The 72,089-nt window shown below is 33.7% G+C and overlaps 4 protein-coding genes across 4 annotated transcripts; all 4 read right to left on the bottom strand.

The window, feature by feature from the left end:
- Positions 1-15,838: 15,838 nt before the first annotated feature.
- Positions 15,839-17,259, bottom strand: LOC145030006 (uncharacterized). The gene is made up of 3 exons (XM_078978448.1): positions 17,068-17,259; positions 16,732-16,981; positions 15,839-16,626 (listed from the first exon to the last, which is right to left on the bottom strand). The coding sequence occupies exons 1-3, from the start codon at positions 17,257-17,259 to the stop codon at positions 15,839-15,841; spliced, it is 1,230 nt and encodes a 409-aa protein (XP_078834574.1).
- A 12,504-nt stretch (positions 17,260-29,763) lies between these two features.
- Positions 29,764-30,519, bottom strand: LOC145030005 (uncharacterized). Its single transcript, XM_078978447.1, has one exon. It carries the CDS (start codon positions 30,517-30,519, stop codon positions 29,764-29,766), a length of 756 nt encoding a protein of 251 aa, XP_078834573.1.
- Positions 30,520-36,914: 6,395 nt separating this feature from the next.
- LOC145030004 (uncharacterized) lies at positions 36,915-37,670 on the bottom strand. The gene has a single exon (XM_078978446.1). It carries the CDS (start codon positions 37,668-37,670, stop codon positions 36,915-36,917), a length of 756 nt encoding a protein of 251 aa, XP_078834572.1.
- Positions 37,671-43,949: 6,279 nt separating this feature from the next.
- Positions 43,950-45,544, bottom strand: LOC145029017 (uncharacterized). The gene is made up of 3 exons (XM_078977673.1): positions 45,296-45,544; positions 44,960-45,209; positions 43,950-44,854 (listed from the first exon to the last, which is right to left on the bottom strand). The coding sequence occupies exons 1-3, from the start codon at positions 45,485-45,487 to the stop codon at positions 44,067-44,069; spliced, it is 1,230 nt and encodes a 409-aa protein (XP_078833799.1). The 5' UTR covers positions 45,488-45,544; the 3' UTR covers positions 43,950-44,066.
- Positions 45,545-72,089: the final 26,545 nt, after the last annotated feature.

The following is a 72,089-nucleotide window of genomic DNA, read 5'->3' as shown; positions in this document are numbered from 1 at the left end:
AAATGGTACATTTAATGTGAAAATGAATAAAAAAGTAATAAAAGATTCCGAGGATGGAATCTCTTAAAGGAAAGGAGAAACCGCCTGAAATTTAGAAAAAGTTGACTTTTAGTCAAATATTGACCAAAATGGAAAAATGGTCAATTATGAGAAAACGATGAGAAGATGAAGTGGTCACTTCATGAAAACAGCCAATAAGAGTTTAAGTTACTAAAAATAGGTTAAATTACTAAGTTAAAGAAAAAGAATGCATGAGAAGATGCATTTTTTGTCAAAAGGGCAAAACGGCAATTTCATGCTTGTTGAGCCAACTTTCTGACTTAATATATTAAGATCCATATTAATTCAGTGAAAAGTGACTTAATAGAAGTGTAGATTATGCTTCCACCTTCGCATGGATATAGATCACATCGAAAATGGGTAAGAATCGAAGAAGTTATAAAGGTTAGAATTTGGGACAAATATGTCCTAAAGCCGGAATGGTATCAGCCCAAAGGGCTACGGTCAAGTAGTTACTATCGTGTGTTGGATGGATCATAACAGCACAATGAGCATTATGAATGATTCAAACGTGTTCGTCTGTTAGAGAAAGAAATAGCAATGAAATTTTACGTAGTGTGGCAATACGTTCCCCACTATGCGGTGGCACAAAGTAAGTTGCCTTTGACAACGATCAAATGGTAATCGTGGCTCGATAACTAGACTACTACGACACGGTTCCACAACAAATCAAAACCTCTATTTCAGTTCATTCTCTTCATAAGCAAAGGGAGATTATGGGTGTTTATGGCTTGAATTGAACATTGGAAACTCAAGAGGTAATCATCTTGTCTCTAATTAAGCTAACTAGGGCTCAATGGTGTTTTGATGAATTGAATTGATTGCTTGGTTTTATTAGCCTATAGAGTAAGTATGATGCTATTTATAGTGTCTATAAGCTTTAACCCGGATTTGGAAATGATTTCCATAGAGGAATTCATCCAATGATACTTATGGTTTAAAACCCTGACTAGTGATTAGTGAATTGATGCATTAGTTGTAGATTATAATGAATTAAGTAGTATAGGATTCTTAATTCATTGATAGGATGGGTGTTAGATTCCATTTTATGCGTCTTTTATACTAGTTTTATTAGTATAGTGTATCATATATTATGTTTTTCATATGCATTTTTAAATAATGTTTAACTCATGTATTTCGTCAGAATTCTCGTACTTTTCATGTTTTAATGTCAACTTTCATATATTTCGAGTGGAGCGCTAATTTGTAATTCATTGGGGCATATTTGGAGCATAACTGGAGCTAGGGGAGCAAACATGAACTACGAAACTAAGAACTGACCAAAACCGATGAAACTGAAACCGAAGCAAAACCGACGGTTAGGGTTTTAAATTTTAAAAACTTGAAAATCTGGTTCAATTTCGATTTATTCCCAGAAACCAACCTAACGGTTGAGCACTATGTGTTTCTATATATATATATATATATATATATATATATATATATATATATATATATATATATATATATATATATATATATATATATATATATATATAATGCGTGAATTAGATGCATAAACACCCTCTTGGACCAGTTGTTGAGCGCCTTGCGCATAAAACCTAGTGTCATGGGTTCGATTCTCCCCACTTTCTAGATTTTCCCCCAAGTTTCCTATTTTAATTTGCAACTTCATCTATTCCACATCAAGGTTGGATGAAAGTTACATCTCTTTCACCCTTAATATAATGATTCCAGACATGTATCATGCCTTATATAAGTTTAATTAGGATTAACATTGGGTTCGGGTTTAAACTCGGAACCGACTTACAAAGAAACTGATAATCAAGAAACCGAACCGATAGTTTGGGTTATGTGTTCAGTTTTTGTTTTTTGAAAACCGATTTTATTGGGGTAGGTTCGGTTTTAGGTCCAAACCGACCCATGCTTACCCTTATCTGGAGTATATCTGGTGCTTATCTAGAGCCGAAATGTTAAAAAGAACCAAGCACGAGCCTGCCTCACTAAACACGAGCCGTTCTCCACTTACAGAACTAAACCTAGAAGATTTCAGATTTTTTAGGCCTTTTAAAACTTTGATCCTCAAGCACATGTCGTGCTTGCCTCCTGATCCCAACTAGTTCATTATTTTGGATATTTAAAGTTACATAGCCCAAGCACGAGTGGTGCTTTCCCAAGCACGGGTCGTGCTTACTCCCCGATGGAATTTTTTTTCTAATTTATCAAGATTTCAAGGATTATTACTTTGCGTCTCAATAGCACGACCAGGCCACCCAAGAAGGGGTTGTGCTTCATGCTTGTGCTACTAAAAAAGTCTCATTTTGGCAATGTACTTCATTTAAATACACATAGATTCCACCCACCTCCAAACACTGGTCGTGCTTCCCAAGCATGGGCCTTGTTTCTGAAGTATGGGTCATGCTCCTTTTCAGAACCCTTATTTGTTACCAAATCAGCTATATAAATACCATGGATCCTCTTAGTTTAACCCTAGATGACTAGAAACGGAAATACACCCTTTTTAGAAGATTTTTAGCAATTTTCTCCATTTCCATCAATTTTGAATATCTAAAGATCCTGGATCGTCTCTTTCAATCGGTTTAGTAAGATTTAGTCATTTGATTTCTCTTTTTATCACTTTTCATCATATTTTAGCCATGTCTGGCTAGAACCCTAGATTTTAGTTTTGCAAACACTAGTACTTTTTATGTAATCAATCATTAAACTTGGTTTTTATTGTGTGATACTATCTAATTATTTCAATTTTGCACTTAATGAATGTTCGATTTCTAATTCTTTTTAGCCTGTCACATTATTTTGGATGAAATCATTCTAGGTAATTAGTTGTTGAAATTTGTTATTGTTTTGATAAGTTGGTAACAAGTAACAAGTATCAAATCGGTTATGTATTGGGATTTGACTATGTTATAAACCGAAATCACATCCTGTATCAAGGACATAAGAACGAGAAGATGATGAGTTATTAGATGAGATAGTGTATATACATGCAGAATTTAGCTTCACTTTGCCATCTTTAATATCTTGCAAATACTTTGGGTTGTTTCATTTCCAATGCCCTTTGTCGTTGCGGTAAAAGCAAGTGGCCTCTTTGGGATCAGAGATAGGAGGAGTATCATAATTGGATTTACCTTTGGTTCCATTGCTTCACGACCCAACTTGAGGCTTTCCCTTCCAGTTTTTCTTTGGAGGACCTTTCCTCTTCTTCCCCTTCCCTTGACTAATGGCCAGAACAGGAGCACTAGCAGGAGTAGATGCAATACTCTTTCCCTTCATCCCTACTTCAGGTGATCACAGGAGGTTGTGAAATTGACCCAAGGTGGTCTCATTATTGTTTAAATGATAGGTCAATATGAATTGATCATAACAACTTGGTAACGAGTTCAAGACTATGTCAATAGCCAACTCCTCATCAAAATTCACATTAAGCCTAACAAGGCTATCCACATATCATTGCATTCTTTGCATGTGGCTGCTAACAGACTCTCCCTCTTTTATTTTGCTTTCTATGAGGGACTTTACCACCTTGTACTTTTCTTGACGAGCTCATTTATGGTATTTTTCCATAAGGTCCTTGTTTATCTCGTACGGCCAGTAATCCTCATAGAATCTTTGCAACTCAAGAGTCATGGTGGCTACCACGATGCAAGAAACTTTTATTGCATCATTATATCACTTCTTGTAGGCGGATAATTCCTCAGGAGTGGCCTTCTCTTCATCAATCTCATTTAGTTCTTTCTCAAGGACATACTCATTGTTATCGAAATGAAGGGCCATATTAATGTTGCACATTCATTCATTGTATTTAGTGCCATCCAATGTCACCTTCAAGCAGATGTTTAATAAGAAAAAGTTATGGGAGGAGGAGGAGGAACCAAAAGCATCATTTGAAGTAGACATCTGTAAAAAGAAGGTAGTTTTAGTGAGATAAGAATAATCCTTAATATAACAACCCAAAAATGAAATATTAAGGCTAGGATCCAACTAAAAAATTCACAACTTAGACAAGGGATGTTTTAATCTAATTGTAAATGTTATAAAGGTAGGTAAATGATGATTGACCAATTCTACCAATAGCAACGAAATTTTAAAAGGAAATTAAGTTTTGATAAAATTCCTAGATCTTTTGAGATTTATTGAAACTATTCAACGACATGTTTAATCTCAGATTATGCTTTTTTATTTGTGACTGGGATACCGAGGATCACAAACAAGATGTAAATAATCATGCAAATGTGCTTGGTAACCTCATTGTCATTTATCATCCCAATTGATGTGTCAGTAAACCACACACGCTCCATCAACAATGATAATTTATGAGATACACATTACAACTCGTTATTAGTCCCTATTAGTGTGTTGGTTAACCACACACGCTCCAGTAACGACTTATTAAGTGTAATGTGCAATTTCATGGGTTAACATACAAATTCATATTTTTCTAAAGTAACAAAGATTGGTATTTTTAATAATAATAATAATAATAATAATAATAATAATAATAATAATAATAATAATAATAATAATAATAAAGATTTAGTTACTTTTAATAGCATTATACCTTTAATGAGAATTAATTATCCTATCAAACCCATTCGGCTAATGACTCTCCACCAATCAAGGAAGCGGTGGGTGAGAGTGGACACCCATTCAACTACCATTTTATAGGCAGATTTCTTATCCCCCCCCCCCCCCCTTATAGACTAGTTTCGTGAAGGAGGCGTACTAACGGTTCGACTGATTTAATCGTATACATATAGTAATTATTAAACTTTTAATTTTACATATAGTATAAGTTGTATTTTAAAACTTTTCAAAATACTAGGTTTATAATTAAATTTTGAAAACTAAACAGTTAACTTAAATTTAAAAATAAGCCAAATGATTTAATGTTTATCTATTAATTAACATTTAATTAAATCAAACAAGGATTATCTAATTAAATTAATCAATTAATTTAATCCTAATCCTTACCCTCTAATTTTCAAACATTAGGGTATAGGATTTATCCAAAAAAAATTTCAATTATCCATTTTAAATAATTAAAATAATAATTTCCAAAAATTTAGGAAACCCTAACCAACTAATACCGTTTTCGAAAGTTTTCTTGGGCAGGAAGGCTAGGGTTTCCAAACCCTAACCCTAATTTCGAAACTTATGGGGCATGGTTAGGGTTTCAAACCCGTAACCTTAATTTCAAAATTTAAGCATTTTAGAGTTTAATTTCCATAAGCTCTAACTTAATCAAATTCAACATTTATAGCAAATTCAATTGACAACAAACCAAATATTCTGATACTACTAATGGGTTTTAGACATTACAAAACAAACTTAAAACTTTTAAGTATGCATGCAACCTAAAAGAAGATCTATGTTTTATCTATTGAACCTATAACTATGAACATCAAATCAACAACCCTAGAAACCCTAGGTAAATTTCAAAATTACAAAAGAGAATGATTATGGTTACATACATTTTAGTTGTTATAGCAAATAACTAGATATCCTCTTGTTGATCTTTTGGAAGCAAGCATCACAAGCGTCGTGCATCTAATGGTTCACACCCAACACAATAAAAAAGGAGATTATGAAGAGAGGAGGGAAGAGGGAATAATTTCAGCCTAGCTCTCGAAATGTATGAGTGGCCAAAATTGCTAAGGGTTAGGTTCCTTATATAGTGCAACTTGGAAACCTTAGATAAGCCGAAAACCAATATAATAATATTTTCTTGTATTTGTAATTATCTAGCTTCCTACTTATCATACAACGATAATTCTAGAACCCTGAAAGCCTCCTAAAAATTTTCCAAGCCTCTAGGAAGATTCTAGAGTGCCTCTTGTTAAACTATTAAACAATTACACTTTAACCCGTACACTTCTAATTAATTCCATTAATCCCAAAATGAATTCCAATGATTTTCTGATTAATTATTAATTAAATATTACTATTTCTAATTAATATATTATTCTCATAATATATAAATAAATTATTTATTGCAATTTATTAATCAAATAATAAATTAACCTCTATCTCCAAAAAATCATCATGTCTAATTGTTAGGTTTGAGGGCAACTCAACAAGACTATGCTACTTTTATTTCAAGTTTATATCAATTATAGTTATGGGCTTAGACACCTAATCCAACATAATTTTCTCTTGGTTCAACTGGGTGTCGAAATTCCTTCACGAATATCGAAGAAATAGGATATATTTCATCCAGAAGGTAATATCCAAACTTGTATTTGTTTTCGTTCACTGTGAAATGAGCATCTGATGCCTTTCTTGACAAAAGATCATTAACTGTTGGTGATTCATTAAGAACGTTAGTGTCATTGTTGGAACCCGAAACCCCAAAAAGCATATCAAATCTATAAATCTTGGAAAGCAACAATCTCTAATACCAACAAAGACGCTCCATGAAACCTACTTGCATACTTCCCTCTCCATGCCTTGGCACAAATTACTTCATTTCTAATTTGTCCAATCAATGTTTCCAAGCATATCAATAAAACCATGTCGTTCTTCATGCGCGACATATAGTTCTTGAATATCATGCAACGAAGGTTTTCGCAAATAAACGTCACCGAATGTTTCAACATTACCTTTTGAAAATCTATACAAACTTTCTTTTACAGTTCTTTCAGACATTTTCATATAATCGTCAATGGAACCGGGTGACTCCCTTCAAGCCATCAATCAAATTGTCCAACGCATTTCTGCAAGCTTATGAATCCATATCTACCTCTAGCATCATATCTTAATTGGAAAAACGATACCTAAACATATATTTATTATGTAAAAATATTTATTTATTTTATATAAGATATATTTAATATGTATAAAAATGAAAGAAATGATACATCATTTCCAAGACATTGGCTATCCGTACAAACACATTCATACCAAAAAAAAAAAAAAAAAAAAAAAAAACTTCTTTTGAAATCTTTTGACTAGTAAACACAATTATCCGCAAAGTAATCGCAATATAGACGTTCATGTCCTTACTCGCTATTGTTGTTTAGCATTGCTCGTCTTGTTAGTAGAGGAACAACATTTGCTTCTACTAGCTCGTTGTTATAATACGCATACATTATGTTGATGACCACATCATCATCATTGACAGTCGAGTCGAATGGATCTATAATTTTTTGAAAATGTATTAAAATTGTATAAAATATAGAGAAAAAAAATGGTTTGAATAAATTGGGTATGATATGTATTTATATGTAAGAAATATAAATTAATCTTTTTTAAAATAACTTGACCATTCAGAGGTCAAATTACGTATTTGATTAAATTAGGTATTTGATTACTTGTTTCTTCCGTTGAGCTACGTTACAGTTGCAACACCTCCATGTCATAACAAGTTTTCTTTTTTTTTTTTTTGGGGGGGGGGGGGGTGGGGGGGGCAGGTCCTCAATGTCGTTAAAGTCATTTCAGGTTGGCTCATCAGCAACATTGAAGATTCATACCCTTAAGTCTAAAGCAAAGTGTACAAACTTCAACCGTACAAATTTACCTCCCGTGAATGACAGCAGACGCGGCAACGTGAAGGGATGATGTTCCCTTAGGTACCGAATGAATTTCCATCCCATCGTCATTTCTTCTTGTCGGCATAGCCTTGACATCCGTAGTTAATACCGATCATATTATGATCAAATCTCAACCACTTAAATCGACATGATATTTAATCATGTAAAATTATATAAACAATGCGTCGTAATACGTTAACACAAGACAAAGCTTTTCTTATAAACTTTTTGCCAATTGAATTGACATAACAAGGAACGATACAATATTTTGAAAAAATGGTCTTAAAGAGGAAGCAGTACGAAATGCATCATGAATTGATATGCTTATATAAAAATGAACATGTGTACCCTATTAGATGTAGACCGTAGATACATTAATTTCATAGCAACTTGACAAAATTATGCTCTAAGAATAGTAATAATAATGACATTACTTGATGAGTTATTAACATATGACAAAGATGTAATACTGCAATAATACGGTGAGAATGAATTAATTCTGCATTCAGATATTCATCGAATCCAAATTTAAGAGGCTGCTCACATGATGCAGAAGCTATCCAAGCTTTAAGTCTTTTGAATTGTGATACCATTGAAAAAAGTATACAATCTCACAAGGTCTATGTTTTTTACATCACACATCTTATTTGCATGCCTATGGATTAAAATACTATAATAAAATACTAGTTGTGAGACCTATGTATTATATGAATTAATCTTAAAAAAATATATATACATAAATGTCAAAATATTTGAGAGCTTTGAATAAGAAAAATAATAATTTATTATTATGAAAATATTTTTTATTTTAAACTTAAAAAAAATAATTTAAATAAAGAAAAGAAACTAATGAAATTTAATTTTGAGAATTTTGAAATTAAAATGTAAGTTTATTAGTGAAATTAATATCAATTTATTACAAATTTATTGCAATTATTATATATTATGTGAAATTTAATAAAATAAAAAACATCATAAAATGACATGTGGAAAAACAAATTAATTTAAAACAACCACAACATTTGACAAATTAAATGAGAGTGTGACAAGTTAAAAAAAAAAAAAAAAAAAAAAAAAAAAAAAAAAAAAAAAAACTATTTATTAGAATGGATTAAAAAGTTTCTTAAGTTATTTAATATATTAAATTTAATTAAAGGTTTATATGTGAGTTCAATTATATTTATGATCTCATTTGTTCTAGACACAATAAATTTATCTACCTCCCAGTTTGTATTAGACAAAAGTTATAATCGTTGTCTTCTTTTTTTGGAACCGGCGGAATTAAAACCACTGCCTATCAAGACAAGGCAGGAAAAGAAAAAAAAAAACAAATTACAAAATGTCTAGAGGGTAACAACACCAATTTACCCAATTTCAATTCTCAAAGCTCCCTCTATTTTTAATCCAACTAAACACCGTTGAGATAATTATATCATCTAGCTTAGAAGGGGAAATGAAAGTCTTATTAAAGACTATATCATTTCTAACCCGCCAAATACACCAAAGGTACCCATAAAAAATAGCAAGCAAGATCTTACGTTTTTAGGGCAATTCCCCCAAGATGCCGCATACAAGATAAGCTCACCAACTGAATCGAATTGTTGAAAGGGTATGTTGCACCAGTTGAAGATCCAAACCAAAACGTCTTTGGCGAAGGGACACCCGACGAAAAAATGGCCAGCCTCATCAATCACTGAAACGCAAAATTGATAGCATGTGGAAAGGAGACTAATATCCCTTTGAGAAAGCACGACAGCAGGGGGAATCCGGTCAATGCAAGCACACCAAACGAACACCATGACCTTAAGCGACACCAACCGAATCCATTTCATCGAGTTGCACATCAGAGTAGTCACCTTGGAGTCAATTAAGGATCTAAAATCATGCACATAAAAGGATCCATCACCCGAAAGCGTGGATTTCCAGGATTCACTCCCATCAGAAAACGAGTAAGACTCGACGATTTCCTTTAGAGATTCCAACTCCGAGATTCAAAGTACAGTAATGATATTTGCATTGTCTAAACAAATATAAAAATCATTTAGCATTATCTAAAAATAAAAGGTAATTATTCAGTTAAATAAAAATAAATAGGTTTATGTTTGTCGTTAATACATATGTTTGGTATTTTTTTTCAAGTGGTCTAAATTGTGAAATGTTATAACTACATCTTTTTTTTTTGAACGACGGAAATATATTAAAAACTAGCAAGAAGTTAGAAAGAAACAATCACATCAAAATTGTAGTAGAAATAGGGTTATGAAGCCAAGAACTCTAACTTATCTTGACTTTTGTACATCTATTAGAAATCCAAAAAAATCCCTATAAGCAACATCAAAAAAAGAAATGATTTCCTAGGGATAGTCGTTTCAAAAAAGTGGAATTCCAGAAATTCCAAATGAAACAGAAGCAAGTCATAACCACTAAATCGAAAGCCTTTCATTAACGATGTCTCATAGAAACAAAGTTTGGCCACGTGATAAAAGAATGAACTAAATATGATCTAGAAGTTGTATACCCCACCAAATGGCAATATGCACCCAAATCTCACACAACTCAGAGCACTACTTTAAAAACAAATGCTCAATGGTCTCCACAATACAATAACATATAGGGCAAAGAATCGAATCCAACAAAATTCCCCTATAAGAAAGTCACTACCAAATGGGAATACTAAGAAAACGAATCCTCCATAAAAGAACATTAAGCTTGATAGGAACCTAGTTGTTCCACCGAGTCTCACCACCTCCTGAGTAAAGTAAACTACCATCAATGAATCGTCGGGCATACGCTACAAAGAAGTTATCAGAAACCTCAATAATCCAACCCAGCCTATTAGGAATCGACTCCAACTATAAATCCTTAGTCAAAGAAAGGATACCATCCCAATACTACTGCTTTGCACCTCCTCTAGGATATCGTCTAAGAGTATGGGTCTCCTAACCCGTAGCCATCCAATCTCTGACAGTCGCATCTCTAAAAGTCTCCAAAACTAACACTCTATGAAAAATAATTGCAAGAGGCTCCTCTCCCATCCAAACATCATGCCAAAAAAAGTATAGCTCCCATCACCAACCCTGATAGGACATAAGGAATGAATATCAAGACATATATCCCTTAGTTGGGTGAACATACGCATAACTCCAAACCTCTCCCATCCAAATAATTGCAAAACGGCCCGCTCGAGCTCTCTTAGGGGCAAAGATATACATCCATCATCAGGGCCATACAAAGATCTAATTAAACAAGCCCATACTAGATTAGGAGAATGGGAAAATCTCCACCACTAATGAAACAGCATAGCCTTATTAAAGGAGAACAAACTACTAACACCCAATCCCCAATCCTCTCTACTAGCTAGAACTTTATCTCATTTAACCCAATGCATGTGTTTCTCGTCCACATCCGTATCCCAAAAAAATTTGTCCCTTAGGACCTCTAAGGAGGTAAGAAACAAAATGAGAGCAAGAAAAATTGACATCAAATAGCTCCCTAAAAAACCCAAAATGGACTTCACTAAGTTTATGTGACCTCCAAAATAAAGACTTTTAGCTTTCAATCCTACCAGTCTGGTCTGAAATAGGTCAAGCACATGAGACAAAATAGAAACACAAGTGATAGTTTGACCAACTGGGACACCATGATGAATAAACATAAGATCCGCCACAACACAACCAATCCTATCATCCATACAAGAAACCTAATTGGAAGGGATACCCACACCAATCAATTTGCTTTTATGCAAATTGATTTTGAGACTCGAAGCCATATAAAACACTAAAGAATATGAATAAGACGATTCACATTCTCAGGATCCCAATATGACACAAGCATGACATCATCCACATATATAAGGTGTGAAATCTTAATCCTTGAAATAGAAATACCCTTGAAGACATTGGTCATCCGAGCTCTCATAAAAGCTACATGAAGCCCATACATCGCCAAAATAAAAATAAAAGGGGATAGAGTATCTCCCTGTCTCAGGCTAAGGGGAATTTGAAATGCATCGATAAGCGACCTATTAACCAAGACAGGAGCCCTAGCGGGCCTCAATAACTCCCTAATCCAACCACACACTATAGACTAAACCCCATGATCTGCATTATCTTTAACAGATAATCACATGAGAGAGAATCATATGCCTTTTCAACATCCACTTTGAAAAGCAACAAAGGATTTCCAAACATCTTTCTCTAACCCACCACCTCATTAAGTTGAAAAGGATCGCCCAAGATCTGCCTACCTATTGACAAAGACAGACTATTCCAAGCTAACTACACTATAAATAACCTCCACCAATCTATTAGCTAAAAGGTTACCAATAATTTTATATTAGCAACCAATAAGACTAATAGGTCTAAAATCTTTCGTGCACTTTAGGTCTCCAATTTTTGGGATAAGAGGAAAAAAAAAGAAGCATTACACCTCAGAACAGAAGAATAATGGAAAAAGTGCATGAAAAAAAGCCTCTACATCATCTGCTATAAGATCTTAATATCTCTTAAAGAAACCAAAAGTAAAACCATCTGGAATCGGAGCCTTAGTTGAACCGTAATCCCAAATAACTTTTTTTAATCTCCTCTAGAGTAAAAGGAGACTATAATGACTCTGTCTGAGAAGCTGATAAAGTAACAAAGTGATTGTCATATGTAGAGGGACATTATCCCGTATATCGAGAAAAAAAGACTGGTAATAAGCATGGAACTCCTCCTTCACTCGAATAAGATTATCAATCCAAACTCCATCAATCAAAAGACCACAAATAGAAACTTGGAGCCTTTTGCTGTTGAGATTTCTATGGAAATAACTTGAGTTCTCATCACCCTCAATGCTCCATTGGATCTTAGCATGCTAAGCATGTCACACCCCCAAACCAGAACGATGGAAACGTCTGAGGGTGGATGACTTCATGTACAATATCATAACATAAAGAATAATAGTTACCAAAGCCATATAACCATCATATTGATAATTAAGAAGTTTACATTGTATCCAAAACATTGTTTACTTAGCACCAAATACATATGACAAAAGTAAATAATGTGACGCTGCGATGCCCCATCCTCAAAACCTTTTTGGTTGCCTGTCTACTGATTTCTTGAGAATACAAGTGGTTTTTGAAAAAGTGTCAACAATTAAGTTGGTGAGTTCATAAGAGTTTTGTATGAGAAAAATCTGTAACTTTTCCTTGTAAAATGATAGAGTATGCTTTCAGAAAATTCAATATTTTCGGTAAAAATCAGTTGTAAGTCTCAAACCCTAAGACCAAAAATGTAAGTGGTGTTATACTACAAAATGGTATCACGTAGTTCTATTATCATATAAAACCATTTGAATGTATTTTAGCCCCGTAAACAAAATGTATTGTTAATACCCCATGTGAGTTTTTATAACCGTGCTAAAAGACATAGATGCATGTTACGACGTTCTTCGGGTGTTGAAATGTTAGACATTTGTCACCCTACACCTGTCAGTCTAATAAATACATAGTGTAAAATAATTATACATTTAAATAATTATATGTTTCGTCCAAAATGATAAAATAGTATTCATGACCCATAAACTATACCAGATATAGTTTATTATAAATGTTATGTTAAGTCTATTTATATGTTCATATATATATATATATATATATATATATATATATATATATATATATATATATATATATAAATACGTATATGTTAACATGTCTAGATGTTTTAAAAAATTATATCATATAAATTCACATCTAACACAAGTATAAGAACATTTAGTACGATAAAGCCAATTTCTAGTTTTTGCCACTTTTTAACAACATTTACCGGTAACTAGTAAAATATAACTTTGTAAAACTTATTTTTACCTTTTTTGGGTATTTAACTCAAGTTAACTTCATATGTTTAAAACCCTATATTTTTAGTCAAAACCCACAAAAATGGTGTCATAAACTAGTTAGGACCATTTTTGCTAGAAAAATCCATTTTTACATAAAATTAAAGATTTTTTAGTTTTCTTTTTGTAAAACTAAATCTTTGATATTTTTGACTAGTTTGAAGACATATGTCTCGAATAACATATTTTGGTTTGTTTCACACAAAAATAATGTAAAAGCTTGGTTAAAACCATTTTTACTAGAAAAGTCATATTATTTTCATAATACTAGGTAATAATATTATTTCATATAAATAATACTTTTACACAACTTGAAGACTAAGTATGCATAACAACTAGTGTTATTACATAAGTTTACTTATACTTCCCCCCCCCCCCCCCCCCCCCCCCCCCCCTAAAACATGAAAATCTCGAAAATAAGGGGTATGAACTCATCTTGAGTGGATTTCTTAGTGGATAAAGAGATGAAGATGAAGATCCTCAAGCTTAGAACACTTGAAGATGGTTAAAGACCACTCGAAGATGGTATTATCCTATGGGTTTTAACACATATTAAGGTGTGTAAAAGTAACAAAACTAGTATGAATGTGTGTATAATCACTAGATTAACAAGAAAATGCTTACCAAAAATCCAAGAACCAACTTGAGAAAACTAATCTATGGAGTATGAACTTCTTCTTGAGAGAAAAATAGAGAAATGAAGAAGATAAAGTGAGAGTGAGGGGGTTGGACCGAATTAAAAGGAGGGATGGGAGGGGGTGGGGTGAGGTGATGGTTGCTTGGTTGCATGTGGTGTAATACATGGGTGTATGGTGGATAAAGATGGTGTCGGGAAAAGATGAACACATAATGTCTTTAAGTCAACTCTCTTCCTCTTTTATAAAAATTTAGTAATTTTATAAAAGTGTGGTAAATTATATAAAAATATGATATTTTTTATAAAAAAATGTGGTATTTTTATAAAGAAAATATGGTATAAACAATGTATAAATATTTAATTTGAATTATAAAAATTCAATTTGTTAATAAAATCATTATTATCAAAAATAATAATACGTTATATGAAAATTAGGTTGATTCCTAAATTCTTTCCATTAAAAGTTGGGCGTTTAGCCGGGTATAAAATTTGTCGCATTCGGTGACGATTTCACCAAAAGTTTGTATATGTAACCTTTGATATGCATTTGCCATGGAGTGTAAGGTTTACGAACTCCACTATATTTAGTTATGAATATTATTTAGAGTAAATTGCAAAAGTGGTCCCTGTGGTATGCAAAATTTTGGGGTTTTAGTCCAAACCACGAGTTTTTTGGAACCATAGTCCTTTTGGAGTGGTTTCTATGTGGTTTTGGTCCCTGGACTTAACTCCCGTTAAGTTGGAACTGTTAAGCCCCCCTCACGTGCCTCACACGTGAGGGTAATTTTGTCATTTCATATGTCAGGGACCATTTTTGCATAAACGTTTTTTTGGATTAATTCCTTTTAAATACCCCCATTTCCTGCGATCTTCTTCCCCAACGTCTCTTTTCTTCTACCCTTCTTCTTCTTGAGCTCTGCTACAACAAAAATGGTGCTATGTTTTTGTGGAAAAGTTGTTGTGGTGAAAACGTCTTGGACCCCTTTGAATCCAGGAAGGAGATTTTTTGCATGCCCTATGAATGATTCCGTTTGTGGGTTTATTGGGTGGCTTGATCCCCCAATGTGTGCTAGGTCTAAAGCCATCATACCTGGTCTGCTAAGAAATTTGAATTCAGTGCAGGAACGGTGCAATGAGTTGGTTAGAGGTATGAACATGCTACAGGATCAATGCAATGGACTGATATGCAAGAACAACATTTTGGTGGCAAATGTCAGAGCATTGAAGGATGATAATTTGAAGCTGAAAATGTACATGTTTGGAAGTTGGTTTTTCTTTGTGATTGTATTCTTTTATATTTGGTTTGTGTAGGGGTATACTCTGAAGGGTGTTTTGGTCATTTTGTTGTAATTTTATGTGATCAAGTTTGTAGTGACTTATGATGATAATTATATATGTACAATTTTATGATGCAAGTGTAATGAATGTTTTACCAAAATGGTATGAATGTATAAGAATTAACATATGAATAGAAATGGTATGAATGTGTTACAAAAATATATATATTAGAACCAATTGTACATAACCAAAATGCACATTTCATTAAGATTTGTAATATAACAACCAAAGTTTCTAAACATAACAACCAAAGATTCTAAACATTACCAAAAGGGACACATTACCATACCTAAGATAACAACCAAGTTTTCATAACAACCAACCAAAAATTTTCAACAAAATATTGTAAACATAACAACCAAGTTTTCATAACCAACCAAAATCACAGAAAACTCCATGCATGCATGACACATTACTTCTTGGATTGATTCCCACCTTGCCCTTTACAGGTCCTAGAGTTGTGTCCCTTGTTCTTGCATTTGCTACAAGTAACACTGATATGCTTCCTTGATAGCTTCTGCACTCCATCATTTGTTGGTTTTTGGGAACCTCCTTCTTGTGTAGCATTCACTCCATCACCTTGACTTGCCTTCTGCTTTTTGCTTAACCTTTCACCCTCACTTTGTCTTCTCTTTTTCTTAGGCCTTCCCACCTGAGTGCGATGTGGAGGAGGGATTAGCTTTGTGGGACATTCACTTTTGGGCCACATGGATCTACCCTTAATTGGCTCCACCTTAAAAGAATAAGCCTTTTTCCATGTCTCTAGAAAATACACCTTGTGAACCCATTTGTAAATGTCAAGCTCAGCCTCTGGGTCTTTACTCATCTCATTCAGAGTTGCAATTGCATGTCTGCATGGAATTCCAATTAATTCCCATTTTCTGCAAGTGCATGTTTTGTTCCTAACATCAACCACATGTTGATCCTGCAAAGCTCCTGTGACTTGATACTTGTCTCCCCCATTCCACCTAGCAATGTATTGTGAAGCAACTGTTTTTCTTGCAGCTAGGATGTCTGTTGCTGTAGATGTTAGTGGACCTTTAGCCTTTTTCATTTCCTTCATGACATTGCATATCCTCTTCATTAGATACTCCCTTATGAATTCTAAACATCCAATGACAGGTTTATCCCTTCCTTTATCTATCTTCCCATTAAATACTTCACACATGTTTGATATCAACACATCAGAAACTTCTCTTCCTGTGTGTAAATTACAATTAAAAAACATTTAATACAAGTGACATACAAGTAAAACAGTTCACTAAGTGAAAGACATAAGGACCAAATTGGAATATATAGATTTACCTGAAAAATGACTCCTTGCCCAATGTTTAGGAGGAATTTGCTTCAACCATTCACATGCCTCCTTATCATACTGACTAAACTCCTTCATCAAATGTTCAAACTCAGGAATGGTGGTAGCTGATGCACACCTCCATAAGTGGTCCCTGTACTCTGTTTGCCTCCATCTTTTCCTCATATTGTCATGAATATGTCTGATACAATATCTATGCTCAGCATTGGGAAAATTTTGCTCAACTGCAGTATGTAAACCCTGCAAAAATTAATTTTCAATCATTAGAATTAACTTACAACCACACTTTAAATGACCAAATGTATAAAAACTACTTCCAACTTTACCTTTTGCCTGTCACTTATGAAAGTAAAATTTGAGTTTCTTCCAAGGTCCAAGTCATCCCCAAGGTTATCTAAAAACCATTTCCAGCTTTCTGTGTTTTCAGACTCAACAATCCCATATGCTAATGGGTAAATTCCATTATTGGAATCAAGACCAACTGCTGAAAGGACTTGCCCAGGGAATGGTCCTTTCATGAAGGCACCATCAAAACCTAATAAGTCCCTAAGGCATGCCTTGAACCCTTTTTACAGTGGACCCAAGCACACATAAATTCTTCTAAACTGCCTAGTTGGGGAATCAGGGTTAGGCTCAGAACATACATCTATTTTCACTGTGGTGTCTGGGTTGGTGGCTTGAAGTTCGAGAACATAGTCCCTCAACATTTCATACTGCTTTGTGTAGTCACCAGTTACATGCTTTCTTTCCTTATCCTTTGCCCTGAACACCTTGTCCATACTAACACCCACTTGGTAGGTCTTTTGAAAGTGATCTTGCATAGCTCTCAAAGGTATATCTGGATTCGCCTCAACTTGATCAAAGATTTTCTTGCTGATTAAAGAAGCAGTACAAGCCCTGAGTTTCCTTGTTTGCAAACATGTGTGAGTTTGGTTTAAGGTCCTTATAAACCAGTCGGATTCAGGATTTGACCTAGATGCATGAATGTACCAACCACATGTTACTTTTTGTGTCTTTAGTTCTTTACCCTTTCTTTTTGAAGTGGTAGCTTGACTACCCACTTGGCCTTTATTGGTGACAGGTACAACACCTCTACACTGTGCCCTAAGCCTTACATTGTCATTTTTTTTAAAGAAAAGATTCCTTCTTGATTCTAGTGCATGCAGATCAATTGCCTCCTTTAATTCTTTTTTACTATTAAATTTATCTCCAACTGAAAAAGATTGTTTATGTACTACCCCAAGACTGCACCTTTTTTCTTTTCTCAAATTCTTGATAAGAGCTCTTCTCTCTCTGTCTTGGTCGGATCCTTCATCCAAAGATTCAAATTCCTCATTGTTAATCACTTCCATATCTTCAGGTTCATGCCCATGAACAACATTTATACAAGAACCTTCCACATCACTTTCAACATTGAGAGTGAAGTCTCCCATGTCCACATCCACATCCTGTATATTGTTGTCAACATCCATTATGTCATCCATATGATCTTCATCTTCTATTTGTCTCTCATCTTCTTCATACTCTGGATCACTATTTTCAGATTCATCATACTCTTCAAAATTTGGATCACTTTCTTGAGATTCATCATCCTCTTCATACTCTTGATTACCCTCTTCAGATTCTCCATCCCCTTCATACTCTGCATTATCATCATCACTCCCAATCAAATTTTCCATAAGGTTATCAAATAACTCATTCAGTTGTTCATCAGCATTATTAACAGGGGGGGGGGGGGGTGTTGTAGCCTTCTTCATCAAAAGTTGATGCCTCTTGAACAACATTTGCAGCCTCCCTAACACCATCCATCTCATCAATATGAACACAAGTTGCTGCCTCCTGAACATTAGTTGAACCATCCAGATCATCATTCTTTTCCTTTGAAATGTGAACAACCTCATCAATATAATCTAAATTAAGCCTTTTGCTACAAGAACTTTCACCTATTTTGGAATTCCCAACCCTACCCCTTCTATACTCTGGTGAGAAACTATCATTCTTACTCCCAAAAAGAATCAGAGACATGAACTCACCAATAGGCTCACCATTACCATGGTTCACATTTTTCATTGGAGAATCTGCATGAACTTGACCCTCAACTTCAGCCCCTTGATCATCATTTTCTGGTAATTCCTCAATGACAACTTTACCCTTTGCATTTGGTGACATGAAGTAAGTCAATAAATTTGTCTTTCCATGCTCTGTGTACACCTCAATCAGCTTGTTATGTGCAATGTATTTAGAAAGGTTGATCACATCCTGATCATTCCCTAAAGCTTTAAGACCAAATTGAAAGTCACCATTGGGTATCCTAAAATGGTAGTATATAACTGGGGATTCATCAGCGAATTCAGAATTTCGTGGGTCTGGGTAACCTAAGTCAAGCATTATGGCATCAAGTTCATACACAGAAAACTCATCAATGTCCAGATAATCAACATAACGCACTTCACCTCCAATGTACTTTATATCAGGTAATTTAGTAAATTTCCCACCGTGATGAAGCTTAATACTAAACCATGTGGGTGCACCAGCTAAAAATCAAAATTATACATATTAACAAAGTTAAAATTTTGCATTTTTTTGTTCTAAATCAATAAGAAAATGCAAAGTATAAAAGTTAAAGAAAACAGAGCAGCTTACCATATACAGTTGATACATCAACAACTTCGCGTTTTGGTCTGATATGCCACATTACGAACACCATTTCGTATTAAACGTATGCCCTTATATGTGTAGTGTCGATTATCTTGTTTGGATAAGCAACGAGGGTTTTTTGCAGGTTCAATGGAGCAGAAGCAAGAAGGAGGGAGTTGGGGAGTTGACGAGTGTTGGGGAAAGTAAATGAGGGGTAAATGTCAATTAATCCAAAAAAAACGTTTATGCAAAAATGGTCCCTGACATATGAAATGATGAAATTACCCTCACGTGTGAGGCACGTGAGGGGACTTAACAGTTCCAACTTAACGGGAGTTAAGTCAGGGACCAAAACCACATAGAAACCACTCCAAAAGGACTATGGTTCCAAAAAACTCGTGGTTTGGACTAAAACCCCAAAATTTTGCATACCACAGGGACCATTTTTGCAATTCTGTCTATTATTTATACTAAAATAATATAAAATTGAATTAGTGTTGGGGTGCAAAGTTATTCATTCATGACTTTGTAAATGTTTGACTTTTGTAAAACCCACTTGCATGTGGTGCTTTAGCCTTAGACCCATTTGTTACTTAGAGTGAGAGAGAGACATGTAAACACCTCTATAAATAGTGGGTTCATACCACTTGTAGAGGTGTGCTTGAGAGATGTAAAAGTGAGTGTGTAAGTGTGTGTTAATTATGTAGTCTAGATCTAGATCCTTTTTGTAAACACCATATACATTCAATATATCTCTTAAACACCCAAATCACCATGTTCAATTGTGCAAGATTTAATTCCGCATGTCAAACCATGTTCTTATGTCACTACAATTGGTATCAGAGCGGGTCTTCAAGATCAAGGTGATTTTTGAAGAACGATTCTCGGTTTGGTAATTTTTGTCGCAATTTGAACAATTTTGGTAAGTCTCTCTCTATGATCTCTCGTAATATTTGATTCGTGCGTTGCGTTTTTTTTATTCATGATCGTTTGACTCGTTGGATCAAATTTTCTTTGAAAAACCCAATTGTTATGATCCAATAAATTTTTTTATTGATCTTGTTCAAAACCAAAATTGTGATACTTACTGTTCATTAGATCCGAAGCCCAAATTCAATTTTGTTCATGTCAAATTAAATCTTGATTTTCACTGATCAATCCATTATCTTCATTTTTTTGATCTAATATACTCAAACTTCAAGCCCAAAAGACAAATTCTAATATCATTCCATCGTGTTAGTCAAATCATTCGAATATCACTATTCATCAGTCATTTTTTTTAGCCCAACATCAAGCCCAAAATGTCATTGAATCATATATGAGGTGTATTTACTTCATTGTTCAATCGTTAAATCTCAAACGCTTCAAATAGAGTAAATTGCAAAAGTGGTCCCTGTGGTATGCAAAATTTTGGGGTTTTAGTCCAAACCACGAGTTTTTTGGAACCATAGTCCTTTTGGAGTGGTTTCTATGTGGTTTTGGTCCCTGGACTTAACTCCCGTTAAGTTGGAACTGTTAAGCCCCCCTCACGTGCCTCACACGTGAGGGTAATTTCGTCATTTCATATGTCAGGGACCATTTTTGTATAAACGTTTTTTGGATTAATTCCTTTTAAATACCCCCATTTCCTGCGATCTTCTTCCCCAACGTCTCTTTTCTTCTACCCTTCTTCTTCTTGAGCTCTGCTACAACAAAAATGGTGCTATGTTTTTGTGGAAAAGTTGCTGTGGTGAAAACTGTTGGGTTTTGGTCATAAGACATCCTATGTGCTCATACAAACCCTAATGCTTGGATCTAGGTTTCTCTATTGTACATGCTTTGATTCCAAGACTATAAACCCTAATTCTAGCATACATATAATCATATTAACTTGAGAATAAGTTTATAGTGTTACCTTGATTGTTATGTAGCAATAACAATCCCAATTCCTCCTTGAATTGACTTTGGAAGGCTTAGAGTCACAAGTGTCACTCCTCTAATGGCTCACAAACACCATAAGCAAGTGGAGAAGGTATAAGGAGAGAGGTGAGAGGTTAGAATTCGTATCTAGGACCTCTTGGGAAGGGATACACGAATTCATAGCCCTAGGGGTGTTTATATAGGTGTAGAGATAGGGTTTCAGTCATTATCCTTATCTAGTTGATTATCCATTAAGCAACCAATAAGATAATCCTTGAATCCTTATCATACTCGAATTCTAAGGGATTTACACCTCAAATTCGTTCACCATATATATATATAAGGTAATCCTTACCTTATTTTGTAACTATCACATAATTACAATTCAGCCCCTCTAGTTTAATTAATTACATTTGATCACAAAACTAATTCTTAATTAATTATTGACCAATATTAATTAAACAAATATGATTTCTCCTTTAATATATTATTCTTATAACATATTAATAAATCATATTATCCTCTCTCTCTTTATTCATTTCTCCAATCAAGTTGCTTTGGTGAAGGCAACCCAAAAGGACCATGCACCATCGGGTCAAGTACATACCAAAATAGTTATGGACTTAGACACTAATCCAACAGTCTCCCACTTGGATAAGTCTAACAACTATTCTGCGTATGACTTCAGATCCTGATCTGCAATCGTAGCTTTCCAAAGCCGCTGTCAACTCTGATCATATCAGATACGCGTGTCCTTAGATAAGGGATCATATATTCCTCCATTCTTGATATCGTCCGAGACATGATTTCTAATCATTCTCTTTGTACTACTTCTCGATTTCCGATTTATGACGACAGACTAATTGAACAAATCAAATTAGCCCTAGCCCGGCCGAGCATTTACATATGTCATCACTAAACCATCGAGGGGCCCAAAGATATCGCTTTTATCCTACTTTGGATAAAAGGAACGGATAAACTTTGATACAATGTTCGCTTGCACTCACTAACCAAATCACACACAACAATATGTTTTATAACACCAAGTTACTGGTGCGTTTACATATTATCAATGTGCAACCGATTCGCAAGATACAACTCACACATCTCGGTTTCAAGAATATAAGATGTTATCGTCTCACCAATCACTCGTGATACAATTCATGGAGTGATCCGAGTGAGCTTGGGTTTAATCCAATGCTCAAATCATATTCATAAGCACTCATGAACGTTGCAGCAAACATTTGCTTATGTCTAATACTCTTCTAGACAATCCACACACCAATTCACGACAGTCTTCATTCATATCTACTTCCAACATATGAACGACTGTGGCCCGTTTGAATAATTCGATTATTCTTAATAAACTCAATTATTCTGGAAGTCAAAACATGCAAGGTGAAACACAAGAATAATACTAATCCCATATGGCCTCAAACCTTTGAGTATAAACAAACACGTTTTATTTATCACCATATCGATTACTCATTATTTGTCGTTTCGGGTAATCAACTTCGCATTTGAATTTCAACACTTGTCCCATGCTCCTAGCATGCACACAATGTTTACCTATGGTTCTTACTTTTGCGAAATAGACAAATTGAACACATTTCCAATCATTCTCATTTTACAACACCAAATCCATTTTCTTAAGTGTAAGAATGTCAAATTCTTGTTACTTATAGAATACACTAGATTCTAACACTTTATGCAACGATCCTTTTGTAATGTCACTGCACCAAAGTCTCAAAGACTATTGCCAATGATATTACAAATTCCTCTATCGGAAATTGTTACAAGACAATTCCTTAGATATGATGTCTCTCACTCAAAGTACATTCCTTTGAACATCCTTTCGCATAAAGTTTCTAATCTAGACATAGATTTTACTTCCCAACATGGACACACTTCCATATTTTCTATATGACAACTCATTCTTAATAGAATCTTATCTATTCGTAATGATGTCGATATCGTCCATCCAATATGGAAACACTTCCATAATTTCCAATACTATACTTCCAACTACTCGCAAGCGACCAATCCTCGTCGAACTTTGGATTGTCCTTTGATAGTTGTTTAATTATTTTAGTCAAAACCAATTCTAGTCCCTTTTCCCTCTAAATGCACTATACATTTGGAAAATTTTAGAATGGTCAAACATTAAAGCATTCGCAATCGATCCTATACCCGAAGCGTATGGGACACGACGCATAATGTTTTATTTGCTATGTTCTCAAAATTCGAATTGCGAAGAGGAATGCCGTAATCACAATCGAAATTTTAAGAACACACTATGTACCTTTGACTAAATTTATCAACATTTCGCAATCTAATCCTTTAGATTTGAAATGAAGCATAATATTCTCTCCCTTAATTATAGCAAAACAACCTTTCAACTCGTACAACTTTGCAAAGTATGACTCTTGTTTTCTATAATTAATATTGCCAACTATGCAATACGTGCCTTAATAATCATACAATCATAACATTTATGCTCCCACTATCATGATGATTATTATAAAACATAACACTTATGCTCCCACTAGCTTCGACATGTATTCATAAACATCTTAACTTCCAGAAAAACAATACTTATTGAATTTCTTAAGTTCATGTTTCTAATACTTAGTGCTTTGATAATCTTTTATCAAGCTTCTTGAACTTATACACTTTTGCCTTAGATAGTTCATATGTGTGTCTTAACAATTAAGACTAACTGCCAAACCTCACAATTCAAATTATGGAAAGGGATGCCGTAACCATGATCGAATTTGAGAATGCAATTTTACAATCACTATCTTTTAAAATCTTTCTTAGTGAAAGCATTTTCTCACAATCATTTTCATGAAGGAGGAAATCTTATGACACTTAGATTTAAACGGTGTATGTGTTCCTATCCATGCGAATTTGTTAAAACCAAAGTTTACGACAAATTCAAACTCATATGGATCGAACTTTCTTAATCTTGATTTCTTGCCTTATGGTAGCACAGCTGCCCACCACGTCTTCCAAGTAGTTAAGTATCTTACCTTTTTCCTATCAATGTACCTTTCATTGATCAAGGTCCTTGCCTTTTACGCATTCAAATGAGAACTCATAGGACTCACATGCATAATTAACTCGATTGGATTGGCATAGAAACAAAATAATGTCTTTACGATAGGTTGTAAACCTCAACTCGTGTGCTAGTGATGATCGATAAGGTTTATTTGATTTGTTCTTGAACCTTTTCGAGACCATTAAGACTCCCACTGACTCCTTGACATATAAGATTCTTTTGTCAATAAACATTTCTTGACAAACAAATTTTCAAGAGTTAGTGTAGCTTGTATCAAAACACTTCATAAATTGGTCATAGTTGGTCTTTGTCTTATCCAAGACATCACAACTTTCCACATTTGATGAATGTTATAAACCTTTAATACTTTTTACTCATTGTCACAATCTTAACTTTAAGACTTGTTATTGGAACAAAGTATGATTGTCTTCTTGATTTGACCATTTCATCAATCTTTGATTCCTCTTCTTGGACATACAATTGTACCAAGACTCACTTAGAGGATCAATTGAGATATGGTTCTTAATCATTAAGACCTATCATAAAGCATAAAAGCCACTCTCCCTTCTTCTTAGAATGGAGAAACTCTTATCTTTCTGCCTATTTGATTCTTCTTATTCGTTTTGCTATTGATCTAAACCCTTTAATCAATTCAAAATTACACTTAATCTTGTAAGTATAATCATATTTACTAAACCTTTAGTAAATGATGACGAATATCTTTGTTACTCTTATGGTGAACTTGATCAACACACAACTTTGTGTACTCGATCTCCTAGTCCTTCACTTGACACATTGTCAATGAATTTCTCTAATTTCCAAATATGGAATTTCTCATTCATCATGCAACCAAGTTGCGTGATTCCAAATTTCTGTCCAATTGAAACTTGGGCAATGAGAAACTCTCCCTATTTGGTAAATTCTTGACTTTCCATAACATAATAAGAAACAAATCCATTATTGCTAATAATTTTAACATCAATTTTTCATACACGCCATTGTAAGGATAAATAAATAAATTTAAAATCAAAATTTATTTTATTGCAGAAAAATTTGTCCTTCACAATGCAACTCTTTGAAAAGCTTATGCGAATACATCTTTCTTAGCAATCTAATTCTAACTCTAAGTAGTAGCTCAAGAATCTAATCTTCGAGAAACGCAATCGAAATCCATTCCTTCATGGTTAGATTCTGCTCACTTCTTCCCTTAAGCTTCTTTTCTTTTCTTTGATCCTTCTAAACATCAAATGTAATCTTATCACATTATGTATTCAGAACCTAGAATGAAGCTTAAAAGAGTTAGTTAATGGATTTTACCTAAATTAGAGCCATACGTTTCGACTCTCCCATCTCTTAGATCTCTTAGGTAAATAGGGCAGCTTCGTATCCAATGCCCCTTCTCTTGGCAATAAAAGCAAATTGACTCCTTTTGGAACAACACATGGAACTACTTTAGACATCGCCTTTCTCTTATGATCAAACTTTTCGATCATTGCATGTCTTTCATTGCCATTGTCTATATCCACAGAGGTGTCGAAGGCAGATTCACCAATCAACTTTGCTTTTCTATTGCGCCAAACCATTGTTGATTCAGCAGCAATAAGCATATAGGTGAGATCTATAAGGGTCACGTCGCGGTTCATCATATAGTACTCTCTTACGAACTCACTATATGAGTTAGGAAGTGATTGAAGAACCCAATCAACAGCCATCTCTTCACCGACAATGGATCCTATCATTCTTAGTCTATCAATGTGCGACTTCATCCCTAGGACGTGTGCACACACCGACTTTCCTTCTTTATGTTTACTTGCCAAAAGGGCTTGAGTGATGTTGAACTTTTACAATCTTGTGGGTTAGGGAGAATAATTGGAGGAGGAGGAGGAAGTGAAGCATGATTTCTTGTTCCTCGATCGAATCGTGGAATATCATCTTCATGTGGAATGCTTGTTCCACGGGATTTGAGAAGACCATAGTTGTCGAACTTTGACATCGGGAGAAAAACGAATTCAAGTTAGTTGATTGATTGAGTCCTTGGTAAATCACCCAAATGAAATTCCAAGGCTAGGACCCAACACAATATCCTACAACTCGGGAGAGGGATGCCGTAACCCAAATCGCAGAACATTTGAAGGTAAGTGAATGACGATTCACTAGTTTTCACCATGAGAAACGAAAAAGAAATTTAAGTTTTAAATCTATGAAAACTCCTAGATCCTTTGAGATTCATTGAACATTTCAATGGCATGTTTAAATCTCGATATGCCCCTCTTGTTTGTGACTGGGATGCCGAGGATCACAAAGCGGGTGTGAATAACCATGCGAACTACATGGTGCCCTCACATGTTACAATCACCTATTCGATGTGCCGGTAAACCACACACGCTCCACCGAACTATAACAAACATTGAGTCACCCTTTGCTACCTTTTCTTAGATCCATTTAGTGTGCCGGTAAACCACACACGCTCCACTAACGTCTTCGCAAGGGCACAAAGTGTAATTTCATGGAATTGCATCAATTCACTTTTGCCTAAGTAACTAAGATTGGGAATTTGCGAAACATTTAGTTACTTTGTATTTCATTATACTTATAATGGAAGGTTTCGTCCTATCCTACCCGTTCGGCTAACGACCCTCCACTAGTCAAGAGTGCGGTGGGTAAGAGTGGATACCCATTCAATCGCCATTTTATAGGCAATTTCCTTAAACACCCCTTATAGACCAGCTTCGTGAATGAGGCCTACTAACGGTAAGACTGACTTTTACTTATACATATATAATGTTAGACTTTTAATGTTATATATAGTATAGGGTGTACTTTATACTTTTAAAATACTATACGGTTAACTTTAACAATTACACTTTTAATTCAATTAAAAGGTTAACCTAAACTTTTATGGACTTATTAAACCTCTATTAATTATACTCATTAATTAATTAATAAAACCATAAGGGTGTGATTTGAACTTTTCAAGACATTACTAGAGTTTTAGAATTTAACATTTCTAATTAAACTTTTAATCAACTTTTAAATTCCAAAACTTGAGGGCAAGTTTTGAAACCTTTTTCAAAACATTAGGGTTTTAACTATTTAAATTTCAAAACAACAAAACTTTTGGGGTTCAAATTTAAACTATAAAACCTAAAGGGATTAATTGAAACTATTTCACAAGATAATTCAAATCTAAATTACAAATAATCAAACTTTATCTAATAAAACAAGTGATTATCTAAATTTTGACAATTATCTTCTATTTAGGTAAGGATAATCACATAATAATGAAAAAATTCGGATTTTATCACAAAAACAAGTTTATGGTAATTATCCAAAGCCAAAACAGGAAGAAAATCGCGAAAACGAGCTGTCAGACACTTTGACTCGTCGAGTCTAAGCTTGGACTCGTCGAGTACAGCTGACTCGGCGAGTTCACCAAGTGACTCGGCGAGTCAAACACTCAGAAACTCAAAAAATCGATTTTCAGTGCTTATTTCGATCAAATATGCATCAATACAATTGAAACCAATCTAGGCTCTGATACCACTGTTGGGTTTTGGTCATAAGACATCCTATGTGCTCATACAAACCCTAATGCTTGGATCTAGGTTTCTCTATTGTACATGCTTTGATTCCAAGACTATAAACCCTAATTCTAGCATACATATAATCATATTAACTTGAGAATAAGTTTATAGTGTTACCTTGATTGTTATGTAGCAATAACAATCCCAATTCCTCCTTGAATTGACTTTGGAAGGCTTAGAGTCACAAGTGTCACTCCTCTAATGGCTCACAAACACCATAAGCAAGTGGAGAAGGTATAAGGAGAGAGGTGAGAGGTTAGAATTCGTATCTAGGACCTCTTGGGAAGGGATACACGAATTCATAGCCCTAGGGGTGTTTATATAGGTGTAGAGATAGGGTTTCAGTCATTATCCTTATCTAGTTGATTATCCATTAAGCAACCAATAAGATCATCCTTGAATCCTTATTATACTCGAATTCTAAGGGATTTACACCTCAAATTCGTTCACCATATATATATAAGGTAATCCTTACCTTATTTTGTAACTATCACATAATTACAATTCAGCCCCTCTAGTTTAATTAATTACATTTGATCACAAAACTAATTCTTAATTAATTATTGACCAATATTAATTAAACAAATATGATTTCTCCTTTAATATATTATTCTTATAACATATTAATAAATCATATTATCCTCTCTCTCTTTATTCATTTCTCCAATCAAGTTGCTTTGGTGAAGGCAACCCAAAAGGACCATGCACCATCGGGTCAAGTACATACCAAAATTTTGGGGTTTTAGTCCAAACCACGAGTTTTTTGGAACCATAGTCCTTTTGGAGTGGTTTCTATGTGGTTTTGGTCCCTGGACTTAACTCCCGTTAAGTTGGAACTGTTAAGCCCCCCTCACGTGCCTCACACGTGAGGGTAATTTCGTCATTTCATATGTCAGGGACCATTTTTGTATAAACGTTTTTTTGGATTAATTCCTTTTAAATACCCCCATTTCCTGCGATCTTCTTCCCCAACGTCTCTTTTCTTCTACCCTTCTTCTTCTTGAGCTCTGCTACAACAAAAATGGTGCTATGTTTTTGTGGAAAAGTTGCTGTGGTGAAAACGTCTTGGACCCCTTTGAATCCAGGAAGGAGATTTTTTGCATGCTCTATGAATGATTCCGTTTGTGGGTTTATTGGGTGGCTTGATCCCCCAATGTGTGCTAGGTCTAAAGCCATCATACCTGGTCTGCTAAGAAATTTGAATTCAGTGCAGGAACGGTGCAATGAGTTGGTTAGAGGTATGAACATGCTACAGGATCAATGCAATGGACTGATATGCAAGAACAACATTTTGGTGGCAAATGTCAGAGCATTGAAGGATGATAATTTGAAGCTGAAAATGTACATGTTTGGAAGTTGGTTTTTCTTTGTGATTGTATTCTTTTATATTTGGTTTGTGTAGGGGTATACTCTGAAGGGTGTTTTGGTCATTTTGTTGTAATTTTATGTGATCAAGTTTGTAGTGACTTATGATGATAATTATATATGTACAATTTTATGATGCAAGTGTAATGAATGTTTTACCAAAATGGTATGAATGTATAAGAATTAACATATGAATAGAAATGGTATGAATGTGTTACAAAAATATATATATTAGAACCAATTGTACATAACCAAAATGCACATTTCATTAAGATTTGTAATATAACAACCAAAGTTTCTAAACATAACAACCAAAGATTCTAAACATTACCAAAAGGGACACATTACCATACCTAAGATAACAACCAAGTTTTCATAACAACCAACCAAAAATTTTCAACAAAATATTGTAAACATAACAACCAAGTTTTCATAACCAACCAAAATCACAGAAAACTCCATGCATGCATGACACATTACTTCTTGGATTGATTCCCACCTTGCCCTTTACAGGTCCTAGAGTTGTGTCCCTTGTTCTTGCATTTGCTACAAGTAACACTGATATGCTTCCTTGATAGCTTCTGCACTCCATCATTTGTTGGTTTTTGGGAACCTCCTTCTTGTGTAGCATTCACTCCATCACCTTGACTTGCCTTCTGCTTTTTGCTTAACCTTTCACCCTCACTTTGTCTTCTCTTTTTCTTAGGCCTTCCCACCTGAGTGCGATGTGGAGGAGGGATTAGCTTTGTGGGACATTCACTTTTGGGCCACATGGATCTACCCTTAATTGGCTCCACCTTAAAAGAATAAGCCTTTTTCCATGTCTCTAGAAAATACACCTTGTGAACCCATTTGTAAATGTCAAGCTCAGCCTCTGGGTCTTTACTCATCTCATTCAGAGTTGCAATTGCATGTCTGCATGGAATTCCAATTAATTCCCATTTTCTGCAAGTGCATGTTTTGTTCCTAACATCAACCACATGTTGATCCTGCAAAGCTCCTGTGACTTGATACTTGTCTCCCCCATTCCACCTAGCAATGTATTGTGAAGCAACTGTTTTTCTTGCAGCTAGGATGTCTGTTGCTGTAGATGTTAGTGGACCTTTAGCCTTTTTCATTTCCTTCATGACATTGCATATCCTCTTCATTAGATACTCCCTTATGAATTCTAAACATCCAATGACAGGTTTATCCCTTCCTTTCTCTATCTTCCCATTAAATACTTCACACATGTTTGATATCAACACATCAGAAACTTCTCTTCCTGTGTGTAAATTACAATTAAAAAACATTTAATACAAGTGACATACAAGTAAAACAGTTCACTAAGTGAAAGACATAAGGACCAAATTGGAATATATAGATTTACCTGAAAAATGACTCCTTGCCCAATGTTTAGGAGGAATTTGCTTCAACCATTCACATGCCTCCTTATCATACTGACTAAACTCCTTCATCAAATGTTCAAACTCAGGAATGGTGGTAGCTGATGCACACCTCCATAAGTGGTCCCTGTACTCTGTTTGCCTCCATCTTTTCCTCATATTGTCATGAATATGTCTGATACAATATCTATGCTCAGCATTGGGAAAATTTTGCTTAACTGCAGTATGTAAACCCTGCAAAAAATAATTTTCAATCATTAGAATTAACTTACAACCACACTTTAAATGACCAAATGTATAAAAACTACTTCCAACTTTACCTTTTGCCTGTCACTTATGAAAGTAAAATTTGAGTTTCTTCCAAGGTCCAAGTCATCCCCAAGGTTATCTAAAAACCATTTCCAGCTTTCTGTGTTTTCAGACTCAACAATCCCATATGCTAATGGGTAAATTCCATTATTGGAATCAAGACCAACTGCTGAAAGGACTTGCCCAGGGAATGGTCCTTTCATGAAGGCACCATCAAAACCTAATAAGTCCCTAAGGCATGCCTTGAACCCTTTTTTCAGTGGACCCAAGCACACATAAATTCTTCTAAACTGCCTAGTTGGGGAATCAGGGTTAGGCTCAGAACATACATCTATTTTCACTGTGGTGTCTGGGTTGGTGGCTTGAAGTTCGAGAACATAGTCCCTCAACAGTTCATACTGCTTTGTGTAGTCACCAGTTACATGCTTTCTTGCCTTATCCTTTGCCCTGAACACCTTGTCCATACTAACACCCACTTGGTAGGTCTTTTGAAAGTGATCTTGCATAGCTCTCAAAGGTATATCTGGATTCGCCTCAACTTGATCAAAGATTTTCTTGCTGATTAAAGAAGCAGTACAAGCCTTGAGTTTCCTTGTTTGCAAACATGTGTGAGTTTGGTTTAAGGTCCTTATAAACCAGTCGGATTCAGGATTTGACCTAGATGCATGAATGTACCAACCACATGTTACTTTTTGTGTCTTTAGTTCTTTACCCTTTCTTTTTGAAGTGGTAGCTTGACTACCCACTTGGCCTTTATTGGTGACAGGTACAACACCTCTACACTGTGCCCTAAGCCTTACATTGTCATTTTTTTTAAAGAAAAGATTCCTTCTTGATTCTAGTGCATGCAGATCAATTGCCTCCTTTAATTCTTTTTACTATTAAATTTATCTCCAACTGAAAAAGATTGTTTATGTACTACCCCAAGACTGCACCTTTTTTCTTTTCTCAAATTCTTGATAAGAGCTCTTCTCTCTCTGTCTTGGTCGGATCCTTCATCCAAAGATTCAAATTCCACATTGTTAATCACTTCCATATCTTCAGGTTCATGCCCATGAACAACATTTATACAAGAACCTTCCACATCACTTTCAACATTGAGAGTGAAGTCTCCCATGTCCACATCCACATCCTGTATATTGTTGTCAACATCCATTATGTCATCCATATGATCTTCATCTTCTATTTGTCTCTCATCTTCTTCATACTCTGGATCACTATTTTCAGATTCATCATACTCTTCAAAATTTGGATCACTTTCTTGAGATTCATCATCCTCTTCATACTCTTGATTACCCTCTTCAGATTCTCCATCCCCTTCATACTCTGCATTATCATCATCACTCCCAATCAAATTTTCCATAAGGTTATCAAATAACTCATTCAGTTGTTCATCAGCATTATTAATAGGGGGGGGGGTGTTGTAGCCTTCTTCATCAAAAGTTGATGCCTCTTGAACAACATTTGCAGCCTCCCTAACACCATCCATCTCATCAATATGAACACAAGTTGCTGCCTCCTGAACATTAGTTGAACCATCCAGATCATCATTCTTTTCCTTTGAAATGTGAACAACCTCATCAATATAATCTAAATTAAGCCTTTTGCTACAAGAACTTTCACCTATTTTGGAATTCCCAACCCTACCCCTTCTATACTCTGGTGAGAAACTATCATTCTTACTCCCAAAAAGAATCAGAGACATGAACTCACCAATAGGCTCACCATTACCATGGTTCACATTTTTCATTGGAGAATCTGCATGAACTTGACCCTCAACTTCAGCCCCTTGATCATCATTTTCTGGTAATTCCTCAATGACAACTTTACCCTTTGCATTTGGTGACATGAAGTAAGTCAATAAATTTGTCTTTCCATGCTCTGTGTACACCTCAATCAGCTTGTTATGTGCAATGTATTTAGAAAGGTTGATCACATCCTGATCATTCCCTAAAGCTTTAAGACCAAATTGAAAGTCACCATTGGGTATCCTAAAATGGTAGTATATAACTGGGGATTCATCAGCGAATTCAGAATTTCGTGGGTCTGGGTAACCTAAGTCAAGCATTATGGCATCAAGTTCATACACAGAAAACTCATCAATGTCCAGATAATCAACATAATGCACTTCACCTCCAATGTACTTTATATCAGGTAATTTAGTAAATTTCCCACCGTGATGAAGCTTAATACTAAACCATGTGGGTGCACCAGCTAAAAATCAAAATTATACATATTAACAAAGTTAAAATTTTGCATTTTTTTGTTCTAAATCAATAAGAAAATGCAAAGTATAAAAGTTAAAGAAAACAGAGCAGCTTACCATATACAGTTGATACATCAACAACTTCGCGTTTTGGTCTGATATGCCACATTACGAACACCATTTCGTATTAAACGTATGCCCTTATATGTGTAGTGTCGATTATCTTGTTTGGATAAGCAACGAGGGTTTTTTGCAGGTTCAATGGAGCAGAAGCAAGAAGGAGGGAGTTGGGGAGTTGACGAGTGTTGGGGAAAGTAAATGAGGGGTAAATGTCAATTAATCCAAAAAAACGTTTATGCAAAAATGGTCCCTGACATATGAAATGATGAAATTACCCTCACGTGTGAGGCACGTGAGGGGACTTAACAGTTCCAACTTAACGGGAATTAAGTCAGGGACCAAAACCACATAGAAACCACTCCAAAAGGACTATGGTTCCAAAAAACTCGTGGTTTGGACTAAAACCCCAAAATTTTGCATACCACAGGGACCATTTTTGCAATTCTGTCTATTATTTATACTAAAATAATATAAAATTGAATTAGTGTTGGGGTGCAAAGTTATTCATTCATGACTTTGTAAATGTTTGACTTTTGTAAAACCCACTTGCATGTGGTGCTTTAGCCTTAGACCCATTTGTTACTTAGAGTGAGAGAGAGACATGTAAACACCTCTATAAATAGTGGGTTCATACCACTTGTAGAGGTGTGCTTGAAAGATGTAAAAGTGAGTGTGTAAGTGTGTGTTAATTATGTAGTCTAGATCTAGATCCTTTTTGTAAACACCATATACATTCAATATATCTCTTAAACACCCAAATCACCATGTTCAATTGTGCAAGATTTAATTCCGCATGTCAAACCATGTTCTTATGTCACTACAATTGGTATCAGAGCGGGTCTTCAAGATCAAGGTGATTTTTGAAGAACGATTCTCGGTTTGGCAATTTTTGTCGCAATTTGAACAATTTTGGTGAGTCTCTCTCTATGATCTCTCGTAATATTTGATTCGTGCGTTGCGTTTTTTTATTCATGATCGTTTGACTCGTTGGATCAAATTTTCTTTGAAAAACCCAATTGTTATGATCCAATAAATTTTTTTATTGATCTTGTTCAAAACCAAAATTGTGATACTTACTGTTCATTAGATCCGAAGCCCAAATTCAATTTTGTTCATGTCAAATTAAATCTTGATTTTCACTGATCAATCCATTATCTTCATTTTTTTGATCTAATATACTCAAACTTCAAGCCCAAAAGACAAATTCTAATATCATTCCATCGTGTTAGTCAAATCATTCGAATATCACTATTCATCAGTCATTTTTTTTAGCCCAACATCAAGCCCAAAATGTCATTGAATCATATATGAGGTGTATTTACTTCATTGTTCAATCGTTAAATCTCAAACGCTTCAAATAGAGTAAATTGCAAAAGTGGTCCCAATGGTATGCAAAATTTTGGGGTTTTAGTCCAAACCACGAGTTTTTTGGAACCATAGTCCTTTTGGAGTGGTTTCTATGTGGTTTTGGTCCCTGGACTTAACTCCCGTTAAGTTGGAACTGTTAAGCCCCCCTCACATGCCTCACACGTGAGGGTAATTTCGTCATTTCATATGTCAGGGACCATTTTTGTATAAACGTTTTTTGGATTAATTCCTTTTAAATACCCCCATTTCCTGCGATCTTCTTCCCCAACGTCTCTTTTCTTCTACCCTTCTTCTTCTTGAGCTCTGCTACAACAAAAATGGTGCTATGTTTTTGTGGAAAAGTTGCTGTGGTGAAAACTGTTAGGTTTTGGTCATAAGACATCCTATGTGCTCATACAAACCCTAATGCTTGGATCTAGGTTTCTCTATTGTACATGCTTTGATTCCAAGACTATAAACCCTAATTCTAGCATACATATAATCATATTAACTTGAGAATAAGTTTATAGTGTTACCTTGATTGTTATGTAGCAATAACAATCCCAATTCCTCCTTGAATTGACTTTGGAAGGCTTAGAGTCACAAGTGTCACTCCTCTAATGGCTCACAAACACCATAAGCAAGTGGAGAAGGTATAAGGAGAGAGGTGAGAGGTTAGAATTCGTATCTAGGACCTCTTGGGAAGGGATACACGAATTCATAGCCCTAGGGGTGTTTATATAGGTGTAGAGATAGGGTTTCAGTCATTATCCTTATCTAGTTGATTATCCATTAAGCAACCAATAAGATAATCCTTGAATCCTTATCATACTCGAATTCTAAGGGATTTACACCTCAAATTCGTTCACCATATATATATAAGGTAATCCTTACCTTATTTTGTAACTATCACATAATTACAATTCAGCCCCTCTAGTTTAATTAATTACATTTGATCACAAAACTAATTCTTAATTAATTATTGATCAATATTAATTAAACAAATATGATTTCTCCTTTAATATATTATTCTTATAACATATTAATAAATCATATTATCCTCTCTCTCTTTATTCATTTCTCCAATCAAGTTGCTTTGGTGAAGGCAACCCAAAAGGACCATGCACCATCGGGTCAAGTACATACCAAAATTTTGGGGTTTTAGTCCAAACCACGAGTTTTTTGGAACCATAGTCCTTTTGGAGTGGTTTCTATGTGGTTTTGGTCCCTGGACTTAACTCCCGTTAAGTTGGAACTATTAAGCCCCCCTCACGTGCCTCACACGTGAGGGTAATTTCGTCATTTCATATGTCAGGGACCATTTTTGTATAAACGTTTTTTTGGATTAATTCCTTTTAAATACCCCCATTTCCTGCGATCTTCTTCCCCAACGTCTCTTTTCTTCTACCCTTCTTCTTCTTGAGTTCTGCTACAACAAAAATGGTGCTATGTTTTTGTGGAAAAGTTGCTGTGGTGAAAACGTCTTGGACCCCTTTGAATCCAGGAAGGAGATTTTTTGCATGCCCTATGAATGATTCCGTTTGTGGGTTTATTGGGTGGCTTGATCCCCCAATGTGTGCTAGGTCTAAATCCATCATACCTGGTCTGCTAAGAAATTTGAATTCAGTGCAGGAACGGTGCAATTAGTTGGTTAGAGGTATGAACATGCTACAGGATCAATGCAATGGACTGATATGCAAGAACAACATTTTGGTGGCAAATGTCAGAGCATTGAAGGATGATAATTTGAAGCTGAAAATGTACATGTTTGGAAGTTGGTTTTTCTTTGTGATTGTATTCTTTTATATTTGGTTTGTGTAGGGGTATACTCTGAAGGGTGTTTTGGTCATTTTGTTGTAATTTTATGTGATCAAGTTTGTAGTGACTTATGATGATAATTATATATGTACAATTTTATGATGCAAGTGTAATGAATGTTTTACCAAAATGGTATGAATGTATAAGAATTAACATATGAATAGAAATGGTATGAATGTGTTACAAAAATATATATATTAGAACCAATTGTACATAACCAAAATGCACATTTCATTAAGATTTGTAATATAACAACCAAAGTTTCTAAACATAACAACCAAAGATTCTAAACATTACCAAAAGGGACACATTACCATACCTAAGATAACAACCAAGTTTTCATAACAACCAACCAAAAATTTTCAACAAAATATTGTAAACATAACAACCAAGTTTTCATAACCAACCAAAATCACAGAAAACTCCATGCATGCATGACACATTACTTCTTGGATTGATTCCCACCTTGCCCTTTACAGGTCCTAGAGTTGTGTCCCTTGTTCTTGCATTTGCTACAAGTAACACTGATATGCTTCCTTGATAGCTTCTGCACTCCATCATTTGTTGGTTTTTGGGAACCTCCTTCTTGTGTAGCATTCACTCCATCACCTTGACTTGCCTTCTGCTTTTTGCTTAACCTTTCACCCTCACTTTGTCTTCTCTTTTTCTTAGGCCTTCCCACCTGAGTGCGATGTGGAGGAGGGATTAGCTTTGTGGGACATTCACTTTTGGGCCACATGGATCTACCCTTAATTGGCTCCACCTTAAAAGAATAAGCCTTTTTCCATGTCTCTAGAAAATACACCTTGTGAACCCATTTGTAAATGTCAAGCTCAGCCTCTGGGTCTTTACTCATCTCATTCAGAGTTGCAATTGCATGTCTGCATGGAATTCCAATTAATTCCCATTTTCTGCAAGTGCATGTTTTGTTCCTAACATCAACCACATGTTGATCCTGCAAAGCTCCTGTGACTTGATACTTGTCTCCCCCATTCCACCTAGCAATGTATTGTGAAGCAACTGTTTTTCTTGCAGCTAGGATGTCTGTTGCTGTAGATGTTAGTGGACCTTTAGCCTTTTTCATTTCCTTCATGACATTGCATATCCTCTTCATTAGATACTCCCTTATGAATTCTAAACATCCAATGACAGGTTTATCCCTTCCTTTCTCTATCTTCCCATTAAATACTTCACACATGTTTGATATCAACACATCAGAAACTTCTCTTCCTGTGTGTAAATTACAATTAAAAAACATTTAATACAAGTGACATACAAGTAAAACAGTTCACTAAGTGAAAGACATAAGGACCAAATTGGAATATATAGATTTACCTGAAAAATGACTCCTTGCCCAATGTTTAGGAGGAATTTGCTTCAACCATTCACATGCCTCCTTATCATACTGACTAAACTCCTTCATCAAATGTTCAAACTCAGGAATGGTGGTAGCTGATGCACACCTCCATAAGTGGTCCCTGTACTCTGTTTGCCTCCATCTTTTCCTCATATTGTCATGAATATGTCTGATACAATATCTATGCTCAGCATTGGGAAAATTTTGCTTAACTGCAGTATGTAAACCCTGCAAAAAATAATTTTCAATCATTAGAATTAACTTACAACCACACTTTAAATGACCAAATGTATAAAAACTACTTCCAACTTTACCTTTTGCCTGTCACTTATGAAAGTAAAATTTGAGTTTCTTCCAAGGTCCAAGTCATCCCCAAGGTTATCTAAAAACCATTTCCAGCTTTCTGTGTTTTCAGACTCAACAATCCCATATGCTAATGGGTAAATTCCATTATTGGAATCAAGACCAACTGCTGAAAGGACTTGCCCAGGGAATGGTCCTTTCATGAAGGCACCATCAAAACCTAATAAGTCCCTAAGGCATGCCTTGAACCCTTTTTTCAGTGGACCCAAGCACACATAAATTCTTCTAAACTGCCTAGTTGGGGAATCAGGGTTAGGCTCAGAACATACATCTATTTTCACTGTGGTGTCTGGGTTGGTGGCTTGAAGTTCGAGAACATAGTCCCTCAACAGTTCATACTGCTTTGTGTAGTCACCAGTTACATGCTTTCTTGCCTTATCCTTTGCCCTGAACACCTTGTCCATACTAACACCCACTTGGTAGGTCTTTTGAAAGTGATCTTGCATAGCTCTCAAAGGTATATCTGGATTCGCCTCAACTTGATCAAAGATTTTCTTGCTGATTAAAGAAGCAGTACAAGCCTTGAGTTTCCTTGTTTGCAAACATGTGTGAGTTTGGTTTAAGGTCCTTATAAACCAGTCGGATTCAGGATTTGACCTAGATGCATGAATGTACCAACCACATGTTACTTTTTGTGTCTTTAGTTCTTTACCCTTTCTTTTTGAAGTGGTAGCTTGACTACCCACTTGGCCTTTATTGGTGACAGGTACAACACCTCTACACTGTGCCCTAAGCCTTACATTGTCATTTTTTTTAAAGAAAAGATTCCTTCTTGATTCTAGTGCATGCAGATCAATTGCCTCCTTTAATTCTTTTTACTATTAAATTTATCTCCAACTGAAAAAGATTGTTTATGTACTACCCCAAGACTGCACCTTTTTTCTTTTCTCAAATTCTTGATAAGAGCTCTTCTCTCTCTGTCTTGGTCGGATCCTTCATCCAAAGATTCAAATTCCACATTGTTAATCACTTCCATATCTTCAGGTTCATGCCCATGAACAACATTTATACAAGAACCTTCCACATCACTTTCAACATTGAGAGTGAAGTCTCCCATGTCCACATCCACATCCTGTATATTGTTGTCAACATCCATTATGTCATCCATATGATCTTCATCTTCTATTTGTCTCTCATCTTCTTCATACTCTGGATCACTATTTTCAGATTCATCATACTCTTCAAAATTTGGATCACTTTCTTGAGATTCATCATCCTCTTCATACTCTTGATTACCCTCTTCAGATTCTCCATCCCCTTCATACTCTGCATTATCATCATCACTCCCAATCAAATTTTCCATAAGGTTATCAAATAACTCATTCAGTTGTTCATCAGCATTATTAATAGGGGGGGGGGTGTTGTAGCCTTCTTCATCAAAAGTTGATGCCTCTTGAACAACATTTGCAGCCTCCCTAACACCATCCATCTCATCAATATGAACACAAGTTGCTGCCTCCTGAACATTAGTTGAACCATCCAGATCATCATTCTTTTCCTTTGAAATGTGAACAACCTCATCAATATAATCTAAATTAAGCCTTTTGCTACAAGAACTTTCACCTATTTTGGAATTCCCAACCCTACCCCTTCTATACTCTGGTGAGAAACTATCATTCTTACTCCCAAAAAGAATCAGAGACATGAACTCACCAATAGGCTCACCATTACCATGGTTCACATTTTTCATTGGAGAATCTGCATGAACTTGACCCTCAACTTCAGCCCCTTGATCATCATTTTCTGGTAATTCCTCAATGACAACTTTACCCTTTGCATTTGGTGACATGAAGTAAGTCAATAAATTTGTCTTTCCATGCTCTGTGTACACCTCAATCAGCTTGTTATGTGCAATGTATTTAGAAAGGTTGATCACATCCTGATCATTCCCTAAAGCTTTAAGACCAAATTGAAAGTCACCATTGGGTATCCTAAAATGGTAGTATATAACTGGGGATTCATCAGCGAATTCAGAATTTCGTGGGTCTGGGTAACCTAAGTCAAGCATTATGGCATCAAGTTCATACACAGAAAACTCATCAATGTCCAGATAATCAACATAATGCACTTCACCTCCAATGTACTTTATATCAGGTAATTTAGTAAATTTCCCACCGTGATGAAGCTTAATACTAAACCATGTGGGTGCACCAGCTAAAAATCAAAATTATACATATTAACAAAGTTAAAATTTTGCATTTTTTTGTTCTAAATCAATAAGAAAATGCAAAGTATAAAAGTTAAAGAAAACAGAGCAGCTTACCATATACAGTTGATACATCAACAACTTCGCGTTTTGGTCTGATATGCCACATTACGAACACCATTTCGTATTAAACGTATGCCCTTATATGTGTAGTGTCGATTATCTTGTTTGGATAAGCAACGAGGGTTTTTTGCAGGTTCAATGGAGCAGAAGCAAGAAGGAGGGAGTTGGGGAGTTGACGAGTGTTGGGGAAAGTAAATGAGGGGTAAATGTCAATTAATCCAAAAAAACGTTTATGCAAAAATGGTCCCTGACATATGAAATGATGAAATTACCCTCACGTGTGGGGCACGTGAGGGGACTTAACAGTTCCAACTTAACGGGAATTAAGTCAGGGACCAAAACCACATAGAAACCACTCCAAAAGGACTATGGTTCCAAAAAACTCGTGGTTTGGACTAAAACCCCAAAATTTTGCATACCACAGGGACCATTTTTGCAATTCTGTCTATTATTTATACTAAAATAATATAAAATTGAATTAGTGTTGGGGTGCAAAGTTATTCATTCATGACTTTGTAAATGTTTGACTTTTGTAAAACCCACTTGCATGTGGTGCTTTAGCCTTAGACCCATTTGTTACTTAGAGTGAGAGAGAGACATGTAAACACCTCTATAAATAGTGGGTTCATACCACTTGTAGAGGTGTGCTTGAAAGATGGAAAAGTGAGTGTGTAAGTGTGTGTTAATTATGTAGTCTAGATCTAGATCCTTTTTGTAAACACCATATACATTCAATATATCTCTTAAACACCCAAATCACCATGTTCAATTGTGCAAGATTTAATTCCGCATGTCAAACCATGTTCTTATGTCACTACAATTGGTATCAGAGCGGGTCTTCAAGATCAAGGTGATTTTTGAAGAACGATTCTCGGTTTGGCAATTTTTGTCGCAATTTGAACAATTTTGGTGAGTCTCTCTCTATGATCTCTCGTAATATTTGATTCGTGCGTTGCGTTTTTTTTATTCATGATCGTTTGACTCGTTGGATCAAATTTTCTTTGAAAAACCCAATTGTTATGATCCAATAAATTTTTTTATTGATCTTGTTCAAAACCAAAATTGTGATACTTACTGTTCATTAGATCCGAAGCCCAAATTCAATTTTGTTCATGTCAAATTAAATCTTGATTTTCACTGATCAATCCATTATCTTCATTTTTTTGATCTAATATACTCAAACTTCAAGCCCAAAAGACAAATTCTAATATCATTCCATCGTGTTAGTCAAATCATTCGAATATCACTATTCATCAGTCATTTTTTTTAGCCCAACATCAAGCCCAAAATGTCATTGAATCATATATGAGGTGTATTTACTTCATTGTTCAATCGTTAAATCTCAAACGCTTCAAATAGAGTAAATTGCAAAAGTGGTCCCTATGGTATGCAAAATTTTGGGGTTTTAGTCCAAACCACGAGTTTTTTGGAACCATAGTCCTTTTGGAGTGGTTTCTATGTGGTTTTGGTCCCTGGACTTAACTCCCGTTAAGTTGGAACTGTTAAGCCCCCCTCACGTGCCTCACACGTGAGGGTAATTTCGTCATTTCATATGTCAGGGACCATTTTTGTATAAACGTTTTTTGGATTAATTCCTTTTAAATACCCCCATTTCCTGCGATCTTCTTCCCCAACGTCTCTTTTCTTCTACCCTTCTTCTTCTTGAGCTCTGCTACAACAAAAATGGTGCTATGTTTTTGTGGAAAAGTTGCTGTGGTGAAAACTGTTGGGTTTTGGTCATAAGACATCCTATGTGCTTATACAAACCCTAATGCTTGGATCTAGGTTTCTCTATTGTACATGCTTTGATTCCAAGACTATAAACCCTAATTCTAGCATACATATAATCATATTAACTTGAGAATAAGTTTATAGTGTTACCTTGATTGTTATGTAGCAATAACAATCCCAATTCCTCCTTGAATTGACTTTGGAAGGCTTAGAGTCACAAGTGTCACTCCTCTAATGGCTCACAAACACCATAAGCAAGTGGAGAAGGTATAAGGAGAGAGGTGAGAGGTTAGAATTCGTATCTAGGACCTCTTGGGAAGGGATACACGAATTCATAGCCCTAGGGGTGTTTATATAGGTGTAGAGATAGGGTTTCAGTCATTATCCTTATCTAGTTGATTATCCATTAAGCAACCAATAAGATCATCCTTGAATCCTTATCATACTCGAATTCTAAGGGATTTACACCTCAAATTCTTTCACCATATATATATAAGGTAATCCTTACCTTATTTTGTAACTATCACATAATTACATTTCAGCCCCTCTAGTTTAATTAATTACATTTGATCACAAAACTAATTCTTAATTAATTATTGATCAATATTAATTAAACAAATATGATTTCTCCTTTAATATATTATTCTTATAACATATTAATAAATCATATTATCCTCTCTCTCTTTATTCATTTCTCCAATCAAGTTGCTTTGGTGAAGGCAACCCAAAAGGACCATGCACCATCGGGTCAAGTACATACCAAAATTTTGGGGTTTTAGTCCAAACCACGAGTTTTTTGGAACCATAGTCCTTTTGGAGTGGTTTCTATGTGGTTTTGGTCCCTGGACTTAACTCCCGTTAAGTTGGAACTGTTAAGCCCCCCTCACGTGCCTCACACGTGAGGGTAATTTCGTCATTTCATATGTCAGGGACCATTTTTGTATAAACGTTTTTTTGGATTAATTCCTTTTAAATACCCCCATTTCCTGCGATCTTCTTCCCCAACGTCTCTTTTCTTCTACCCTTCTTCTTCTTGAGCTCTGCTACAACAAAAATGGTGCTATGTTTTTGTGGAAAAGTTGCTGTGGTGAAAACGTCTTGGACCCCTTTGAATCCAGGAAGGAGATTTTTTGCATGCCCTATGAATGATTCCGTTTGTGGGTTTATTGGGTGGCTTGATCCCCCAATGTGTGCTAGGTCTAAAGCCATCATACCTGGTCTGCTAAGAAATTTGAATTCAGTGCAGGAACGGTGCAATTAGTTGGTTAGAGGTATGAACATGCTACAGGATCAATGCAATGGACTGATATGCAAGAACAACATTTTGGTGGCAAATGTCAGAGCATTGAAGGATGATAATTTGAAGCTGAAAATGTACATGTTTGGAAGTTGGTTTTTCTTTGTGATTGTATTCTTTTATATTTGGTTTGTGTAGGGGTATACTCTGAATGGTGTTTTGGTCATTTTGTTGTAATTTTATGTGATCAAGTTTGTAGTGACTTATGATGATAATTATATATGTACAATTTTATGATGCAAGTGTAATGAATGTTTTACCAAAATGGTATGAATGTATAAGAATTAACATATGAATAGAAATGGTATGAATGTGTTACAAAAATATATATATTAGAACCAATTGTACATAACCAAAATGCACATTTCATTAAGATTTGTAATATAACAACCAAAGTTTCTAAACATAACAACCAAAGATTCTAAACATTACCAAAAGGGACACATTACCATACCTAAGATAACAACCAAGTTTTCATAACAACCAACCAAAAATTTTCAACAAAATATTGTAAACATAACAACCAAGTTTTCATAACCAACCAAAATCACAGAAAACTCCATGCATGCATGACACATTACTTCTTGGATTGATTCCCACCTTGCCCTTTACAGGTCCTAGAGTTGTGTCCCTTGTTCTTGCATTTGCTACAAGTAACACTGATATGCTTCCTTGATAGCTTCTGCACTCCATCCTTTGTTGGTTTTTTGGAACCTCCTTCTTGTGCAGCATTCACTCCATCACCTTGACTTGCCTTCTGCTTTTTGCTTAACCTTTCACCCTCACTTTGTCTTCTCTTTTTCTTAGGCCTTCCCACCTGAGTGCGATGTGGAGGAGGGATTAGCTTTGTGGGACATTCACTTTTGGGCCACATGGATCTACCCTTAATTGGCTCCACCTTAAAAGAATAAGCCTTTTTCCATGTCTCTAGAAAATACACCTTGTGAACCCATTTGTAAATGTCAAGCTCAGCCTCTGGGTCTTTACTCATCTCATTCAGAGTTGCAATTGCATGTCTGCATGGAATTCCAATTAATTCCCATTTTCTGCAAGTGCATGTTTTGTTCCTAACATCAACCACATGTTGATCCTGCAAAGCTCCTGTGACTTGATACTTGTCTCCCCCATTCCACCTAGCAATGTATTGTGAAGCAACTGTTTTTCTTGCAGCTAGGATGTCTGTTGCTGTGGGTGTTAGTGGACCTTTAGCCTTTTTCATTTCCTTCATGACATTGCATATCCTCTTCATTAGATACTCCCTTATGAATTCTAAACATCCAATGACAGGTTTATCCCTTCCTTTCTCTATCTTCCCATTAAACACTTCACACATGTTTGATATCAACACATCAGAAACTGCTCTTCCTGTGTGTAAATTACAATTAAAAAACATTTAATACAAGTGACATACAAGTAAAACAGTTCACTAAGTGAAAGACATAAGGACCAAATTGGAATATATAGATTTACCTGAAAAATGACTCCTTGCCCAATGTTTAGGAGGAATTTGCTTCAACCATTCACATGCCTCCTTATCATACTGACTAAACTCCTTCATCAAATGTTCAAACTCAGGAATGGTGGTAGCTGATGCACACCTCCATAAGTGGTCCCTGTACTCTGTTTGCCTCCATCTTTTCCTCATATTGTCATGAATATGTCTGATACAATATCTATGCTCAGCATTGGGAAAATTTTGCTTAACTGCAGTATGTAAACCCTGCAAAAAATAATTTTCAATCATTAGAATTAACTTACAACCACACTTTAAATGACCAAATGTATAAAAACTACTTCCAACTTTACCTTTTGCCTGTCACTTATGAAAGTAAAATTTGAGTTTCTTCCAAGGTCCAAGTCATCCCCAAGGTTATCTAAAAACCATTTCCAGCTTTCTGTGTTTTCAGACTCAACAATCCCATATGCTAATGGGTAAATTCCATTATTGGAATCAAGACCAACTGCTGAAAGGACTTGCCCAGGGAATGGTCCTTTCATGAAGGCACCATCAAAACCTAATAAGTCCCTAAGGCATGCCTTGAACCCTTTTTTCAGTGGACCCAAGCACACATAAATTCTTCTAAACTGCCTAGTTGGGGAATCAGGGTTAGGCTCAGAACATACATCTATTTTCACTGTGGTGTCTGGGTTGGTGGCTTGAAGTTCGAGAACATAGTCCCTCAACAGTTCATACTGCTTTGTGTAGTCACCAGTTACATGCTTTCTTGCCTTATCCTTTGCCCTGAACACCTTGTCCATACTAACACCCACTTGGTAGGTCTTTTGAAAGTGATCTTGCATAGCTCTCAAAGGTATATCTGGATTCGCCTCAACTTGATCAAAGATTTTCTTGCTGATTAAAGAAGCAGTACAAGCCCTGAGTTTCCTTGTTTGCAAACATGTGTGAGTTTGGTTTAAGGTCCTTATAAACCAGTCGGATTCAGGATTTGACCTAGATGCATGAATGTACCAACCACATGTTACTTTTTGTGTCTTTAGTTCTTTACCCTTTCTTTTTGAAGTGGTAGCTTGACTACCCACTTGGCCTTTATTGGTGACAGGTACAACACCTCTACACTGTGCCCTAAGCCTTACATTGTCATTTTTTTTAAAGAAAAGATTCCTTCTTGATTCTAGTGCATGCAGATCAATTGCCTCCTTTAATTCTTTTTTACTATTAAATTTATCTCCAACTGAAAAAGATTGTTTATGTACTACCCCAAGACTGCACCTTTTTTCTTTTCTCAAATTCTTGATAAGAGCTCTTCTCTCTCTGTCTTGGTCGGATCCTTCATCCAAAGATTCAAATTCCTCATTGTTAATCACTTCCATATCTTCAGGTTCATGCCCATGAACAACATTTATACAAGAACCTTCCACATCACTTTCAACATTGAGAGTGAAGTCTCCCATGTCCACATCCACATCCTGTATATTGTTGTCAACATCCATTATGTCATCCATATGATCTTCATCTTCTATTTGTCTCTCATCTTCTTCATACTCTGGATCACTATTTTCAGATTCATCATACTCTTCAAAATTTGGATCACTTTCTTGAGATTCATCATCCTCTTCATACTCTTGATTACCCTCTTCAGATTCTCCATCCCCTTCATACTCTGCATTATCATCATCACTCCCAATCAAATTTTCCATAAGGTTATCAAATAACTCATTCAGTTGTTCATCAGCATTATTAACAGGGGGGGGGGGGTGTTGTAGCCTTCTTCATCAAAAGTTGATGCCTCTTGAACAACATTTGCAGCCTCCCTAACACCATCCATCTCATCAATATGAACACAAGTTGCTGCCTCCTGAACATTAGTTGAACCATCCAGATCATCATTCTTTTCCTTTGAAATGTGAACAACCTCATCAATATAATCTAAATTAAGCCTTTTGCTACAAGAACTTTCACCTATTTTGGAATTCCCAACCCTACCCCTTCTATACTCTGGTGAGAAACTATCATTCTTACTCCCAAAAAGAATCAGAGACATGAACTCACCAATAGGCTCACCATTACCATGGTTCACATTTTTCATTGGAGAATCTGCATGAACTTGACCCTCAACTTCAGCCCCTTGATCATCATTTTCTGGTAATTCCTCAATGACAACTTTACCCTTTGCATTTGGTGACATGAAGTAAGTCAATAAATTTGTCTTTCCATGCTCTGTGTACACCTCAATCAGCTTGTTATGTGCAATGTATTTAGAAAGGTTGATCACATCCTGATCATTCCCTAAAGCTTTAAGACCAAATTGAAAGTCACCATTGGGTATCCTAAAATGGTAGTATATAACTGGGGATTCATCAGCGAATTCAGAATTTCGTGGGTCTGGGTAACCTAAGTCAAGCATTATGGCATCAAGTTCATACACAGAAAACTCATCAATGTCCAGATAATCAACATAACGCACTTCACCTCCAATGTACTTTATATCAGGTAATTTAGTAAATTTCCCACCGTGATGAAGCTTAATACTAAACCATGTGGGTGCACCAGCTAAAAATCAAAATTATACATATTAACAAAGTTAAAATTTTGCATTTTTTTGTTCTAAATCAATAAGAAAATGCAAAGTATAAAAGTTAAAGAAAACAGAGCAGCTTACCATATACAGTTGATACATCAACAACTTCGCGTTTTGGTCTGATATGCCACATTACGAACACCATTTCGTATTAAACGTATGCCCTTATATGTGTAGTGTCGATTATCTTGTTTGGATAAGCAACGAGGGTTTTTTGCAGGTTCAATGGAGCAGAAGCAAGAAGGAGGGAGTTGGGGAGTTGACGAGTGTTGGGGAAAGTAAATGAGGGGTAAATGTCAATTAATCCAAAAAAATGTTTATGCAAAAATGGTCCCTGACATATGAAATGACGAAATTACCCTCACGTGTGAGGCACGTGAGGGGACTTAACAGTTCCAACTTAACGGGAGTTAAGTCAGGGACCAAAACCACATAGAAACCACTCCAAAAGGACTATGGTTCCAAAAAACTCGTGGTTTGGACTAAAACCCCAAAATTTTGCATACCACAGGGACCATTTTTGCAATTCTGTCCTTCAAATACTTGTACTTCTTTTTGTTCTTGACCACGAATTTGATTTCATCCTGTCTGCTTTGTCGATTTCTGTAAAGTGTATCTTGTGAATCGATTGTATTTGATTTGTTCAAATATAACATCGATTATGATGAAGAGATCAATAATTGATTCAATTACAAGTCAAATGAATCTCAGAAAATCAAAATCAGGTTTTAGATCGAGGATCAGTGAATCGATTTTCAAAATTGTATGAAGAATGTTCGACTAGAAGTTCTTTTAGTCGAAATCAATTATTTTAACTGAAATCGATAGTGAAATCGAATTGTTTTGAATAGTCAAAGCTTTGTATAAAGTCAAAATTGAAATCGATATGGAGTCTGGATATGAGTTCAATGGTTTGAAGAACTCGAATCGAATTTGTTTTTGTGATACATAGATGACGAACAGTTACAGGTTCTTGATTTCAAAGAATCAAAATTTGGGAAGAACTGTAAGGAACGAAGAAATGATTTCATTCATTTTGGGTTGAACTGAAAAGTGAAGAATGAAAAGTTTTGAAATCGAATGAGTTTGGAGTCGATCGATCGGAGTCTTTGTTGTGATAGATCGATAATTTCGATTTGGGATAATTTTTTTTGATTCGGTGATTTTTGGATCAAGATGCGAATGACGATGGTTTTTGGAACCGATGTGGATTTGTTTTGGGTTGAATGAAAAACGAACTATTGTCTTTGAAGTCATAATCGACTGGTTTTTTTTGTTTTGGTGATTGAATGATCGAAACCTTGAAATCTCGATTTCGCATAATTGATTCTGGTTCGCATCCAGTACCAATTTGGAAGACAAACAGGAAGTTAGTTCACAATCTATTATTCTGTGAAGACAAGAAGTGATGTCGATTTTTGATTTTGCATTGAGTTCATTCGCATCTACATGAATGGAAATTTTGGTTCGCATCTATGCTTGTGTTCGATGGGTACTGAAATTTTTTTTGGTTCGCATATGGATGAATCAAAACATGAGTTCGCATCTGCGTTTCCAAAATGATTTCGCATTTGAGACCAAAATCGGGTTAGCATTTGAGGTTGATAGAAAAGTGTTTCATTCGCATTTGGTTAAAGAGCTAACATTGATTTCGCATTTGGTGTTTTGTTTTGGAGTTAAAATGCGAATTCATCGCATTCATGAAATTGAAGGAACGTGCGAAGGAATGTGAATGAAAATGCGAAAGTTGTTACAGTAAAATGCGAAGTGGGGAAGAAAGCCGAGTTTCGCATTTGGTCCCTGTTCTTGTCAAGAAATAACTCAAGTAGCCCGACTTCGCAAGTTTGAAGAACATGCTGAAATTGTAAAAACGAATACCTGTAGTTTCGCATTTTTGACAGTGTATACCCAACTTCGCAAATGGGGTCATAAAATGCTGAAATTGCAGAATTTTCAAATCTGGTCTCTGCACTTTGTGCGAATGTACCCAGTTTCGCAAATGGGAGTGTGTTTCGCATATTTGGCTGTTTTAGGCGCACCGGGTCACTGCAGAATTTTGAAATTGACAATTTCTACCCATTTTTGAGAAATTTTGTTAAAGGCGATCCGTGAACGGCAATAAAAAAATTGAATATTTTTTGGGTTTTCCGGATTGAAGCACAAAGTTTATGCCACATGTTAAGGGGGAGTTTTGACATGAAAAATTCCGAATAGAGCACGTTCTTTTTTCTTTGGAGTTTTATAATCAAATTTCGATTATAAAAAGGGGGAGAAGTTTTATATGGAAATTCGAACTTGAATTTTTCATATTACGCAGATTTGAAGACCAAAGTGATCTTGAAGTTTTGAAGCCTACGAGATGATGCAATTGGATGTTCGGAAGTGATGTGTTCGAAATGGGTTTGGAATTATTGAAGATTTTTGGGGTGTGTTTTTATGCGCAACTTTGGGTGATTATTTGGAGTTTGGAATACTCTTGATCATTTGTTGCTGCTCGGATTGTATGGTCTCACATCCTAGAGCCCAAATTGAAGAGTTATGGAAGAATTGAAGATTGAAGTTCGTTTTGACATGTGTCACCTTTGAGGCTCGAACCGCGTAGTGCTTGATTTTGGAAGATTTGAAGTGGGTCATTCATTCCTAACTTTGAGGGGGAGAATGTTGGGGTGCAAAGTTATTCATTCATGACTTTGTAAATGTTTGACTTTTGTAAAACCCACTTGCATGTGGTGCTTTAGCCTTAGACCCATTTGTTAGTTAGAGTGAGAGAGAGACATGTAAACACCTCTATAAATAGTGGGTTCATACCACTTGTAGAGGTGTGCTTGAGAGATGTAAAAGTGAGTGTGTAAGTGTGTGTTGATTATGTAGTCTAGATCTAGATCCTTTTTGTAAACACCATATACATTCAATATATCTCTTAAACACCCAAATCACCATGTTCAATTGTGCAAGCTTTAATTCCGCATGTCAAACCATGTTCTTTCTATAAATAGTGGGTTCATACCACTTGTAGAGGTGTGCTTGAGAGATGTAAAAGTGAGTGTGTAAGTGTGTGTTGATTATGTAGTCTAGATCTAGATCCTTTTTGTAAACACCATATATACATTCAATATATCTCTTAAACACCCAAATCACCATGTTCAATTGTGCAAGCTTTAATTCCGCATGTCAAACCATGTTCTTTCTATAAATAGTGGGTTCATACCACTTGTAGAGGTGTGCTTGAGAGATGTAAAAGTGAGTGTGTAAGTGTGTGTTGATTATGTAGTCTAGATCTAGATCCTTTTTGTAAACACCATATACATTCAATATATCTCTTAAACACCCAAATCACCATATTCAATTGTGCAAGCTTTAATTCCGCATGTCAAACCATGTTCTTTCTATAAATAGTGGGTTCATACCACTTGTAGAGGTGTGCTTGAGAGATGTAAAAGTGAGTGTGTAAGTGTGTGTTGATTATGTAGTCTAGATCTAGATCCTTTTTGTAAACACCATATATACATTCAATATATCTCTTAAACACCCAAATCACCATGTTCAATTGTGCAAGCTTTAATTCCGCATGTCAAACCATGTTCTTATATCACTACAATTACCGAATTGTTATAATACTAACCTTATTTAGGGTTTATATTCGAATATTTTCCAGTACTATAGGTACTTCGTATTAAAATTTGTTAATCGTACACTGGACGCATTAGGAAATATCCCTATTCACCTAAAATTCTACTACCAGTTGAGTTGACCCAGTTGATGTTGTTTGACCAAAATTGACGGTTGCCATAAAGCAAACTCCACTTGTGAAGAATGATCAAAATCTGACAAATCCTTTAATAAAAAAAAAAAATTGCCCTCTCAAATCAAGCGAACCATCGTCTGTTATCAAGAGCCTATCAATAGACTCAAGCATCTCCTGAATATTTTCCTTCTTATTAGACAACATATCCCAATTATTAGAATTCCAGACCCTAAGATTATTTTTAATAAGTTGAAGTTTCTTCTTAAAAATAACCCAAGAATTGGCCGAATGCATCCCCAGATTGAGAATCAACTAACACTCTTGCACAACCTCATCAAAGCCATCCATCAGAAACCAAGAATGAAATAAACGAAATGGAGTAGGACCACAATCAACACGATCCACCAACAACATAATAGGATGATGAACTAGAATCTTTTTATCCAAGATAAGACCCGTAAGATGAGGAAAAGGAACCATAATACCCTTCGTGACCAAGAATCTATTGAGTTTGCTAAACTAAGAACCTAATTTATCACTCCAAGTATTTTATGGAACCGACTTCAAAATACAAAATGTCACCCTTTAGATAACTTAGAAAAAAACAATTTATGATGAAAACAAAGTGTTGATGTTTCATTAAATTTCATTAGCAACACATTTTGTATCATATATAATTGTTTCAATAAATTCCATGCTTTAAATAATTTATAAAATAGTTTAATGTCTCATCGTAATTTATTTAAATCCTTATACGTACAGATAAAATAACTTCGGTTGAAATAACAAACAAATAATAGAAGTTTTTAGGGACCGATAAAAAAAAAGTAATTACCAAAATTGAACACGAATAGTTTACTTTAGCTATAAACCGGTTACACCTATTCATGTGGGCGCGTTTGATGCACAACGTTTGTGAGCTTCTAGCTTCTAACTTCTAGCGTTTGACAAAATATTTCGTTTTAAACAAAAAATCTTGTTTGACACTACAGAATTTTAGCATTTAGTTTAAACAAAACCTTTAAATCCAGGCATGGAAATTGGATTGGATTCGAGTTGGCGGGTAACGAGTTGGTGGTTTAGAATATATTGACCCAACCCAACCTATATAATATATGGTATGATGGGTTAGCGGGTTGAAAACATCACCCAACCCAACCCACATAACCCGTTTAAGTATATAGGTTCGTGGGTTGATTTCAATGAAAGAGTCAACGAGTCATTTCTAGGTAACTTTTTACATCTAAAATTTATACGAACTATACACATCTCTAAATTAATTAATAATTAATATTTTACATTGACTATCAGTCTAACATAATAACCTAAGAAGCAACTCATTTGAGCAACTCATTTGAAAAAAAAAAAAAAAAAAAAAAGGTTTCCACTTCCGTATATTGAGTATATTCTATTATTTCATAAATAAACTTTTACTTTTTTTTAATATAATATATATAGTCAGGTTGGTAGGTTGAGCTACAAACCCAAAAAGGTAACCCGACCCAACCCATGAAATAAACGCGTTGGAGGGTTGGTAGATTAGCGAGTTGGTGGGTTGACGAGCCAGAAATCTCAATCCAAACCTATTTATTTTTGTGTCGGGATTACGAGTTGGATCGAGAATTGTCACCCCTATCTAAATCTAAAGGTTGTCCCACATAACGCTTAACAAAATACTACAAGCTATCAGCTACCCGCTACCTTCCACCAGCTAGTTTTGACAAACATGTCCCAATGATATAATCAAAATTACACACACACACACACACACACACATATATATATATATATATATATATATATATATATATATATATATATATATATATATATATATATATATATATATAATTATGTTATTTTGAGAACTTAAAAATTTTCGAGATCTCGAGGACTACTAATCTGATTATCATTTTTCAAAATGAAGATCATCATTAGTATCCAAATGTTCCGTCTAACCCAAATATGGACTCAAAAAAGATAGGATGAATTTTATTAATGTGCATACATCCATGTTTGAATCTGTATATATGTACATTTTGTATTTTCTTCCAAACATTTCAAAACCAACATAACAATTAGACTCTCATACCAGCGTTTAAAAAAATTGCAACTTGAAAATGTGAAAAAAAAAAAAAAAACAAAAAATTGTGCATATATATGCACATTTGATGCATATTCAAATGTGTGTGTATATATATATATATATATATATATATATATATATATATATATATATATATATATATATATATATATATATATATATATATATATATATATATATATATATATATATATTGTGACATTCCCATTTCACGGCCAGAAAAGACCAATTTTGTTTATGTTTTATAAAAATCAGAGTACTCTTTTTTAATAAAAATATTGCGGAATTTGTTCCAAGTAAAACATGATAAATACGTTATCAAAACATTTCCGAAGAAAGGTAATTTTAATTCGTTTTAAAACATTTGGGATCTCATCGTCAATACAGAAACATAAGCATAAACAAAACTTACATTTATTTACACTAGTGATCTACATCTCTTTAATCTCTCAGTGTAATTTGACTTCATCTCAACACTTGTATTATAAATAAATTGAGTGGGTCAGGTTGAGAAACCTTGTGAGTACATAGGGTTTTCAACCCACAATAATATAATTATTATGTATAAACAATAAAACAATCGAACCAATTACTCATCCACATTACCTTCTTTACTCTTAAGGATCTATCGTAAGAGTCATCTATCCCGCATTCGTTCATTCTGAAGTCCTTTGCTTCCAGAGTTATAGGATTGGCACTAAATCCATAGCTGTCAATGCTCGTTCGTAAAGCACTAATTCCATAGCTGCTGGGTACTAAATCCATAGCTACCAGTGTTTATCTAATAGGTACTAAATCCATAGCTACCAATTCCTAACAGGTACTAAGTCCATAGCTACCAGTGTTTATCCAATAGGCATTAAGTCCATAGGTGCCGATGTTATTTGTTAGGCACTAAGTCTATAGTTGCCAATGTTTACTCACATCATATTTTATCTCTCATCATTCATCTATCCATCTCATACCCAACATACTTATATATTTAAAATACGTATACAGTTCAAATCATTTAAAACATGTATAAAAAAACGTTCATCCAGTATAGACAGTAAGTATTCAGATAATATGCACACATAGCACGTAGTTTATATAAAATAATTCATATCTATGTGTAAGATGAAATAACTATGCACTCATAGCACGTAAATTATATAATAAATACTTCATATCTATGTGTAAGATGAAAGGTACTATGCACTCACTTGAGAAGGTGGTGACTCGGTACTCGGACAGTGTTTCGTTACTTTAAAATAATTTCCTTCGACGAAACCTAGTATTATTACCACTAGATTTTAGTCTAATATTTACCGTGACTAATTATTAATCTTATTATTATTATTATTATATAAGCATTTAAACAATACTTTCCAACCACTATGTACAGACAGGGGCCAGACATAAAACACCGGAGGGCAGGACCATTTTGGCGTATAACACTTCTGAAATCCAACAACCCTATGCGGCCATTTAAACCAGATTCCCCGTACCGCGAGTAGTTAAAAAGATATTATAACGACACTTATATAAGTCATAATAATAGCTCAAATATTTATTATAAATTTATAATAACAATACTAATTTTAAATATAAACTATATTTAAAATAGGGTAAGCATAACTTACTTACAAGGGGATTTTAGCTAAGAGTCGGGCTCTGCAAGGGCAGAACTTCATCGCTGAATCTTTCTAAGAAAGATCCGTGCAGTGCTTTAGCGCTCACGTTACTATACTAAAACTACAGAAAGAGAAGTCGAATCACAAGGGACCGAAATGCGTGGGGGATAAGGAGAGAAAGACTCTTGAATCAAGAGAATGGTGCAAGAAATATGAGAGCCCAAGCCTCTTATTTTTAGCAATTGAATTTACAAAAACTACCCTCCATAATTACTTAATGATCTTATAGTTATATAAACAACTAAACACCCATTTATAATCATATTTTAAATAGATTTAATGATATTTGTACTAAACTAATGTCGAAAGAACTCAACATTAGTCTTATAATGACCGCATCATCGATACCTTTCTAATTATATATATATATATATATATATATATATATATGTGTGTGTGTGTGTGTGTGTGTGTACGTATATATGATTTATACTTTATTTTAATACATAAATATGCTATTATAATTTGTAACTCGTTCATACAAACTCCGTTTTTGACATTATTTATATCCACATGTAGGTGGAGACGTACTCTACAACTTTTTTTTTAGACTCCGTTGGCTAATTTTGACTTTATTTTTAAAGTTATATTTTTAACAGACCGGGACATGATTGGTCCGTTAAAATCTCATAACTTCTTTATCCGATGTCCATTTTCGTCTGTCTTTTTATCGCTACGCTGCTAATAACGAGATCTTTGATTCTCATTTAGGTTGTGTCGGCTAAAAACCGCTCGATCTAATATTCGAATTTCGGGTTGTACACTCCTAATCCGAAACTTCAAAAAATCATAACTTCCTCATACGAAGTCAGATTTAGGCATTCTTTTTATGGACGCTTTCAGTTTAACGTATTCTACGAATTTCGTTTAGATTACTAAGGCTTAATCTTGCTCTATCGTAAATTCACTATTTACATTTCCCGGTATCGTGTCGGTTCCGTCGCGAAACTTCGACGGGTCATAATTTCTTCGTTATAACTCGGATTTCGGCGGTCTTTATATGTACGGAAACCTTGTAACATATACTACAACTTGGTTAAGATTATTTATTCTAAATAGTATTTTTCCAAAAAGTCATTTTCAACACTTATTGCCTCTAATTGACTAGCCCGGATCTACAGGCATTATATAAGACAACAACGACGTTGTTGCTATCCACTCTAGATTCACAACTAACCAACAATATTGTCTTGATCCATCACATCGAAGGTCAATCGTATGCGTTCTTATGATGCCGATCCTTTTGGCAACTCCATTCTTATTTGGCGGCCAAACCAGATTACAACTATATGGTCATTCGATTTTGTGGATTCCTCAATATCACTTGATTTGTGCAATAAATCAGCACTCTAATTATGTTAGTCGTCTCCATTCAAGGAAACCCACATAATCAAGAACCCTGGAACGATGGGTATGAGTTGGATTTGTAATTTAGTTTCTTTTTTTACTAATAAAAAGCCACGCCATCAATTTGAAGCCGGCTATTGCAAGTATGGTCCTTTTTTAACAGGTAATATGAACTTTATGCCCTTAAAATACCTAAAAAAAAATATTAGGGACTCTTTAAAACAAAACCTGAAAGTTGATTGGGCTACAATGATATTATATATATATATATATATATATATATATATATATATATATATATATATATATATATATATATATATATATATATATATATACTAGCCATTACCCGCGCACAGCGGCGGGGATAAATAGCTTCTTTCAACGATATTTTTTTAAGAAAAATGTTATGTTCCAAAAGAAAGTTCATGTCGTAGGTGAGAGGAAGGGCGGTAGTCGTGATAGTGGTTAGTTGAAAGCGAAAGGAGGCAGAGTGGCTGTGGTGGTGGTGGTGATACTATCTTGGTTACTGGTTAGGTTCTTCGAGAGAGTGTGCGTATATTTCTTACTTTGAAGGGATTACGAAGATAGATATTATGAGATGGCTTGTTACCAATGTGAGAGAAGAGATCCTTTATAAATTGTTGGACATTGACCGCTTCAAATGGCTGAAGTGTTGAGATTGACGGGTTCAATTTGCAAATGAATTCTTCTATTAATTTGATACGAGATTTTTAGGGGATAAAGGATAGGGTTAAAGTTTTAATATTATTATATTATAAATAGGTTGTACTTCAAGCTTAATAGTTTGGACGTCTTAAAAAAATAATATTATTATATTTAATCTATTTATAGAAATAGTTAGATTTCTTTTATAAGTAGTAAAGATATATATATATATATATATATATATATATATATATATATATATATATATATATATATATATATATATATATATATATAAAAGTTCAATTGAGAAAAATAAAAAATGTTGAGAATGAGGAAATCATTCTAAGTCAATCATTGATCTAACATGCAAATCATTAAAATGCGCAAATCATTTTTTCATTAAAGGTATCTATGTAAATTAGACACTTTTTTAGATCTCCTTCTTTCTTGTTCATATTTAGTTTCTAATTCCCTCAGATGTTGAATGTCAATCTGATTATTCTTTCTTCATTTTCAATCGGAATTCGTTAATCTTTATCTTGTTTGAATCGGATTTATCGGAATTCATTATCTAGATTCTTTCTTTATATAATTCGTTAGCAAATAAACGTATTCATTCAATTTGTGTCGTTTAATGCATTTATCTTAAAGTTTCACATCTATATTACAATTGTTTCATTGGATATTTGTTAGGAAGTTTGAGATCTGTATTGTAATCGCATCATCTGATGGGAGTTGGTTTAATTTTCAAGTAGATCCTTTTTACGCTCTAAAGTGAGATAGATTCGAAATTGTAGTTGCATCATCTGATCGGAGCTGATTTAATTTTCAAGCAGATCGTTTTTACGCACTAAATTGAGACAGATTCGAAATTGATCAGGTTTTCATATTTATGATTTTTTTTTATGTGTTTTTTTTTTAGTTTTGTTGTCGTTTAGTTTCTATTTTATTTTATCATGATTTCCATCGATATTAAGATTGTTTTTGTTGTTTATTACAGTTCAATTAGTTTAATATGTCAAGTTCGAGTGTTATTGATGGTGATTTGTATTCTTTGATGTGTAAGAGTGAAGAAGAAAATGTTAAGAACTCATTTATAAAGGTATCGCTAATTGAATTATTATGTTGTTTTTAGTTTTGGTGATAATCATGTATTTATATATGAATCTGTGAATATGAATAAATTATTGTATTATTCATATATGTATAAACGTGTGATAATTGTAATTTCAAAGTTATTATTATTTTTGTTTTATTCATAGATGAATAAGTACAGTTTTTATTTTATATTTTTTGAATCATATGAATTTTATGTATCCATATATGATTGTTTTATTCATGCATTAACAAGCATTGTTTTTTGGTTTAATCTTATGTAAACAATGAGTGCCTTTGTGTTTATTATTGATTATAATAAAGTCTCACTAGATTGATTTAGATTTTATAATTTCTTATCAAGTGAATTGTAACACTCATAAAAATCATGATAAATTTAAACTTATCAAAACCAATAATTTTCACAATTTGTTTACAAACATAGTTTTCAAAACATGTTCAACATTAGAGTCTCCCAAAATCATAGGTCAAAACATAAGGATGTGCATCATCACACCTTCACCTTCTTGTGATCATCCGAAGTACCTGAAACATAACTCAAAGTTGTAATCCTTCAGTCTGACTGGAACGCCCCACTGGCCTACAGTCTATCTGGTACGTTCACAAAACCTTCATCATGACTGATACGCCTCACCGGGCCTTTAGCCTATCTGTAACATTCTAAAGGACTTCGTCCTAACTGTACACCCTCAGGCTTGCAGTCTATCCGGGACGCCTTGGGTCTCTTGGCCTTCAGTCTATACTGGTACGCCTCAACCAACCCACTCATAAATCATATCGACATATACATATTAGATAAGCATATATATAATCATCCAATAGACAATCAGACAGATCTTACAGATCACTAAGCATAGCATCATGCTATCTACCAAGATACAAATCTAACATATCACTACAGCATACCAACATGCGATAAACCGTGATAACATTCCAATGGGCTGGCCTTGGCGCCTTCGAACCAAGAGTATAGTGAGGAAAACTCACCTTACAAACTGAACAGAATTTAATGAGGTCCCTGACTCCGAATCTGAGCTCTCTAACCAACACCTAATCCCACAAAAGACCAATTCCATCAAAATCCCAAAATACCTAAAATACCCTCAATGGTCAAACTTGGTCAAAGTCAACTGCTCAAACCCACTAAGTCAACCGAGTCAACTAATCCTGGCTAACCCAATATGTGTACATGGGGCGTACTCCGAAGATACGTTAAGCCTACTCGAACCCTCTCAGTTAACCACCATCAGGGTGGTTGAACTCATATGCAGGGCATACTCCGAGTACGCATGGCATACCCTTGCATCCTTTAAAACTCCATAACTGCTTAATGGCTTAAGAACTTATGTCCATATTTCAGATCCAAGGCTCAAATACACTCTAGAGTCATAAAGTTTCCAACTTTATGACTTTACATACGCATTAAGTGCTTAACTCACAGTGTTAATCCATTAAGACCTTCCACAAGATTCATGGAGCAAAACTAACCATTGGGATTTCATTTTGATGACTTAGGACCCTCCTAGGGTCTAAAAGGAAAACTCAAATATTCAAGAACATGTCAAGCTCAAGATAAGACATTTGGGACCAAAAAGTATCACTAAAACACCCATTTCTAGATCTATAAGATTAAAAGATCAAGATGCAAGCTTTATAGCTTTGAAGGGTTGCAAATGAAGAGTAAATCCCAAATCCAAAGTGCTTCACTCTCCAAAGATGATCTTGTCTTCCTTCCTTCTTCTTATAAGAATACAAACACACACTTTAAGGCTTGAAATGGCTTCACAAGGTGGTTCTAGGGTTACAACACGAATGAGATAGTGGAGGCTAAGAAGGTGAAGGGAAATGAGGCCATAAGGATGCTTAAATACAAACCAAACCATAAAAATTAGGGTTTCCCTAATTAGGAAGTACGCCTAGCGTACAATGATGTATGCCCAACGTACACCACATACGCATGGCGTACTCCGAAGCTATAATTTACCAAAATGCCATCAAGTTTGCATATAATTCTTGAACTTTGGGACCATTTACAATATAAATAAGTAAAAGGGTTGAAATTTGAAGTACCTTAAGATCGGGATGTTACAATTCTCCCCCACTTGATCTAGAATTCGTCCCGAAGTCTGCTACGACAAATAACTCAGGATATTGCTCCCGCATCTCTACCTCCAGCTCCCAGGTCCACTCTGAGCCTCTCCAATACTGCCACTGTACCTTTACCAAAGTTATCTACTTGTTGTGCAGGACCTTCATCTTCCCCTCCAAAATAACCATCGGCCTCTCAACATAGTTCAGGCGCTTGTCGACCTTAATATCGTCCAACGAAACCATTGCATCCTCATCGAATACGCACTTTCACAGCTACGAAATGTCGAAAGTTTTGTAAATCTGACTGAGCTCCTCAGGTAGATCCAACCTATAAGAAACCTTACCAACCCTGGAAATCACTCGAAAAGGACCAATGTACCAGGGACCCAATTTCCCCATCTTCCTGAAGCGTATCACACATTTCCAAGGTGAAACCTTCAATAATAGCATATCATTGACCTAAACTCGAATCAGCACCGGTCGGCATAGCTCTTCTGTCAACTCTGAGCGGTATGTATCTTCTGCCTGATCTGCTAAATAAGTTCCATGGTTTGAAGGACTACTTCGGTCCTTCCCATAACGTTGTGACCAATCTCCCCCAACAAACTGGGGTACGACATCTCCGACCATACAAGAGTTTAAAAGGCGAAGCACTAATGCTGGAGTGATAACTGTTGTTGTAGAAGAACTCCGCAAAAAGTAGGTAGGAATCCTAACTCCCACCAAAATAAATGAAAAAGGCCCAAAACATATCCTCAAGGGTATGTATCGTCCGCTCACTCTGGTCGTCATTCTGCGGATGAAAGCAGTGCTGAAATGCAACCTCGTGCCCAACTGCTCATGGAACTTCTACCAGATCCTAGAAGTAAACCAAACATCACAGTCTAAAACAATGGAGACCGGAACCCCATGGCAAGAAACGATCTCGCGAACATACACATCAACCAACTTCTCAGCCGAAGAACTCTCCTGAATCGCCAAAAGTAGGCACTATTGGTCAAAGTGTAATTAATCATAAGATAGTTTTAGTTGAAGTACTACAATGTTAAATTTTTTACAAACTACATGGCACAAAATTATAACATGGAACCATTACATCATACTTGGTAAGTCTGATGGATTGTAATCAACTATGAGACGATCGCCGCTAAATTTGCATTCTTAAAATAACTAAGAATGTCACTCTTTAATGTGTTTTTTGTAATACTCAATAAGAAAATATAAATCATTACATGAAGTCATGAAGGGAAACAAAAAGCAAAAGATACATAGTTGTCAAATTATTATGACATATGCCATCAAGTGAACTCTTTGTACGCTAACGAATTGATGAACCATTTTTTGGAAAATTTCTTATACAATAGACTTGCTTAATTAGTAACACTAAAATTTCGAAATAATGAAAGAATATTTGAAGGATTAGTATTAAACTATGGATATATCATTCAAGAAATTGTTAATGTTGAATAATACAATATCTGAGGATGGAGTTTCAAATAATCGTTTAGTGGAGTAGATCTAGTTGGTCAGTGGTGAAAGTTACATCGATAATATATTGGAGCCCAAAGGAGACTTTTGATCAAAATCAAACCCAAAATAGCACCTTCTCGGTGATGATGATGTTGAGGTTCCAACGGAAAGCGATTAGACATCAGTCGAGGACTACCAATGGGGAGAACAAAACCCTTGTCGATGTTAACAGAAGGTATGATTTGACTGCTAAGAGCCCTTGAGAGGAACAACTGGTTGTTGGTACATCGCCGACAAAATGTACAAAACGGTGGACGCAGTATAAGTTATTTAGGGTTTTTTTATAGAGATGTCATGAGGACGATTTGCAACCGGTGTAACTTGAAGGAAGTAGTCATTGTCGCCTTCTTCAACATTACATCTATAATCCCCAAAATAGAATTATGTATATGATTCTACGTAGAAAGCTGTATAATATTACGATACACCATTTTAACCTAATCCATTTATTTACTATATATATATATATATATATATATATATATATATATATATATATATATATATATATATATATATATATTCAGGTTCATTTGAGACCATGCTAATTTTGTGAGACTGTGAGACCAAATCTAAAAATAATTTTAAAATGCAAAATAAATGGAAAAATCCAAAAATTCTTTTTTTAAATATTATTTTCAGAACTTGAATTAACTAAAAAAATTTAAAAAAATTAAAAAAAAATCCCTTTTTTTTTTTAAAATACGTGAAATATTCTAAATAAAATATTACACTGACATATTCTAAAAAATAATTTTAAAATGCAAAATAAAAAAAATCTAAAAATTCTTTTTTTAAATATTATTTTCGGAACTTGAATTAACTAAAAATAATAAAAAATAATAAAAAAATCCTATTTTTTTTTAAAAATACGTGAAATATTCAAAATAGAATATTACAATGTACATATTCTAAAAATAATTTTAAAATGCAAAATAAATGGAAAAATCAAAAAATTCTTTTTTAAATATTATTTTCGGAACTTGAATTAACTAAAAAAAATAAAAAATGCGTCTCACGGTCTCACAAAATTAGACCGTCTCACATGAACCTAACCTTATATATATATATATATATATATATATATATATATATATATATATATATATATATATATATATATATATATATATATATATATATATATATATATATATATATAGGGATGAACGTAGCTGGGTACCCGCCCTAATTATCCAGAACCGGAACCGTTGGTTCCTAAAATGTTGGAACCGGAACCGGAACCGATGGGTAGCAATATGTAATTCACTACGTATTAAAAATGATTATTAGAAAATATTAATATCTTGAAAACATGATGAAAAAATGTGTGCTTGTTTCTTAAAAACTTTAAAGGTTCAAAATAAATTTCTCAAAATTCGAGAATTTTATATGATGTTATTCGTGATACCTTATAAAGTATGTGATTGTGATGTGTGTGTGTGTGTCTCTATATATATATATATATATATATATATATATATATATATATATATATATATATATATATATATATATATGTTCAGATGAGAACATTTTTTAGATCGAGAATATTTGAGAACAAAATTTAGCCTATGACCTTCAAAACACACACTTTCCTTTTGCTAATTAACTTCAGGAGTATTTCCGTAACTTTGCTCTTATGAACAAGTTTTCATCTTATTTTGTTTGTGTATTTTACGTAACTTTGGTCGAGAGTATTCATTGAGAACAGAGTTATTTGTTACTATTTTTACGTAATTGCTTCTAAATCTACACGATTTCTATGATTTTTGTTCCTAAATTCATTATGTTTTGTTTGCCAATTCTTATAGAAGAAGTGATTGCATCATTACCGAAGAAGTTAGGTATAACAGTTCGTTCTATCAAATGGTAAAAAAAGATTCTCGTTGTTTAACTTTTTTTTTATTATTATTAAACACTCGCATTTGTGCTTATTTCATCTATTCTAGTAATCGAATAAGTTATTTAACGTTTTGAGTTCGAAAGGAGTTATGTTTAACATATTGTTCATCAAAAAAGTACAAACCATCACTTAGCAGAAGTTATTTATATCATTAAACGACGATTCTTGCATTGTAACTGCATTTTGGAAGTATTAATCGAAAGTTTTAAGTTTGAAAGGAGTTGGGTTTAACATATTGTGCATTGAAAAAGTAAAAATTGTCACTTTGCGAAACTTATTTTGATTATTAAACGTTGATTCTTGCAATGTAACTGCATTTATGAAGTATAAATCGAAATTTTAGTATGAAGCTAGTAATCGTGATTTATGCTTTGTAGAAAACCCTAAAACAATAAAATTAAAAAAATTAAAAAAAAAACATGTGATTAATATATATTTAAAATCGTATTATTTCAATTACATGTGATTAATATCTTTTATTAGCAGTTTATGCTTAACTATTATAGGAACAGATGATTGAGAAAATCATATGTGATTACTATTTTTATACAAACAAATATATTCAATCATATTTGATTAGCATATGTAGTGAACATTTACATTTTATATTATAGTGTTTTAAATTATATATTATTAATATTTGTTGTAATAATAAATGTTTATGTTGTTAATGAGATGTTCTATTGTTTGACAATGTCTTTTACAAGCGATAATGTGAATTTCTTTATAAATGAAGATCAGATTAGTAATTTTGTTGAGAGTATTGAAGATGTTGATAAAGATGTTGAACATTCAAGTCATCAAAACCAGAACTACAATGTTTCAGGTAAATTTTATTTTAAATACTTATTTCATCAGTTATAATTATATAATTAATTTATTGTTTTTGAATTATTGATGTATTTAGAGTTAAATATGTTTTGTTAATCTTATGTGATTCTTCATTTGTTTTTTTAATAACTTTGTTTAATGTTAATCATATGTGATTATCCATTTTTTTTCATATTAGAATAACTATTGATGCATATTCAATTTATCTGTGTTTATTTATTTCTTGTAATTACATATGATTATATAAGGAATTCATTATTAATCATGTGTGATTATACATTGCATACATTGATGTTTATTCAGTTGTTTCTTTTATAATTATATATGATTAAAAAGTTTTCCATATTTGATAATACAAATGAATGTTATACTTCTTCCAATGATGCAAATTCGAGTAGTAGGATAAACTTTGGTTTTTTTATTTATTTTTTTTAAATATTATTTTCGTCATTTATATTTTCCAAAAAAAATACAATAAATTAGTTACCGTTTTTTTTACATATACTACTAAAATATTAGAATATTCTACTCAAATATTAGAATATTTTACATATCTGATAAATCTAGTAGAATACTTGAATATTATAACAGTTTAAAAATCACATTAGAATATTTACAATGTAATATTCTATTAGAATATTTTACGTATTTTAAAAAAAACAGTAACTTTTATTTATTTTTTTTTAGTTTTTTTTATTTTTTTATATTATTTTTGGTACATAATATTACGAAAATAATAATTAAAAAAAGAATTTTCACAATTTTCCTTTTATTTTGCATTTTAAAATTATTTTTAGATTGCGTCTCATTACCTCACAAAATTAGCATGGTCTCAAATGAACCTGAACCTATATATATATATATATATATATATATATATATATATATATATATATATATATATATATATATATATATATATATATATATATATATATATATATATATATATACTAATAAATGAAAATCTTTTTAACACAACTCATAGTTTCATGCATTTTTGACACTTTTATTTTTGCGGTTAGTTATTAGAAATTAATTTCCACTTATCATTTTGTAATAATTTTTGATTTTCTTAACGAATTATCTAATTTTTAGATTATAGAAAGTAATTAATTTACCATTAGTTTGTTTCCTTATATTTTTAAATTTTAATATGTTTCCTTCAATATATATAATTCAAAATTGGTATGTTTCTTTGAATGTTCATTGTCATTTTAGGCAAAATTATCAATACAGAAAAAATAATCAAGCTTTGTTCATTTTTATTGACAAACTAAAATAATGTTATATGGTTAAAATATAATTATTTTTTTTGTAGTTTTTATTAGTATAAATGGAGTTATTTATTTATTCATCATTTTGTTTGTATATATATTTTGAAAATTTATTTTAAAGAATACTTAAAGCTTATAGTTTGATATTTAATATTTTCTTTAAAAATAATACTTAGTGTTTATATCTTCTTATATAAATTTTTTTAACCAACCCGTATAGTACACGGGTTTCACATGTAGTGTGTGTGTCTATATATATATATATATATATATATATATATATATATATATATATATATATATATATATATATATATATATATATATATATATATATATATATATATATATATGTTCAGGTTGATTTGAGACCATGCTAATTTTGTGAGACCGTAAGATCAAATCTAAAAAGAATTTTAAAATGCAAAATAAAAAGAAAAATCAAAAATTCTTTTTTTAATTATTATTTTCGGAACTTTATATATTTAAAAAATAAAAAATAAATAAAATAATTTACCGTTTTTTTTGGAAAATAGGTGAAATATTCTAATACAATATTACACTATAAATATTTTAACATGATTTTTAAAATATTAGAATATTCTACTAGATTTGTCAGATATGTACAATATTCGAATTTTGTATTAGAATATGTAAAAAATGTATTTTTATTTATTTATTATTATTATTTTTTTTTTGGAAAATATAAATTCGGAAAATAATATTTGAATTTTTTTCGAAAACTTTATATATATATATATATATATATATATATATATATATATATATATATATATATATATATATATATATATATATATATATATATATATATATATATATGTGGTAATGATAAAATGAAAACACCTAAAAGGATAAGAACACAAGAACAGTTCTGGACCAATCAATAAATATGCACATATTAGTAATTGTATATTTTAATTAAATTAAAATAAAATAAAATTCAATCAAATTTCTTTATATTTAGGATCAGTTACCAAAAAATAAAAATAAAAATATTCGATTTTTTATTTTTCTTATTAATGGAACATTAAAAACATTTTACCAAAAATTATTTTGAATCAGAAAAAAAAAAATCTTAAAAAATCCATTTTTTTTTCAATTTCATTTAAATTTTACGTCAATCAAAAATCGATAAAAAACCAAACTATCACAAATAAATGATTATGTTAGAATTTGATTTTTATTTTGACACAACTGTAGTTAGTGATTAAAATCATTTTGAGACCATGTATTCATATATGAATGCACATTTTCATTTATAAATATAAAATACTATTGTCTTTAATGAATACAAATATAATCTTAAATGAATAAAGCACAATATAAAACTAAAAAAAATCAATACATGTGTATCTTAAATGAATAGAACACAAATTAGAGATAAAACATCAACTTTGGAATAAATAAATAAACAAAACACATTTACAATCGTATATGAATACAATTATAATCACAAATGAAAAATTATAATGTTTTGATATAAATAAATTTTGGCTCCTTCCAAGTTGTTGTCCATGTGCATTCTTCATCGTTCATCATTATAATCCTTTAGGCTATCCGTATTAACTCGGTCAATCTATAAGAAATCAAAGAATTTTTTTTTGTATTATTTGTCAACAAAGTGCTTAACTCATTAACCAAATACACATTTAATATGAAATGAATAAATAACGACTGTAATCATCCACAATAACTAAATCTATATTAAAAATCAAACAAAAAAACAAATATGCATAAATGAATAAAGCAAAATCCTAAAACCTCTTATAGATTCAAGAAGTAAACCTTCTTAATGGTTAAACTCGAAGAATATTGCTTCTCTTAGTCCCTAATGATTATAACTTAATCAAGAAAAAAAATCAGTTTTTGATCTCGTACTCACAAAAAAAAACACATATGTCACATTCAGATGATATAAGAACCTTAAAGAACTTACAGAAAACTACAATTAAAAGAAAAACGAATTCAAATACAAAGGAGCAAAAGGTAAAGTTCAAAAATAAGTAAACTGGGCTAAAATTCTCGTTCATTAAGAATCAGATTGGCAAAAAAAAAATAGCAATATTCTGATTGGTTTTCAGAATCAGAAATCAAACTTCATTCTTCACATTTCAGAAATCGGAACTTTAAAATTTCATAATCAGAAATCCGCTAAGTATAAAGTGGGGAACTAAAGACTCTCGTATTCAAAATCAGAAATCGACTAATCAAATAGCCAATAAAACCACCTGATGGATCTTAAAGAGTACTCGTTTTGCCAATAATTGACTTGTAGGTCTTGGTCTAGAAAAGAAGAAAGAAGAACACGAAGAGCAGAAGTGTTTCTTTTCGTTTTTGCTCTTGCATATATGTGTATTCGTAGCCCTAGAATCGAGTGATAGGCGACATAAGGAGGCGCCTCATCCGGTCTCATCGGCGCCACTTATGGTGTCACCGGTGATCGGTACAACGATGGTGGCCGCGGCGTGAGGTGATGATGTTGAACAAATCCTCGTGGTAGTATGTTTATGATGGAGGCGGATTTATTATAAAACCCGAGAGAGAGAGAGAGAGAGAGAGAGAGAGAGAGAGAGAGAGAGAGAGAGAGAGAGAGAGACGGAGGGAATACAGATACGAGAAAGATGAAAGGAAAGAGGTGAGTGGGTGAGAAATTATAGGTAATAGGTAAAATTGCAATTCCTATTATACCATTATGATCATTTACAAGTTACACTTTAATACCATTAGTTTAAGAATTTTTCATAAATCATCTGTTTAATAATAACCTTAGATCTAAGTATTTAAATGGTCCAGATCTGTTCTCGCGTTCTCAACCTTCTAAGTGTTCTCATTTGATCATACTCTTATATATATATATATATATATATATATATATATATATATATATATATATATATATATATATATATATATATATATATATATTGACATAATTGATTAAAGTATTTCAATATTTTAATTTTAAACGTGAAAAAAAACAGAATGATCCATTGGGCCACGGACGAGTAACAGTATAATGAATACAATATATGGGCTAATGGCCTAGTTTGTATTAATTTTATTGACTGAGGCAATTACGTCCATTTAATACTCAAAACTTCGGAAGGCCCAATATTGTACACCACTGACCACTTCGTTTAATAATCAAGATTAATTATGTGATTTAATATATATATATATATATATATATATATATATATATATATATATATATATATATATATATATATATATATATATATATATATATACGATTTATGAAGCATGTCATGAGTTATAATTAGTTTACTATATAAAAATAATAAACACCGAAATGACTACATTTGTTATGCATTTTAACTTCCAAATGCCGTCCAAAAATAAAAATTGACCTTACAAATCCGCTCTTTTATAGTCTTGCATCACTACAATTTCGATAATCTCAAACAAATGGAAAGATCGGTAATTACATTGATAAAGGCCGTATTAATAGTTTAATATTTATCCAAACTTAATTTTTCATAATCCGATTGAAAAGTAGTTCGATAGATTGGTGTATTAAAGTTATATAATACATAGAAAATGTTAAATAAGTGAACTAGAGTAGTTTATTTATGCTAAAAAATAAAGTTTGTAAGTTGTAACTCAATGAACAACTTCGTAAGTTCATTAACAAGTTCACTAATGATTCTTTCATGGGTATTTTACTTTCATAGATTTGAAAAGTTGTTTATATCGAACGGAAACCATATTACGAGCATAATACTGAATTGTGAACTTGTTTATTAATTACGGAGTATATTGTATTTCGAAACCCATTCAACAAATTATACGTTATTTTTTACGATTATTGTTAGTACAACATCTTTTTGATTATGAGGTAAACTTGACTGTAAAATATATTTATTTACCCATAAATGACATGATGAAGAAGGTGAGAGTGATACCGGATCATTTGGTTCTTTTAAGGGCCACATATTTTTGAAGGTAGCTTGATCTGCCAACCACCTATCAAGGAACGCTTTTTACTTATCATGTCCTTGATCATAAAATCTAGTTAGATTCACACTCACTAGACAATTGTTTATATTACCGAGCGGAAGTTATGAACTCATGTTATATCATTATTATGATGGGTTTTGATACATAAAATAGTGAGTTTTTCATAAAAACTAGAAATGGAAGCTTAAAAATTTTCTTACAATTTTCTAATATATAACTAAACCAAACTATCAATGATTCTTTTAAAGAGGTTAGAATGATATTAAAACAATCATAAGGTGTTTTAGAATGACAATCTTTGAAGCATTTGGACCCTTTTGGATTTGGGGTGTTGAAGTAGATGGCAAGAACAAGAAACTTGATCTTCTCTACAAGTAATCTACCAACAAGAATAAGATACCCAAAATGCTAGTTTCTTCTTGTATTGCTTTGTTCTTTAATTATTTAAGTACTTAACAAATAAGCATTAAAAAGGAAGACATGAAAGCACCAAAATTCAAAAGGGAAGGGAGTTCCAAGATCTTCTTGCTTACAATTTTGGGAGAGAAATAGTAGAAAATGGAGACCAAAAAACTAGCAATTTTTTCATGCATACTCATGCAAGGTAAAACATTTCCATTAAAATACTCTAAAGTATTTGCTAGAAAGAGGAGCATGGGGAAAAGAGGATGAAGGTTGACAAGCAACCTCCAACCCTTTAAGAACTTTCAGCCATATCGCCTAAAAGTGACATTTCTTGTTTACTAGCTAATTTAACAATGATAGAGTAACTCATTAATTTAATCATGGTTAAACAAAGTGTCCAAAACTTTGTACATGACATATTATATCATACAATATAATATAATGACTAGTTTTTTTATTTCTATAATTATTATTTTCTAAAAATACTAATTATTATCTAATTAAATACAAGAGTTGAATTTATTTATTAATATCAAAAACTTAATAAATATTGAATAAGTACCAACATTATTAAGGTGTGACCCTATATGATCATATGTCATTAGCAATATCAGCCAATAATGATTCTTAGGCATATAAATCCAATAATCTCTACTTGCGCACGATTCATTACAGACTCACATAGATAGTAGTTGACATCTAGCAACGAGCTACTACTCTAACCACATATGAATGGGTGTCATTAATCAATATACAATTCCAAGAGCTCACAACTTGCAATTGAAATATAAAGTAAGTGTGTCAATATTCTCTTTGTTACAGATATCATGTTGGATATGAGACATGGAACGTAACCTTTCTGATTTGACATCCAACTTTAAGTAAGGCACCTTATATGTCTAACTCTCAACACATAATAGAAACAGATACCATCTTGACTATATACAAGCTCTTATACAGTTCTTACTATACCCATCAAAGGTTTATATAACTGAGCACTACAAACAATGTTTAACCATGTCAAAGTACAACACTCTCTATACTTGAGCTCTCCAATATGCATCTCAGATCGAAAGACATAAATACATTTACTTGTGCTCAAGATTCACTTATGATAACGATCCATAAAGTGACTCTTAATGCGGGTCATATCCAATAGTTGTTCTCCAACAAGTACATATGAATTTGGATGCAACAATTTACTATTTCACCACTTGAAATCAGCCAAGCTGATTCATATTAGTCTTAATTCACAATTGCTCCTACAACAGTGGTTAACTATGAGTAATTTTGAATAATTCAAGGATCAAATAACATGCTAACATAGAACAGAATAATATTTAACACAAAAGAGATATCTGATATATCAAAAGAGATTGCATAGCATTACTACATAATTCTGAATATCCAAATACTATTAAAGTATAGATTTAAATCCAATCACTAGCTAATCAAAGACTGATTCCTTTTTCAAGTGGGGGAGAGTTGTAACACCCGTTCCTTAGGTACATTTCCTTAAGTTATTTAAGTTTAAAGTTATAACTTACATGGGGTGTAGACGGCGACTTATGTAGAGTGTAAGTCATTAAGTGCATGCGGGTAATCTATGCCCTATGTTGGGCGTAACTTTGGTTATGCAGGGTGTAGGTGTGCAGACTTCATACCCTAATTGAGGGGTTGTGAGCCCTATTTAAAGGCTCTAATCTCTTGAGATCCTCCCCATGCTTAGACTCCATACTTTCCTTCTCTATCCTTGAAATCCTAGCCCTTGGTGTGATCTTTGAAGCTTTGAAGTGATCTTTTGTGTGTTTTAGGTGAAGATTAAGAACTTAGAAGGTGTTCTTGGAATTCATAG

This window comes from Lactuca saligna, chromosome 2 (genome assembly GCF_052625555.1).
Source record: "Lactuca saligna cultivar CGN05327 chromosome 2, ASM5262555v1, whole genome shotgun sequence".
NCBI lineage: Eukaryota > Viridiplantae > Streptophyta > Magnoliopsida > Asterales > Asteraceae > Lactuca > Lactuca saligna.
The sequence above is the reverse complement of the archived record's forward strand: the minus strand, read 5'-3'. Positions and strand labels throughout refer to the sequence as shown.

Coding starts and splice junctions, on each gene's coding strand:
- LOC145030006 (XM_078978448.1), bottom strand. CDS start 17,259: ATGAAAGGACCATTCCCTGGGCAAGTCCTTTCAGCAGTTGGTCTTGAT. Junction 16,982..17,067: donor TCATAAGTGACAGGCAAAAG/GTAAAGTTGGAA, acceptor TAATTTTTGCAG/GGTTTACATACTGCAGTTGA. Junction 16,627..16,731: donor GGCAAGGAGTCATTTTTCAG/GTAAATCTATAT, acceptor ATTTACACACAG/GAAGAGAAGTTTCTGATGTG.
- LOC145029017 (XM_078977673.1), bottom strand. CDS start 45,487: ATGAAAGGACCATTCCCTGGGCAAGTCCTTTCAGCAGTTGGTCTTGAT. Junction 45,210..45,295: donor TCATAAGTGACAGGCAAAAG/GTAAAGTTGGAA, acceptor TATTTTTTGCAG/GGTTTACATACTGCAGTTAA. Junction 44,855..44,959: donor GGCAAGGAGTCATTTTTCAG/GTAAATCTATAT, acceptor ATTTACACACAG/GAAGAGCAGTTTCTGATGTG.
- LOC145030004 (XM_078978446.1), bottom strand. CDS start 37,670: ATGTGTGAAGTATTTAATGGGAAGATAGAGAAAGGAAGGGATAAACCT.
- LOC145030005 (XM_078978447.1), bottom strand. CDS start 30,519: ATGTGTGAAGTATTTAATGGGAAGATAGAGAAAGGAAGGGATAAACCT.